Source organism: Schistocerca serialis, unplaced genomic scaffold, assembly GCF_023864345.2.
Source record: "Schistocerca serialis cubense isolate TAMUIC-IGC-003099 unplaced genomic scaffold, iqSchSeri2.2 HiC_scaffold_1417, whole genome shotgun sequence".
Lineage (NCBI taxonomy): Eukaryota > Metazoa > Arthropoda > Insecta > Orthoptera > Acrididae > Schistocerca > Schistocerca serialis.
This window is the reverse complement of record NW_026047644.1, coordinates 35,256,996-35,329,084: the sequence shown is the minus strand read 5'-3', so window position 1 is coordinate 35,329,084 and position 72,089 is coordinate 35,256,996.

Below are 72,089 nucleotides of genomic sequence, written 5' to 3'. Positions count from 1 at the left end.
AGTGAGAGTGTCAGTCCTCTTGTACTTAAGTCGGCATTGTGCCATTTGTATTAAATTCGGATGCAATTTCTGTGTTTCATCGTCAATAAGTAGGTCCATGGGATACAGAAAACCTGCAGTGAAGCATCGGAATCTAAAACTGGACTCACAGGAGAGGTCAAATCATAGAAAGTTAGAGTGTCACTCCTTTTGTACTTGTCGGTATTGTGCCTTTTGTATTAAATTCGGATGCAATTTCTGCGTTTCATGGTCAATAAGAAGGTCCAAGAGATACAATAAACATGAAGTGACGCATCGGAATCTAAAACTGGCCTAACAGGAGAGTTTCAAATCATAGAATGTTAGAGTATCAGTCCTCTTGTACTTAAGTAGGCATTGTGCCTTTTGTATTAAATTCGGATGCAATTTCTGTGTTTCATCGTCAATAAAAAGGTCCAAGGGATACAGTAAACCTGTAGTGAAGCATCGGAATATAAATGTGGACTCACAGGAGAGGTTCCAATCATAGAGAGTTAGAGTGTCAGTCCTCTTGTACTTAAGTCTGCATTGTGCCTTTTGAATTTAATTCCGATGCAATTTCTGTATTCCATCGTCAATAAGAAGGTCCAAGAGATACAGTAAACCTGAAGTGAAGCATCTGAATCTAAAACTGGACTCACAGGAAAGGTTCAAACCATAGAAAGTGTGAGTGTCAGTCCTCTTGTACTTAAGTCGGCATTGTGCCATTTGTATTAAATTCGGATGCAATTCCTGTGTTTCATCGTCAATAAGAAGGACCAAGGGATACAGTAAACCGGTAGTGAAGCATCGGAATCTAAAACTGGACTCACAGCAGAGGTCAAATCATAGAAAGTTATAGTGTCACTCCTCTTGTCCTTAAGTCGCCATTGTGACTTTTGTATTAATTTCGGATGCAAACTCTGTGTTTCATCGTCAATAAGAAGGTCCAAGGGATACAGTAAACCTGAAGTGAAGCATCGGAATCTAAAACTAAGCTCGCAGGAGAGGTTCAAATCACAGAAAGTTAGAATGTCAGTCCTCTTGTACTTAAGACGGCATCATGCCTTTTGTATTAAATTCGGATGCAATTTCTGTGTTTCATCGTCAACAAGAAGGTGCAAGGTATACAGTAACCCTGAAGAATCGGAATCTAAAACTGGACCAACAGGAGAGGTTCAAATCATAGAAAGTGAGAGTGTCAGTCCTCTTGTACTTAAGTCGGCATTGTGGCATTTGTATTAAATTCGGATGCAATTTCTGTGTTTCATCGTCAATAAGAAGGTCCATGAGATACAGCAAACCTGAAGTGAAGCATCGGAATCTAAAACCGGACTCACAGGAGAGGTCAAATCATAGAAAGTTAGAGTGTCACTCCTTTTGTACTTGTCGGTATTGTGCCTTTTGTATTAAATTCGGATGCAATTTCTGGGTTTCATCGTCAATAAGAAGGTACAAGAGATACAGTAAACATGAAGTGAAGCATCGGAAACTAAAACTGGCCTAACAGGAGAGTTTCAAACCATAGAAAGTTAGAGTATCAGTCGTCTTGTACATAAGTCGGCATTGTGCTTTTTGAATTTAATTCCGATGCAATTTCTGTGTTTCATCGTCAATAAGAAGGTGCAAGGTATACAGTAAACCTGAAGTGAAGCATCTGAATCTAAAACTGGACTCACAGGAGAGGTTCAAATCATAGGGAGTGAGAGTGTCAGTCCTCTTGCACTTAAGTCGCCATTGTGATTTTTGTATTAAATTCGGATGCAATTTCTGTGTTTCATCGTCAATAAGACGGACTAAGGCATACAGTAAACCTGAAGTGAAGCATCGGAATCTAAAACTGGACTCACAGGAGACGTTCAAATCATAGAAAGCTAGAGTGTCAGTCCTCTTGTACTTAAGTCGGCATTGTGCCTTTTGTATCAAATTCAGATGCAAACTCTGTGTTTCATCGTCAATAAGAAGGTGCAAGAGATACAGTAAACCTGAAGTGAAGCATCTGAATCTAAAACTGGACTCACAGGAAAGGTTCAAACCATAGAAAGTGTGAGTGTCAGTCCTCTTGTACTTAAGTCGGCAATGTGCCATTTGTATTAAATTCGGATGCAATTTCTGTGTTTCATCGTCAATAAGAAGGTCCAAGAGATACAGTAAACCTGTAGTGAAGCATCGGAATCTAAAACTGGACTCACTGGAGAGGTCAAATCATAGAAAGTTAGAGTGTCACTCCTTTTGAACTTAAGTCGGTATTGTGCCTTTTGTATTAAATTCGGATGCAATTTCTGCGTTTCATCGTCAATAAGAAGGTCCAAGAGATACAGTAAACATGAAGTGAAGCACCGGAATCTAAAACTGGCCTCACAGGAGAGGTTCAAATGATAGAAAGTTAGAGTGTCAGTCGTCTTGTACTTAAGTCGGCATTGTGCCTTTTGAATTTAATTCCGGTGCAATTTCTGTGCTTCATCGTCAATAAGAAGGTGCAAGGTATACACTAAACCTGAAGTGAAGCATCGGAATCTAAAACTGGACTCACAGGAGAGGTTCAAATCATAGGGAGTGAGAGTGTCAGTCCTGTTGCACTTAAGTCGCCATTGTGATTTTTGTATTAAATTCGGATGCAATTTCTGTGTTTCATCGTCAATTAGACGGTCCAAGGGATACAGTAAACCTGAAGTGAAGCATCGGAATCTAAATCTGGACTCACAGGAGAGGTTCAAATCATAGAAAGGTAGAGTGTCATTCCTCTTGTACTTAAGTCGGCATTGTGCCTTTTGTATTAAATTCAGATGCAAACTCTGTGTTTCATCGTCAATAAGAAGGTGCAAGGTATACAGTAAACCTGAAGTGAAGCATCGGAATCTAAAACTGAACTCACAGCAGAGGTTCAAATTATAGAAAGTGAAAGTGTCAGTACTCTTGTACTTAAGTCGGCAATGTGGAATTTGTATAAAATGCGAATGCAATTTCTGTGTTTCATCGCCGATAAGAAGGTCTCAAGGGATACAGTAAACCTGAAGTGAAGCATCTGAATCTAAAAATGGACTCACAGGAAAGTTTCAAACTATAGAAAGTGTGAGTGTCAGTCCTCTTGTACTTAAGTCGGCATTGTGCCTTTTGTATTAAATTCGGATGCAATTCCTGTGTTTCATCGTTAATAAAAAGGTCCAAGGGATACAGTAAACCTGAAGTGAAGCATCGGAATCTAAAACAGGGCTCACAGGAGAGGTCAAATCATAGAAAGTTAGAGTGTCACTCCTCTTGTCCTTAAGTCGCTATTGTGACTTTTGTATTAATTTCGGATGCAAACTCTGTGTTTAATCGTCAATAAGAAGGTCCAAGGGATACAGTAAACCTGAAGTGAAGCATCGGAATCTAAAACTGGGCTCACAGGAGAGGTTCAAATCATAGAAAGTTAGAATGTCAGTCGTCTTGTACTTAAGTCGGCATTGTGCCTTTTGTATTAAATTCGGCTGCAATTTCTGTGTTTCATCGTCAATAAGACGGTGCAAGGTATACAGTAAACCTGAAGAATCGGAATCTAAAACTGGACCAACAGGAGAGGTTCAAACCATAGAAGGTGAGAGTGTCAGTCCTCTTGTACTTAAGTCGGCATTGTGCCATTTGTATTAAATTCGGATGCAATTCCTGTGTTTCATCGTCAATAAGAAGGTCCAAGGGATACAGTAAACCGGAAGTGAAGCATCGGAATCTAAAACTGGACTCACAGGAGAGGTCAAATCATAGAAAGTTATAGTGTCACTCCTCTTGTCGTTAAGTCGCCATTGTGACTTTTGTATTAATTTCGGATGCAAACTCTGTGTTTCATCGTCAATAAGAAGGTCCAAGGGATACACTAAACCTGAAGTGAAGCATCGGAATCTAAAACTGGGCTCACAGGAGAGGTTCAAATCATAGAAAGTTAGAATGTCAGTCCTCTTGAACTTAAGTCGGCATTGTGCCTTTTGTATTAAATTCGGATGCAATTTCTGTGTTTCATCGTCAACAAGAAGGTGCAAGGTATACAGTAAACCTGAAGAATCGGAATCTAAAACTGGACCAACAGGAGAGGTTCAAATCAAAGAAAGTGAGAGTGTCAGTCCACTTGTACTTAAGTCGGCATTGTGCCATTTGTAATAAATTCGGATGCAATTTCTGTGTTTCATCGTCAATAAGTAGGTCCATGGGATACAGTAAACCTGCAGTGAAGCATCGGAATCTAAAACTGGACTCACAGGAGAGGTCAAATCATAGAAAGTTAGAGTGTCACTCCTTTTGTACTTGTCGGTATTGTGCCTTTTGTATTAAATTCGGATGCAATTTCTGCGTTTCATGGTCAATAAGAAGGTCCAAGAGATACAATAAACATGAAGTGACGCATCGGAATCTAAAACTGGTCTAACAGGAGAGTTTCAAATCATAGAAAGTTAGAGTATCAGTCCTCTTGTACTTAAGTAGGCATTGTGCCTTTTGTATTAAATTCGGATGCAATTTCTGTGTTTCATCGTCAATAAAAAGGTCCAAGGGATACAGTAAACCTGTAGTGAAGCATCGGAATATAAATGTGGACTCACAGGAGAGGTTCCAATCATAGAGAGTTAGAGTGTCAGTCCTCTTGTACTTAAGTCTGCATTGTGCCTTTTGAATTTAATTCCGATGCAATTTCTGTATTCCATCGTCAATAAGAAGGTCCAAGAGATACAGTAAACCTGAAGTGAAGCATCTGAATCTAAAACTGGACTCACAGGAAAGGTTCAAACCATAGAAAGTGTGAGTGTCAGTCCTCTTGTACTTAAGTCGGCATTGTGCCATTTGTATTAAATTCGGATGCAATTCCTGTGTTTCATCGTCAATAAGAAGGACCAAGGGATACAGTAAACCGGTAGTGAAGCATCGGAATCTAAAACTGGACTCACAGCAGAGGTCAAATCATAGAAAGTTATAGTGTCACTCCTCTTGTCCTTAAGTCGCCATTGTGACTTTTGAATTAATTTCGGATGCAAACTCTGTGTTTCATCGTCAATAAGAAGGTCCAAGGGATACAGTAAACCTGAAGTGAAGCATCGGAATCTAAAACTAAGCTCGCAGGAGAGGTTCAAATCATAGAAAGTTAGAATGTCAGTCCTCTTGTACTTAAGACGGCATCATGCCTTTTGTATTAAATTCGGATGCAATTTCTGTGTTTCATCGTCAACAAGAAGGTGCAAGGTATACAGTAAACCTGAAGAATCGGAATCTAAAACTGGACCAACAGGAGAGGTTCAAATCATAGAAAGTGAGAGTGTCAGTCCTCTTGTACTTAAGTCGGCATTGTGGCATTTGTATTAAATTCGGATGCAATTTCTGTGTTTCATCGTCAATAAGAAGGTCCATGAGATACAGCAAACCTGAAGTGAAGCATCGGAATCTAAAACCGGACTCACAGGAGAGGTCAAATCATAGAAAGTTAGAGTGTCACTCCTTTTGTACTTGTCGGTATTGTGCCTTTTGTATTAAATTCGGATGCAATTTCTGCGTTTCATCGTCAATAAGAAGGTACAAGAGATACAGTAAACATGAAGTGAAGCATCGGAAACTAAAACTGGCCTAACAGGAGAGTTTCAAACCATAGAAAGTTAGAGTATCAGTCGTCTTGTACATAAGTCGGCATTGTGCTTTTTGAATTTAATTCCGATGCAATTTCTGTGTTTCATCGTCAATAAGAAGGTGCAAGGTATACAGTAAACCTGAAGTGAAGCATCTGAATCTAAAACTGGACTCACAGGAGAGGTTCAAATCATAGGGAGTGAGAGTGTCAGTCCTCTTGCACTTAAGTCGCCATTGTGATTTTTGTATTAAATTCGGATGCAATTTCTGTGTTTCATCGTCAATAAGACGGACCAAGGCATACAGTAAACCTGAAGTGAAGCATCGGAATCTAAAACTGGACTCACAGGAGACGTTCAAATCATAGAAAGCTAGAGTGTCAGTCCTCTTGTACTTAAGTCGGCATTGTGCCTTTTGTATCAAATTCAGATGCAAACTCTGTGTTTCATCGTCAATAAGAAGGTCCAAGAGATACAGTAAACCTGAAGTGAAGCATCTGAATCTAAAACTGGACTCACAGGAAAGGTTCAAACCATAGAAAGTGTGAGTGTCAGTCCTCTTGTACTTAAGTCGGCAATGTGCCATTTGTATTAAATTCGGATGCAATTCCTGTGTTTCATCGTCAATAAGAAGGTCCAAGGGATACAGTAAACCTGAAGTGAAGCATCGGAATCTAAAACTGGACTCACAGGAGAGGTCAAATCATAGAAAGTTAGAGTGTCACTCCTCTTGTACTTGAGTCGGTATTGTGCCTTTTGTATTAAATTCGGAAGCAAACTCTGTGTTTCATCGTCAATAAGAAGGTCCAAGGGATACAGTAAACCTGACGTGAAGCATCGGAATCTAAAACTGGACTCACAGGATAGGTTCAAATCATAGACAGTGAGAGTGTCAGTCATCTTGTAATTAAGTCGGCATTATGCCATTTGTATTAAATTCGGATGCAATTTCTGTGTTTCATCGTCAATAAGAAGGTCCAAGAGATACAGTAAACCTGTAGTGAAGCATCGGAATCTAAAACTGGACTCACTGGAGAGGTCAAATCATAGAAAGTTAGAGTGTCACTCCTTTTGAACTTAAGTCGGTATTGTGCCTTTTGTATTAAATTCGGATGCAATTTCTGCGTTTCATCGTCAATAAGAAGGTCCAAGAGATACAGTAAACATGAAGTGAAGCACCGGAATCTAAAACTGGCCTCACAGGAGAGGTTCAAATGATAGAAAGTTAGAGTATCAGTCGTCTTGTACTTAAGTCGGCATTGTGCCTTTTGAATTTAATTCCGGTGCAATTTCTGTGTTTCATCGTCAATAAGAAGGTGCAAGGTATACACTAAACCTGAAGTGAAGCATCGGAATCTAAAACTGGACTCACAGGAGAGGTTCAAATCATAGGGAGTGAGAGTGTCAGTCCTGTTGCACTTAAGTAGCCATTGTGATTTTTGTATTAAATTCGGATGCAATTTCTGTGTTTCATCGTCAATAAGACGGTCCAAGGGATACAGTAAACCTGAAGTGAAGCATCGGAATCTAAATCTGGACTCACAGGAGAGGTTCAAATCATAGAAAGGTAGTGTGTCATTCCTCTTGTACTTAAGTCGGCATTGTGCCTTTTGTATTAAATTCAGATGCAAACTCTGTGTTTCATCGTCAATAAGAAGGTGCAAGGTATACAGTAAACCTGAAGTGAAGCATCGGAATCTAAAACTGAACTCACAGCAGAGGTTCAAATTATAGAAAGTGAAAGTGTCAGTACTCTTGTACTTAAGTCGGCAATGTGGAATTTGTATAAAATGCGAATGCAATTTCTGTGTTTCATCGCCGATAAGAAGGTCTCAAGGGATACAGTAAACCTGAAGTGAAGCATCTGAATCTAAAAATGGACTCACAGGAAAGTTTCGAACTATAGAAAGTGTGAGTGTGAGTCCTCTTGTACTTAAGTCGGCATTGTGCCTTTTGTATTAAATTCGGATGCAATTCCTGTGTTTCATCGTTAATAAAAAGGTCCAAGGGATACAGTAAACCTGTAGTGAAGCAACGGAATATAAATGTGGACTCACAGGAGAGGTTCCAATCATAGAGAGTTAGAGTGCCAGTTTTCTTGTACTTAAGTCGGCATTGTGCCTTTTGAATTTCATTCCGATGCAATTTCTTTGTTTCATCGTCAATAAGAAGGTGCAAGGTATACAGTAAACCTGAAGTGAAGCATCGGAATCTAAAACGGGACTCACAGGAGAGGTTCATATCATAGAAAGTTAGAGTGTCACTCCGCTTGTACTTAAGTCGGTATTGTGCCTTTTGTATTAAATTCGGATGCAATTTCTGTGTTTCATCGTCAATAAGAAGGTCCAAGGGATACAGTAAACCTTATGTGCAACATCGGAATCTAAAACTGGACCACAGGATAGGTTCAAATCATATACAGTGAGAGTGTCAGTCATCTTGTAATTAAGTCGGCATTATGCCATTGTTATTAATTTCCGATGCAATTTCTGTGTTTCATCGTCAATAAGAAGGTCCAAGGGATACAGTAAACCTGAAGTGAAGCATCGGAATCTAAAACTGGGCTCACAGGAGAGGTCAAATCATAGAAAGTTAGAGTGTCACTCCTCTTGTCCATAAGTCGCTATTGTGACTTTTGTATTAATTTCGGATGCAAACTCTGTGTTTAATCGTCAATAAGAAGGTCCAAGGGATACAGTAAACCTGAAGTGAAGCATCGGAATCTAAAACTGGGCTTACAGGAGAGGTTCAAATCATAGAAGGTTAGAATGTCAGTCGTCTTGTACTTAAGTCGGCATTGTGCCTTTTGTATTAAATTCGGCTGCAATTTCTGTGTTTCATCGTCAATAAGACGGTGCAAGGTATACAGTAAACCTGAAGAATCGGAATCTAAAACTGGACCAACAGGAGAGGTTCAAATCATAGAAGGTGAGAGTGTCAGTCCTCTTGTACTTAAGTCGGCATTGTGCCATTTGTATTAAATTCGGATGCAATTTCTGTGTTTCATCGTCAATAAGAAGGTCCATGGGATACAGTAAACCTGAAGTGAAGCATCGGAATCTAAAACTGGACTCACAGGAGAGGTCAAATCATAGAAAGTTAGAGTGTCACTCCTTTTGTACTTGTCGGTATTGTGCCTTTTGTATTAAATTCGGATGCAATTTCTGCGTTTCATCGTCAATAAGAAGGTCCAAGAGATACAGTAAACATGAAGTGAAGCATCGGAATCTAAAACTGGCCTCACAGGAGAGGTTCAAATGATAGAAAGTTAGAGTGTCAGTCGTCTTGTACTTAAGTCGGCATTGTGCCTTTTGAATTTAATTCCGGTGCAATTTCTGTGTTTCATCGTCAATAAGAAGGTGCAAGGTATACACTAAACCTGAAGTGAAGCATCGGAATCTAAAACTGGACTCACAGGAGAGGTTCAAATCATTGGGAGTGAGAGTGTCAGTCCTCTTGCACTTAAGTCGCCATTGTGACTTTTGTATTAAATTCGGATGCAATTTCTGTGTTTCATCGTCAATAAGACGGTCCAAGGGATACAGTAAACCTGAAGTGAAGCATCGGAATCTAAAACTGGACTCACAGGAGAGGTTCAAATCATAGAAAGGTAGAGTGTCAGTCCTCTTGTACTTAAGTAGGCATTGTGCCTTTTGTATTAAATTCAGATGCAAGCTCTGTGTTTCATCGTCAATAAGAAGGTGCAAGGTATACAGTAAACCTGAAGTGAAGCATCGGAATCTAAAACTGATCTCACAGGAGAGGTTCAAATTATAGAAAGTGAAAGTGTCAGTGCTCTTGTACTTAAGTCGGCAATGTGGAATTTGTATAAAATGCGGATGCCATTTCTGTGTTTCATCGCCGATAAGAAGGTCTCAAGGGATACAGTAAACCTGAAGTGAAGCATCTGAATCTAAAAATGTACTCACAGGAAAGGTTCAAACCATAGAAAGTGTGAGTGTCAGTCCTCTTGTACTTAAGTCGGCATTGTGCCTTTTGTATTAAATTCGGATGCAATTCCTGTGTTTCATCGTCAATAAAAAGGTCCAAGGGATACAGTAAACCTGTAGTGAAGCATCGTAATATAAATGTGGACTCACAGGAGAGGTTCCAATCATAGAGAGATAGAGTGTCAGTCCTCTTGTACTTAAGTCGCCATTGTGACTTTTGTATTAATGTCGGATGCAAACTCTGTGTTTCATCGTCAATAAGAAGGTCCAAGGGATACAGTAAACCTGAAGTGAAGCATCGGAATCTAAAAGTGGGCTCACAGGAGAGGTTCAAATCATAGAAAGTTAGAATGTCAGTCGTCTTGTACTTAAGTCGGCATTGTGCCTTTTGTATTAAATTCCGTTGCAATTTCTGTGTTTCATCGTCAATAAGAAGGTCCAAGAGATACAGTAAACCTGAAGAGAAGCATCTGAATCTAAAACTGGACTCACAGGAAAGGTTCAAACCATAGAAAGTGTGAGTGTCAGTCCTCTTGTACTTAAGTCGGCATTGTGCCATTTGTATTAAATTCGGATGCAATTCCTGTGTTTCATCGTCAATAAGAAGGTCCAAGGGATACAGTAAACCTGAAGTAAAGCATCGGAATCTAAAACTGGACTCACAGGAGTGGTCAAATCATAGAAAGCTAGAGTGTCACTCCTCTTGTCCTTAAGTCGCCATTGTGACTTTTGTATTAATTTCGGATGCAAACTCTGTGTTTCATCGTCAATAAGAAGGTCCAAGGGATACAGTAAACCTGAAGTGAAGCATCGGAATCTAAAAGTGGGCTCACAGGAGAGGTTCAAATCATAGAAAGTTAGAATGTCAGTCTTCTTGTACTTAAGTCGGCATTGTGCCTTTTGTATTAAATTCGGCTGCAATTTCTGTGTTTCATCGTCAATAAGAAGGTGCAAGGTATACAGTAAACCTGAAGAATCGGAATCAAAAACTGGACCAAAAGGAGAGGTTCAAATCATAGAAGGTGAGAGTGTCAGTCCTCTTGTACTTAAGTCGGCATTGTGCCATTTGTATTAAATTCGGATGCAATTTCTGTGTTTCATCGTCAATAAGAAGGTCCATGGGATACAGTAAACCTGAAGTGAAGCATCGGAATCTAAAACTGGACTCACAGGAGAGGTCAAATCATAGAAAGTTAGAGTGTCACTCCTTTTGTTCTTGTCGGTATTGTGCCTTTTGTATTAAATTCGGATGCAATTCCTGTGTTTCATCGTCAATAAGAAGGTCCAAGAGATACAGTAAACATGAAGTGAAGCATCGGAATTTAAACTGGCCTAACAGGAGAGGTTCAAATCATAGAAAGTTAGAGTATCAGTCGTCTTGTACTTAAGTCGGCATTGTGCCTTTTGAATTTAATTCCGGTGCAATTTCTGTGTTTCATCGTCAATAAGAAGGTGCAAGGTATACAGTAAACCTGAAGTGAAGCATCGGAATCTAAAACTGGACTCACAGGAGAGATTCAAATCATAGGGAGTGAGAGTGTCAGTCCTCTTGCACTTATGTCGCCATTGTGATTTTTGTATTAAATTCGGATGCAATTCCTGTGTTTCATCGTCAATAAGAAGGTCCAAGTGATACAGTAAACCTGAAGTGAAGCATCGGAATCTAAAACTGGACTCACAGGAGAGGGCAAATCATAGAAAGTTAGAGTGTCACTCCTCTTGTACTTGAGTCGGTATTGTGTCTTTTGTATTAAATTCGGAAGCAAACTCTGTGTTTCATCGTCAATAAGAAGGTCCAAGGGATAGTGTAAACCTGACGTGAAGCATCGGAATCTAAAACTGGACTCACAGGATAGGTTCAAATCATAGACAGTGAGAGTGTCAGTCATCTTGTAATTAAGTCGGCATTATGCCATTTGTATTAAATTCGGATGCAATTTCTGTGTTTCATCGTCAATAAGAAGGTCCAAGAGATACAGTAAACCTGAAGTGAAGCATCTGAATCCAAAACTGGACCACAGGAAAGGTTCAAACCATAGAAAGTGTGAGTGTCAGTCCTCTTGTACTTAAGTCGGCATTGTGCCATTTGTATTAAATTCGGATGCAATTTCTGTGTTTCATCGTCAATAAGAAGGTCCAAGGGATACAGTAAACCTGAAGTGAAGCATCGGAATCTAAAACTGGACTCACTGGAGAGGTCAAATCATAGAAAGTTAGAGTGTCACTCCTTTTGTACTTAAGTCGGTATTGTGCCTTTTGTATTAAATTCGGATGCAATTTCTGCGTTTCATCGTCAATAAGAAGGTCCAAGAGATACAGTAAACATGAAGTGAAGCATTGGAATCTAAAACTGGCCTCACAGGAGAGGTTCAAATCATAGAAAGTTAGAGTCTCAGTCGTCTTGTACTTATGTCGGCATTGTGCCTTTTGAATTTAATTCCGGTGCAATTTCTGTGTTTCATCGTCAATAAGAAGGTGCAAGGTTTACACTAAACCTGAAGTGAAGCATCGGAATCTAAAACTGGACTCACAGGAGAGGTTCAAATCATAGGGAGTGAGAGTGTCAGTCCTCTTGCACTTAAGTCGCCATTGTTATTTTTGTATTAAATTCGGATGCAATTTCTGTGTTTCATTGTCAATAAGACGGTCCAAGGGATACAGTAAACCTGAAGTGAAGCATCGGAATCTAAAACTGGACTCACAGGAGATGTTCAAATCATAGAATGTGAGAGTGTCAGTCCACTTGTACTTAAGTCGCCATTGTGCCTTTTGTATTAAATTCGGATGCAATTTCTGTCTTTCATCGTCAACAAGAAGGACCAAGCGATACAGTAAACCTGAAGTGAAGCATCGGAATCTAAAACTGGACTCACAGGAGAGGTTCAAATCATAGAAAGTTAGAGTGTCACTCCGCCTGTACTTAAGTCGGTATTGTGCCTTTTGTATTAAATTCGGATGCAATTTCTGTGTTTCATCGTCAATAAGAAGGTCCAAGGGATACAGTAAACCTTAAGTGAAACATCGGAATCTAATACTGGACTCACAGGATAATTTCAAATCATAGAAAGTGAGAGTGTCAGGCATCTTGTAATTAAGTCGGCATTATGCCATTTGTATTAAATTCGGATGCAATTTCTATGTTTCATCGTCAATAAGAAGGTCCAAGAGATACAGTAAACCTGAAGTGAAGCATCTGAATCTAAAACTGGACTCACAGGAAAGGTTCAAACCATAGAAATTGTGAGTGTCAGTCCTCTTGTACTTAAGTCGGCATTGTGCCATTTGTATTAAATTCGGATGCAATTCGTGTGTTTCATCGTCAGTAAGAAGGTCCAAGATATACAGTAAACCTGAAGTGAAGCATCGGAATCTAAAACTGGACTCACAGGAGAGGTCAAATCATAGAAACTTAGAGTGTCAGTCGTCTTGTACTTAAGTCAGCATTGTGCGTTTTGAATTTAATTCCGGTGCAATTTCTGTGTTTCATCGTCAATAAGAAGGTCCAAGGGATACAGTAAACCTGAAGTGAAGTATCGGAACCTAAAACTGGACTCACAGGAGAGGTTGAAATCATAGAAAGTGAGAGTGTCAGTCCTCTTGTACTTAAGTCGGCATTGTGCCTTTTGTATTCAATTCGAATGCAATTTCTGTGTTTCATCGTCAATAAGAAGGTGCATGGTATACAGTAAACCTGAAGTGAAACATCGGAAGCTGAAACTAAACTCACAGGAGACGCTCAAATCATAGAAAGTTAGTGTGTCAGTCCTCTTGTACTTAAGTCGGCATTGTGTCTTTTGTATTAAATTTGGATGCAATTTCTGTGATTCATCGTCAATAAGATAGTCCAAGGGATATAGTAAACCCGAAGTGAAGCATGTGAGTCTAAAACTGGACTCACAGGAGAGGTTCCATTCTTAGAAAGTTAGAGTTTCAGTCCTCTTGTACTTAAGTCGGCATTGCCCCTTTTTTGTTACATTCGGATGCAAAATCTGTGTTTCATCGTCAATACGAAGGGTCAAGGGATATAGTAAACCTGAAGTGAAGCATTGGAATCTAAAACTGGACTCACTGCAGAGGTTCAAATCATAGAAAGTGAGAGTGTCAGTCCTCTTGCACTTAAGTCGGCATTGACCATTTTGTATTAAATTCGGATGCAAACTCTGTGTTTCTTCGTCAATAAGAAGGTCCAAGGGATACAGTAAACCTGAATTGAAGCAGCGGAATCTAAACTGAACTCACAGTAGAGGTTCAAATCATAGAAAGTGAGAGTGTCAGTCCTCTTGTACTTAAGTCGGCATTGTGCCTCTTGTATTGAATTCGTATGCAATTTCTGTGTTTCATCGTCAATAAGAAGGTGCAAGGTATACAGTAAACCTGCAGTGAAGCATCGGAATCTAAAACTGGACTCACTAGAGAGGTTCAAACCATAGAAAGTTAGAGTGTCGGTCCTCTTTCACTTAAGTAAGCATTGTGCCCATTTGTATTAAATTCCGATGCAATTTCTATGTTTCATCGTCAATAAGAAGGTGCAAGGTATACAGTAAACCTGAAGTAAAGCATCGGAATCTAATACCGGACTCACAGGAGAGGTTCAAATCATAGAAAGTGAGAGTGTCAGTCCTCTTGTACCTAAGTCGGCATTGTGCCATTTGTATTAAATTCCGATGCAAATCATGTGGTTCATAGTCAATAACAAGCTCCAAGGGATACAGTAAACCTGAAGTGAAGCATCGGAATCTAAAACTAGACTCACAGGAGAGGTTCAAATCATAGAGATTTACAGTGTCAGTCCTCTTGCACTTAAGTCGGCATTGTGCCTTTTGTATTAAAGTCCGATGCAAACTCTGTGTTTCATCATCAATAAGAAGGTCCAAGGGATACAGTAAACCTGAAGTGAAGCATCGTATTCTAAACTGAACTCACTGTAGAGGTTAAAATCATAGAAAGTGAGAGTGTCAGTCCTCTTGTACTTAAGTCGGCATTGTGCCTTTTGTATTAAATTCGGTTGCAATTTCTGTGTTTCATCGTCAATAAGAAAGTGCAAGGTATACAGTAAACCTGAGGTGAAGCATCGGAATCTAAAACTGGACTCACAGGAGAGGTTCAAATCAAAGAAACTTAGAGTGTCAGTCCTCTTGTACTTAAGTCGGCATTGTGCCTTTTGTATTAAATTCGGATGCAATTTCTGTGTTTCGTCGTCAATAAGAAGGTCCAAGGGATACAGTAAACCTGAAGTGAAGCATCGGAATCTACAACTGGACCCACAGGAGAGATTCAAATCATAGAAAGTTAGAGTGTCACTCCGCTTGTACTTAATTCGGTATTGTGCCTTTTGTATTAAATTCGGATGCAATTTCGGTGTTTCATCGTCAATAAGAATGTCCAAGGGATACAGTAAACCTTATGTGAAGCATCAGAATCTAAAACTTGACTCACAGGAGTGGTTCAAAACATAGAATATTAGAGTGTCAGTCCTCTTTTACTTAAGACGGCATTGTGCATTTTGTATTAAATTCGGATGCAATTTCTGTGATTCATCGTCAATAAGAAGGTCCAAGGAATGCAGTAAACCTGAAGTGAAGCATCGGAATCTAAAACTGGACTCACAGGAGAGGTTCAAATCAAAGAGAGTTAGAGTGTCACTCCTCTTGTACTTAAGTCGGTATTGTGCCTTTTGTATTAAATTCGGATGCAATTTCTGTGTTTCATCGTCAATAAAAACGTCCAAGGGATACAGTAAAGCTGAAGTGAAGCATCGGAATCTAAAACTGAACTCACAGGAGAGGTTCAAATCATTGAAAGTTAGAGTGTCAGTCCTCTTGTACTTAAGTCGGCGTGGTGCTTTTTGAATTTTAATTCCTATGCATCTTCTGTGTTTCATCGTAAATAAGAAGGTCCAAGGTATACAGTAAACCTAAAGTGAAGCATCGGAATCTAAAACTGGACTCACAGGAGAGGTTCAAATCATAGAAAGTGAGAGTGTCAGTCCTCTTGTACTTAAGTCGCCATTGTGCATTTTGTATTAAATTCGGATGCAATTTCTGTGTTTCTTCGTCAATAAGAATGTCCAAGGATACAGAAAACCTGAAGTGAAGCATCGGAATCTAAAAGTGGACTCACAGGAGAGGTTCAAATCATAGAAATTTAGAGTGGTATTCCTCATGTACTTCAGTCGGCATTGTACCTTTTGTAATAAATTCGGATGCAAACTCTGTGTTTCATCGTCAATAAGAAGGTCCATGGGATACAGTAAACCTGAAGTGTAGCGTCGGAATCGAAAACTGGACTCACAGGAGAGCTTCAAATCATAGAAAGTTTGAGAGTCAGTCCTCTTGTACTTAAGTCGGCATTGTGCCTTTTGAATTTAATTCCAATGCAATATCTGTGTTTCATCGTCAATAAGAAGGTCCAAGGGATACAGCGAACCTGAAGTGAAGCATCGGAATCTAAAATTGGACTCGCAGGAGAGGTTCACATCATAGAAAGTGAGAGTGTCGGTCCTCTTGTACTTAAGTCTGCATTGTGCCATTTGTATTAAATTCGGATGCAATTTCTATGTTTCATCCTCAATAAGAAGGTCCAAGCGATACAGTAAACCTGAAGTGAAGCATCGGAATCTAAAACTGGACTCACAGGAGAGGTTCAAACCATAGAAAGTTAGAGTGTCACTCCTCTTGTACTTTAGTCGTTATTGTACCATTTGTATTAAATACGGATGCAATTTCTGTGTTTTTACGTCAATAAGAAGGTCCAAGGGATACAGTAAACCTGAAGTGAAGCATCCGAATCTAATACTGACCTCACTGTAGAGGTTCGAATCATAGAAAGTGAAAGTGTCACTCCTCTTGTACTTAAGTCGGCATTGTGTCATTTGTATTAAATTCGGATGCAATTTCTGTGTTTGATCGTCAATAAGAATGTCCAAGGGATACAGTAAACCTGAAGTGAAGCATCGGAATCTAAAACTGGACTCACAGGAGAGGTTCAAATCATAGAAAGTCAGAGTGTCAGTCCTCTTGTACTTAAGTCGGCATTGTGCCATTTGTATTAAATTCGGATGCAAACCCTGTGTTTCATCGTCAATAAGAAGGTCCAAGGTATACAGTAAACCTGAAGTGAAGCATCGGAATCTAAAACTGGACTCACAGGAGAGGTTCAAATCATAGAAAGTTAGAGTGTCAGTCCTCTTGTACTTAAGTCGGCGTGGTGCCTTTTGAATTTAATTCCCATGCAACTTCTGTATTTCATCGTCAATAAGAAGGTGCAAGGTATACAGTAAACCTGAAGTGAAGCATCGGAATCTAAAACTGGACTCACAGGAGAGGTTCAAATCATAGAAAGTGAGAGTGTCAGTCCTCTTGTACTTAAGTCGCCATTGTGCCTTTTGTATTAAATTCGGATGCAATTTCTGTGTTTCATCGTCAATAAGAAGGTCCAAGTGATACTGTAAACCTGAAGTAAAGCATCGGAATCCAAAACTGGACTCACAGGAGAGGTTCAAATCATAGAAACTTAGAGTGTCACTCCTCTTGTATTTAAGTCGGTATTGTGCCTTTTGGATTAAATTCGGATGAAATTTCTGTGTATCATCGTCAATAGAAATTTCCAAGGGATACAGTAAACCTGAAGTGAAGCATCGAAATCCAAAACTGGACTCACAGGAAATGTTCAAGTCATAGAAAGTGAGAGTCTCAGTCCTCTTGTACTTAACTCGGCATTGTGCCTTTTGTATTCAATTCGGATGCAATTTCTGTGTTTCATCGTCAATAAGAAGGTGCAAGGTATACAGTAAACCTGAAGTAAAGCATCGGAATCTAAAACTGGACTCACAAGAGAGGTTCAAACCATAGAAAGTTAGAGTGTCGGTCCTCTTTTACTTAAGTAAGCATTGTGCCCATTTGTTTTAAATTCGGATGCAATTTCTATGGTTCATCGTCAATAAGTAAGTGCAAGGTATTCAGTAAACCTGAAGTGAAGCATCGGAATCTACAACTGGACCCACATTAGAGATTCAAATCATAGATAGTTAGAGTGTCTCTCCGCTTGTACTTGATTCGGTATTGTGCCTTTTGTATTAAATTCGGATGCAATTTCTGTGTTTCATCGTCAATAAGAAGGTCCAAGAGATACAGTGAACCTTATGTGAAGCATCAGAATCTAAAACTTGACTCACAGGAGTGGTTCAAAACATAGAATATTAGACTGTCAGTCCTCTTTTACTTAAGATGGCACTGTGCATTTTGTATTAAATTCGGATTCAATTTCTGTGAATCATCGTCAATAAGAAGGTCCAAGGAATGCAGTAAACCTGAAGTGAAGCATCGGAATCTAAAACTGGACTCACAGGAGAGGTTCAAATCATAGAGAGTTAGAGTGTCACTCCTCTGGTACTTAAGTCGGTATTGTGCCTTTTGTATTAAATTCGGATGCAATTTCTGTGTTTCATCGTCAATAAAAAGGTCCAAGGGATACAGTAAACCAGAAGTGAAGCATCGGAATCTAAAACTGAACTCAAAGGAGAGGTTCAAATCATTGAAAGTTAGAGTGTCAGTCCTCTTGTACTTAAGTCGGCGTGGTGCTTTTTGATTTTAATTCCTATGCAACTTCTGTGTTTCATCGTCAATAAGAAGGTCCAAGGTATACAGTAAACCTGAAGTGAAGCATCGGAATCTAAAACTGGACTCAATGGAGAGGTTCAAATCATAGAAAGTGAGAGTGTCAGTCCTCTTGTACTTAAGTCGCAATTGTGCATTTTGTATTAAATTCGGATGCAATTTCTGTGTTTCATCGTCAATAAGAAAGTCCAAGGAATACGGGAAACCTGAAGTGAAGCATCGGAATCTAAAAGTGGACTCACAGGAGAGGTTCAAATCATAGAAATTTAGAGTGGTAGTCCTCATGTACTTCAGTCGGCATTGTCCCTTTTGTAATAAATTCGGATGCAAACTCTGTGTTTCATCGTAAATAAGAAGGTCCAAGGGATACAGTAAACCTGAAGTGAAGCATCGGAATCGAAAACTGGACTCGCAGGAGAGGTTCACATCATAGAAAGTGAGAGTGTCGGTCCTCTTGTACTTAAGTCGCAATTGTGCATTTTGTATTAAATTCGGATGCAATTTCTCTGTTTCATCCTCAATAAGAAGGTCCAAGCGATACAGTAAACCTGAAGTGAAGCATCGGAATCTAAAACTGGACTCACAGGAGAGGTTCAAATCATAGAAAGTTAGAGTGTCACTACTCTTGTACTTTAGTCGTTATTGTACCATTTGTATTAAATACAGATGCAATTTCTGTGTTTTTTCGTCAATAAGAAGGTCCAAGGGATACAGTAAACCTGAAGTGAAGCATCCGAATCTAATACTGACCTCACAGGAGAGGTTCGAATCATAGAAAGTGAGAGTGTCACTCCTCTTGTACTTAAGTCAGCATTGTGTCATTTGTATTAAATTCGGATGCAATTTCTGTGTTTCATCGTCAATAAGAAGGTCCAAGGGATACAGTAAACCTGAAGTGAAGCATCGGAATCTAAAACTGGACTCACAGGAGAGGGTCAAATCATAGAAAGTGAGAGTGTCAGTCCTCTTGTACTTAAGTCGGCATTGTGCCATTTGTATTAAATTCGGATGCAATTTCTGTGTTTCTTCTTCAATAAGAATGTCCAAGGGATACAGTAAACCTGAAGTGAAGCATCGGAATCTAAAACTAGACTCACAGGAGAGGTTCAAATCATTGAAAGTTAGAGTGTCAGTCCTCTTGCACTTAAGTCGGCATTGTGCCTTTTGTATTAAATTCGGATGCAAACCATGTGTTTCATCGTCAATAAGAAGGTCCGAGGGATACAGTAAACCTGAAGTGAAGCATCGGAATCTAAAACTGGACTCACAGGAGAGGTTCAAATCATAGAAAGTTAGAGTGTCATTCCTCTTGTACTTAAGTCGGCGTGGTGCCTTTTGAATTTAATTCCCATGCAACTTCTGTGTTTCATCGTCAATAAGAAGGTGCAAGGTATACAGTAAACCTGAAGTGAAGCATCGGAATCTGAAACTGGACTCACAGGAGAGGTTCAAATCATAGAAAGTGAGAGTCTCAGTCCTCTTGTACTTAATTCGGCATTGTGCCTTTTGTATTCATTTCGGATGCAATTTCTGTGTTTCATCGTCAATAAGAAGGTGCAAGGTATACAGTAAACCTGAAGTGAAGCATTGGAATCTAAAACTAAACTCACAGGAGACGTTCAAATCATAGAAAGTTAGTGTGTCAGTCCTCTTGTAATTAAGTCGGCATTGTGTCTTTTGTATTAAATTTGGATGCAATTTCTGTGTTTCATCGTCAATAAGATAGTCCAAGGGATATAGTAAACCTGAAGTGAAGCATGGGAGTCTAAAACTGGACTCACAGGAGAGGTTCCATTCTTAGAAAGTTAGAGTGTCAGTCCGCTTGTCCTTAAGTCGGCATTGCGCCTTTTTTGTTACATTCGGATGCAAAATCTGTGTTTCATCGTCAATACGAAGGGTCAAGGGATATATTAAACCTGAAGTGAATCATTGGAATCTAAAACTGGACTCACTGGAGAGGTTCAAATCATAGAGAGTGAGAGTGTCAGTCCTCTTGTACTTAAGTCGGCATTGTGCCATTTGTATTAAATTCGGATGCAATATCTGTGTTTCATCGTCAATAAGAAGGTCCAAGGGATACAGTAAACCTCAAGTGAAGCATCGGAATCTAAAAGTAGACTCACAGGAGAGGTTCAAATCATGGAAAATTAGAGTGTCAGTCCACTTGCACTTAAGTCGGCATTGTCCCTTTTGTATTCAATTCGGATGCAAACTCTGTGTTTCTTCGTCAATAAGAAGGTCCAAGGGATACAGTAAACCTGAATTGAAGCAGCGGAATCTAAACTGAACTCACAGGAGAGGTTCAAATCATAGAAAGTGAGAGTGTCAGTCCTCTTGTACTTAAGTCGCAATTGTGCATTTTGTATTAAATTCGGATGCAATTTCTGTGTTTCATCGTCAATAAGAAGGTCCAAGGAATACGGAAAACCTGAAGTGAAGCATCGGAATCTAAAAGTGGACTCACAGGAGAGGTTCAAATCATAGAAATTTAGAGTGGTAGTCCTCATGTACTTCAGTCGGCATTGTACCTTTTGTAATAAATTCGGATGCAAACTCTGTGTTTCATCGTAAATAAGAAGGTCCAGGGGATACAGTAAACCTGAAGTGAAGCATCGGAATCGAAAACTGGACTCACAGGAGAGCTTCAAATCATAGAAAGTTTGAGAGTCAGTCCTCTTGTACTTAAGTCGGCATTGTGCCTTTTGAATTTAATTCCGATGCAATATCTGTGTTTCATCGTCAATAAGAAGGTCCAAGGAATACAGCAAACCTGAAGTGAAGCATCGGAATCTAAAACTGGACTCGCAGGAGAGGTTCACATCATAGAAAGTGAGAGTGTCGGTCCTCTTGTACTTAAGTCTGCATTGTGCCATTTGTATTAAATTCGGATGCAATTTCTCTGTTTTATCCTCAATAAGAAGGTCCAAGCGATACAGTAAACCTGAAGTGAAGCATCGGAATCTAAAACTGGACTCACAGGAGAGGTTCAAATCATAGATAGTTAGAGTGTCACTACTCTTGTACTTTAGTCGTTATTGTACCATTTGTATTAAATACAGATGTAATTTCTGTGTTTTTTCGTCAATACGAAGGTCCAAGGGATACAGTAAACCTGAAGTGAAGCATCCGAATCTAATACTGACCTCACAGGAGAGGTTCGAATCATAGAAAGTGAGAGTGTCACTCCTCTTGTACTTAAGTCGGCATTGTGTCATTTGTATTAAATACAGATGCAATTTCTGTGTTTTTTCGTCAATAAGAAGGTCCAAGGGATACAGTAAACCTGAAGTGAAGCATCCGAATCTAATACTGACCTCACAGGAGAGGTTCGAATCATAGAAAGTGAGAGTGTCACTCCTCTTGTACTTAAGTCGGCATTGTGTCATTTGTATTAAATTCGGATGCAATTTCTGTGTTTCATCGTCAATAAGAAGGTCCAAGGGATACAGTAAAGCTGAAGTGAAGCATCGGAATCTAAAACTGGACTCACAGGAGAGGGTCAAATCATAGTAAGTGAGAGTGTCAGTCCTCCTGTACTTAAGTCGGCATTGTGCCATTTGTATTAAATTCGGATGCAATTTCTGTGTTTCTTCTTCAATAAGAATGTCCAAGGGATACAGTAAACCTGAAGTGAAGCATCGGAATCTAAAACTAGACTCACAGGAGAGGTGCAAATCATTGAAATTTAGAGTGTCAGTCCTCTTGCACTTAAGTCGGCATTGTGCCTTTTGTATTAAATTCGGATGCAAACCATGTGTTTCATCGTCAATAAGAAGGTCCGAGGGATACAGTAAACCTGAAGTGAAGCATCGGAATCTAAAACTGGACTCACAGGAGAGGTTCAAATCATAGAAAGTTAGAGTGTCATTCCTCTTGTACTTAAGTCGGCGTGGTGCCTTTTGAATTTAATTCCCATGCAACTTCTGTGTTTCATCGTCAATAAGAAGGTGCAAGGTATACAGTAAACCTGAAGTGAAGCATCGGAATCTGAAACTGGACTCACAGGAGAGGTTCAAATCATAGAAAGTGAGAGTCTCAGTCCTCTTGTACTTAATTCGGCATTGTGCCTTTTGTATTCAATTCGGATGCAATTTCTGTGTTTCATCGTCAATAAGAAGGTGCAAGGTATACAGTAAACCTGAAGTGAAGCATTGGAATCTAAAACTAAACTCACAGGAGACGTTCAAATCATAGAAAGTTAGTGTGTCAGTCCTCTTGTAATTAAGTCGGCATTGTGTCTTTTGTATTAAATTTGGATGCAATTTCTGTGTTTCATCGTCGATAAGATAGTCCAAGGGATATAGTAAACCTGAAGTGAAGCATGGGAGTCTAAAACTGGACTCACAGGAGAGGTTAAATTCTTAGAAAGTTAGAGTGTCAGTCCGCTTGTCCTTAAGTCGGCATTGCGCCTTTTTTGTTACATTCGGATGCAAAATCTGTGTTTCATCGCCAATACGAAGGGTCAAGGGATATATTAAACCTGAAGTGAATCATTGGAATCTAAAACTGGACTCACTGGAGAGGTTCAAATCATAGAGAGTGAGAGTGTCAGTCCTCTTGTACTTAAGTCGGCATTGTGCCATTTGTATTAAATTCGGATGCAATATCTGTGTTTCATCGTCAATAAGAAGGTCCAAGGGATACAGTAAACCTCAAGTGAAGCATCGGAATCTAAAAGTAGACTCACAGGAGAGGTTCAAATCATGGAAAATTAGAGTGTCAGTCCACTTGCACTTAAGTCGGCATTGTCCCTTTTGTATTAAATTCGGATGCAAACTCTGTGTTTCTTCGTCAATAAGAAGGTCCAAGGGATACAGTAAACCTGAATTGAAGCAGCGGAATCTAAACTGAACTCACAGGAGAGGTTCAAATCATAGAAAGTGAGAGTGTTAGTCCTCTTGTACTTAAGTCGCAATTGTGCATTTTGTATTAAATTCGGATGCAATTTCTGTGTTTCATCGTCAATAAGAAGGTCCAAGGAATACGGAAAACCTGAAGTGAAGCATCGGAATCTAAAAGTGGACTCACAGGAGAGGTTCAAATCATAGAAATTTAGAGTGGTAGTCCTCATGTACTTCAGTCGGCATTGTACCTTTTGTAATAAATTCGGATGCAAACTCTGTGTTTCATCGTAAATAAGAAGGTCCAGGGGATACAGTAAACCTGAAGTGAAGCATCAGAATCGAAAACTGGACTCACAGGAGAGCTTCAAATCATAGAAAGTTTGAGAGTCAGTCCTCTTGTACTTAAGTCGGCATTGTGCCTTTTGAATTTAATTCCGATGCAATATCTGTGTTTCATCGTCAATAAGTAGGTCCAAGGGATACAGCAAACCTGAAGTGAAGCATCGGAATCTAAAACTGGACTCGCAGGAGAGGTTCACATCATAGAAAGTGAGAGTGTCGGTCCTCTTGTACTTAAGTCTGCATTGTGCCATTTGTATTAAATTCGGATGCAATTTCTCTGTTTCATCCTCAATAAGAAGGTCCAAGCGATACAGTAAACCTGAAGTGAAGCATCGGAATCTAAAACTGGACTCACAGGAGAGGTTCAAATCATAGATAGTTAGAGTGTCACTACTCTTGTACTTTAGTCGTTATTGTACCATTTGTATTAAATACAGATGCAATTTCTGTGTTTTTTCGTCAATAAGAAGGTCCAAGGGATACAGTAAACCTGAAGTGAAGCATCCGAATCTAATACTGACCTCACAGGAGAGGTTCGAATCATAGAAAGTGAGAGTGTCACTCCTCTTGTACTTAAGTCGGCATTGTGTCATTTGTATTAAATACAGATGCAATTTCTGTGTTTTTTCGTCAATAAGAAGGTCCAAGGGATACAGTAAACCTGAAGTGAAGCATCCGAATCTAATACTGACCTCACAGGAGAGGTTCGAATCATAGAAAGTGAGAGTGTCACTCCTCTTGTACTTAAGTCGGCATTGTGTCATTTGTATTAAATTCGGATGCAATTTCTGTGTTTCATCGTCAATTAGAAGGTCCAAGGGATACAGTAAACCTGAAGTGAAGCATCGGAATCTAAAACTGGACTCACAGGAGAGGGTCAAATCATAGTAAGTGAGAGTGTCAGTCCTCCTGTACTTAAGTCGGCATTGTGCCATTTGTATTAAATTCGGATGCAATTTCTGTGTTTCTTCTTCAATAAGAATGTCCAAGGGATACAGTAAACCTGAAGTGAAGCATCGGAATCTAAAACTAGACTCACAGGAGAGGTTCAAATCATTGAAAGTTAGAGTGTCAGTCCTCTTGCACTTAAGTCGGCATTGTGCCTTTTGTATTAAATTCGGATGCAAACCATGTGTTTCATCGTCAATAAGAAGGTCCGAGGGATACAGTAAACCTGAAGTGAAGCATCGGAATCTAAAACTGGACTCACAGGAGAGGTTCAAATCATAGAAAGTTAGAGTGTCATTCCTCTTGTACTTAAGTCGGCGTGGTGCCTTTTGAATTTAATTCCCATGCAACTTCTGTGTTTCATCGTCAATAAGAAGGTGCAAGGTATACAGTAAACCTGAAGTGAAGCATCGGAATCTGAAACTGGACTCACAGGAGAGGTTCAAATCATAGATAGTGAGAGTCTCAGTCCTCTTGTACTTAATTCGGCATTGTGCCTTTTGTATTCAATTCGGATGCAATTTCTGTGTTTCATCGTCAATAAGAAGGTGCAAGGTATACAGTAAACCTGAAGTGAAGCATTGGAATCTAAAACTAAACTCACAGGAGACGTTCAAATCATAGAAAGTTAGTGTGTCAGTCCTCTTGTAATTAAGTCGGCATTGTGTCTTTTGTATTAAATTTGGATGCAATTTCTGTGTTTCATCGTCGATAAGGTAGTCCAAGGGATATAGTAAACCTGAAGTGAAGCATGGGAGTCTAAAACTGGACTCACAGGAGAGGTTCCATTCTTAGAAAGTTAGAGTGTCAGTCCGCTTGTCCTTAAGTCGGCATTGCGCCTTTTTTGTTACATTCGGATGCAAAATCTGTGTTTCATCGCCAATACGAAGGGTCAAGGGATATATTAAACCTGAAGTGAATCATTGGAATCTAAAACTGGACTCACTGGAGAGGTTCAAATCATAGAGAGTGAGAGTGTCAGTCCTCTTGTACTTAAGTCGGCATTGTGCCATTTGTATTAAATTCGGATGCAATATCTGTGTTTCATCGTCAATAAGAAGGTCCAAGGGATACAGTAAACCTCAAGTGAAGCGTCGGAATCTAAAAGTAGACTCACAGGAGAGGTTCAAATCATGGAAAATTAGAGTGTCAGTCCACTTGCACTTAAGTCGGCATTGTCCCTTTTGTATTAAATTCGGATGCAAACTCTGTGTTTCTTCGTCAATAAGAAGGTCCAAGAGATACAGTAAACCTGAATTGAAGCAGCGGAATCTAAACTGAACTCACAGCAGAGGTTCAAATCATAGAAAGTGAGAGTGTCAGTCCTCTTGTACTTAAGTCGCAATTGTGCATTTTGTATTAAATTCGGATGCAATTTCTGTGTTTCATCGTCAATAAGAAGGTCCAAGGAATACGGAAAACCTGAAGTGAAGCATCGGAATCTAAAAGTGGACTCACAGGAGAGGTTCAAATCATAGAAATTTAGAGTGGTAGTCCTCATGTACTTCAGTCGGCATTGTACCTTTTGTAATAAATTCGGATGCAAACTCTGTGTTTCATCGTAAATAAGAAGGTCCAGGTGATACAGTAAACCTGAAGTGAAGCATCGGAATCGAAAACTGGACTCACAGGAGAGCTTCAAATCATAGAAAGTTTGAGAGTCAGTCCTCTTGTACTTAAGTCGGCATTGTGCCTTTTGAATTTAATTCCGATGCAATATCTGTGTTTCATCGTCAATAAGAAGGTCCAAGGGATACAGCAAACCTGAAGTGAAGCATCGGAATCTAAAACTGGACTCGCAGGAGAGGTTCACATCATAGAAAGTGAGAGTGTCGGTGCTCTTGTACTTAAGTCTGCATTGTGCCATTTGTATTAAATTCGGATGCAATTTCTCTGTTTCATCCTCAATAAGAAGGTCCAAGCGATACAGTAAACCTGAAGTGAAGCATCGGAATCTAAAACTGGACTCACAGGAGAGGTTCAAATCATAGATAGTTAGAGTGTCACTACTCTTGTACTTTAGTCGTTATTGTACCATTTGTATTAAATACAGATGCAATTTCTGTGTTTTTTCGTCAATAAGAAGGTCCAAGGGATACAGTAAACCTGAAGTGAAGCATCCGAATCTAATACTGACCTCACAGGAGAGGTTCGAATCATAGAAAGTGAGAGTGTCACTCCTCTTGTACTTAAGTCGGCATTGTGTCATTTGTATTTAATTCGGATGCAATTTCTGTGTTTCATCGTCAATAAGAAGGTCCAAGGGATACAGTAAACCTGAAGTGAAGCATCGGAATCTAAAACTGGACTCACAGGAGAGGGTCAAATCATAGAAAATGAGAGTGTCAGTCCTCTTGTACTTAAGTCGGCATTCTGCCATTTGTATTAAATTCGGATGCAATTTCTGTGTTTCATCTTCAATAAAAATGTCCAAGGGATACAGTAAACCTGAAGTGAAGCATCGGAATCTAAAACTAGACTCACAGGAGAGGTTCAAATCATTGAAAGTTAGAGTGTCAGTCCTCTTGCACTTAAGTCGGCATTGTGCCTTTTGTATTAAATTCGGATGCAAACCATGTGTTTCATCGTCAATAAGAAGGTCCGAGGGATACAGTAAACCTGAAGTGAAGCATCGGAATCTAAAACTGGACTCACAGGAGAGGTTCAAATCATAGAAAGTTAGAGTGTCATTCCTCTTGTACTTAAGTCGGCGTGGTGCCTTTTGAATTTAATTCCCATGCAACTTCTGTGTTTCATCGTCAATAAGAAGGTGCAAGGTATACAGTAAACCTGAAGTGAAGCATCGGAATCTGAAACTGGACTCACAGGAGAGCTTCAAATCATAGAAAGTGAGAGTCTCAGTCCTCTCGTACTTAATTCGGAATTGGGCCTTTTGTATACAATTCGGATGCAATTTCTGTGTTTCATCGTCAATAAGAAGGTGCAAGGTATACAGTAAACCTGAAGTGAAGCATTGGAATCTAAAACTAAACTCACAGGAGACGTTCAAATCATAGAAAGTTAGTGTGTCAGTCCTCTTGTAATTAAGTCGGCATTGTGTCTTTTGTATTAAATTTGGATGCAATTTCTGTGTTTCATCGTCAATAAGATAGTCTAAGGGATATAGTAAACCTGAAGTGAAGCATGGGAGTCTAAAACTGGACTCACAGGAGAGGTTCCATTCTTAGAAAGTTAGAGTGTCAGTCCGCTTGTCCTTAAGTCGGCATTGCGCCTTTTTTGTTACATTCGGATGCAAAATCTGTGTTTCATCGTCAATACGAAGGGTCAAGGGATATATTAAACCTGAAGTGAATCATTGGAATCTAAAACTGGACTCACTAGAGAGGTTCAAATCATAGAGAGTGAGATTGTCAGTCCTCTTGTACTTAAGTCGGCATTGTGCCATTTGTATTAAATTCGGATGCAATATCTGTGTTTCATCGTTAATAAGAAGGTCCAAGGGATACAGTAAACCTCAAGTGAAGCATCGGAATCTAAAAGTAGACTCACAGGAGAGGTTCAAATCATGGAAAATTAGAGTGTCAGTCCACTTGCACTTAAGTCGGCATTGTCCCTTTTGTATTAAATTCGGATGCAAACTCTGTGTTTCTTCGTCAATAAGAAGGTCCAAGAGATACAGTAAACCTGAATTGAAGCAGCGGAATCTAAACTGAACTCACAGCAGAGGTTCAAATCATAGAAAGTGAGAGTGTCAGTCCTCTTGTACTTACGTCGCAATTGTGCATTTTGTATTAAATTCGGATGCAATTTCTGTGTTTCATCGTCAATAAGAAGGTCCAAGGAATACGGAAAACCTGAAGTGAAGCATCGGAATCTAAAAGTGGACTCACAGGAGAGGTTCAAATCATAGAAATTTAGAGTGGTAGTCCTCATGTACTTCAGTCGGCATTGTACCTTTTGTAATAAATTCGGATGCAAACTCTGTGTTTCATCGTAAATAAGAAGGTCCAGGGGATACAGTAAACCTGAAGTGAAGCATCGGAATCGAAAACTGGACTCACAGGAGAGCTTCAAATCATAGAAAGTTTGAGAGTCAGTCCTCTTGTACTTAAGTCGGCATTGTGCCTTTTGAATTTAATTCCGATGCAATTTCTGTGTTTCATCGTCAATAAGAAGGTCCAAGAGATACAGCAAACCTGAAGTGAAGCATCGGAATCTAAAACTGGACTCGCAGGAGAGGTTCACATCATAGAAAGTGAGAGTGTCGGTGCTCTTGTACTTAAGTCTGCATTGTGCCATTTGTATTAAATTCGGATGCAATTTCTCTGTTTCATCCTCAATAAGAAGGTCCAAGCGATACAGTAAACCTGAAGTGAAGCATCGGAATCTAAAACTGGACTCACAGGAGAGGTTCAAATCATAGAAAGTTAGAGTGTCACTACTCTTGTACTTTAGTCGTTATTGTACCATTTGTATTAAATACAGATGCAATTTCTGTGTTTTGTCGTCAATAAGAAGGTCCAAGGGATACAGTAAACCTGAAGTGAAGCATCCGAATCTAATACTGACCTCACAGGAGAGGTTCGAATCATAGAAAGTGAGAGTGTCACTCCTCTTGTACTTAAGTGGCATTGTGTCATTTGTATTAAATTCGGATGCAATTTCTGTGTTTCATCGTCAATAAGAAGGTCCAAGGGATACAGTAAACCTGAAGTGAAGCATCGGAATCTAAAACTGGACTCACAGGAGAGGGTCAAATCATAGAAAGTGAGAGTGTCAGTCCTCTTGTACTTAAGTCGGCATTGTGCCATTTGTATTAAATTCGGATGCAATTTCTGTGTTTCTTCTTCAATAAGAATGTCCAAGGGATACAGTAAACCTGAAGTGAAGCATCGGAATCTAAAACTAGACTCACAGGAGAGGTTCAAATCATTGAAAGTTAGAGTGTCAGTCCTCTTGCACTTAAGTCGGCATTGTGCCATTTGTATTAAATTCGGATGCAAACCATGTGTTTCATCGTCAATAAGAAGGTCCGAGGGATACAGTAAACCTGAAGTGAAGCATCGGAATCTAAAACTGGACTCACAGGAGAGGTTCAAATCATAGAAAGTTAGAGTGTCATTCCTCTTGTACTTAAGTCGGCGTGGTGCCTTTTGAATTTAATTCCCAAGCAACTTCTGTGTTTCATCGTCAATAAGAAGGTGCAAGGTATACAGTAAACCTGAAGTGAAGCATCGGAATCTGAAACTGGACTCACAGGAGAGGTTCAAATCATAGAAAGTGAGAGTCTCAGTCCTCTTGTACTTAATTCGGCATTGTGCCTTTTGTATTCAATTCGGATGCAATTTCTGTGTTTCATCGTCAATAAGAAGGTGCAAGGTATACAGTAAACCTGAAGTGAAGCATTGGAATTTAAAACTAAACTCACAGGAGACGTTCAAATCATAGAAAGTTAGTGTGTCAGTCCTCTTGTAATTAAGTCGGCATTGTGTCTTTTGTATTAAATTTGGATGCAATTTCTGTGTTTCATCGTCAATAAGATAGTCCAAGGGATATAGTAAACCTGAAGTGAAGCATGGGAGTCTAAAACTGGACTCACAGGAGAGGTTCCATTCTTAGAAAGTTAGAGTGTCAGTCCGCTTGTCCTTAAGTCGGCATTGCGCCTTTTTTGTTACATTCGGATGCAAAATCTGTGTTTCATCGTCAATACGAAGGGTCAAGGGATATATTAAACCTGAAGTGAATCATTGGAATCTAAAACTGGACTCACTAGAGAGGTTCAAATCATAGAGAGTGAGAGTGTCAGTCCTCTTGTACTTAAGTCGGCATTGTGCCATTTGTATTAAATTCGGATGCAATATCTGTGTTTCATCGTCAATAAGAAGGTCCAAGGGATACAGTAAACCTCAAGTGAAGCATCGGAATCTAAAAGTAGACTCACAGGAGAGGTTCAAATCATGGAAAATTAGAGTGTCAGTCCACTTGCACTTAAGTCGGCATTGTCCCTTTTGTATTAAATTCGGATGCAAACTCTGTGTTTCTTCGTCAATAAGAAGGTCCAAGGGATACAGTAAACCTGAATTGAAGCAGCGGAATCCAAACTGAACTCACAGTAGAGGTTCAAATCATAGAAAGTGAGAGTGTCAGTCCTCTTGTACTTAAGTCGGCATTGTGCCTTTTGTATTGATTTCGTATGCAATTTCTGTGTTTCATCGTCAATACGAAGGAGAAAGGTATACAGTAAACGTGAAGTAAAGCATCGGAATCTAAAACTGGACTCACAAGAGAGGTTCAAACCATAGAAAGTTAGAGTGTCGGTCCTCTTTTACTTAAGTAAGCATTGTGCCCATTTGTATAAAATTCGGATGCAATTTCTATGTTTCATCGTCAATAAGAAAGTGCAAGGGATACAGTAAACCTGAAGTAAAGCATCGGAATCGTATACCGGACTCACAGGAGAGGTTGAAATCATAGAAAGTGAGAGTGTCAGTCCTATTGTACCTAAGTCGGCATTGTGCCATTTGTATTAAATTCGGATGCAATTCCTGTGGTTCATAGTCAATAACAAGCTCCAAGGGATACAGTAAACCTGAAGTGAAGCATCGGAATCTAAACCTAGACTCACAGGAGAGGTTCAAATCATAGAAATTTACAGTGTCAGTCCTCTTGCACTTAAGTCGGTATTGTGCTTTTGCATTAAATTCGGATGCAATTTCTGTGTTTCATCGTCAATAAGAATGTCCAAGGGATACAGTAAACCTGAAGTGAAGCATCGGATTCTAAACTGAACTCACAGTAGAGGTTCAAATCATAGAAAGTGAGAGAGTCAGTCCTCTTGTACTTAAGTCGGCATTGTGCCTTTTGTATTAAATTCGGTAGCAATTTCTGTGTTTCATCGTCAATAAGAAGGTGCAAGGTATACAGTAAACCTGAAGTGAAGCATCGGAATCTAAAACTGGACTCGCAGGAGAAGTTCAAATCATAGAAACTTAGAGTGTCAGTCCTCTTGTACTTAAGTCGGCATTGTGCCTTTTGTATTAAATTCGGATGCAATTTCTGTGTTTCGTCGTCAATAAGAAGGTACAAGGGATACAGTAAACCTGAAGTGAAGCATCGGAATCTACAACTGGACCCACAGGAGAGGTTCAAATCATAGAAAGTGAGAGTGTCACTCCTCTTGTACTTAAGTCGGCATTGTGTCATTTGTATTAAATTCGGATGCAATTTCTGTGTTTCATCGTCAATAAGAAGGTCCAAGAGATACAGTAAACCTTATGTGAAGCATCAGAATCTAAAACTTGACTCACAGGAGTGGTTCAAAACATAGAATATTAGAGTGTCAGTCCTCTTTTACTTAAGACGGCATTGTGCATTTAGTATTAAATTCGGATTCAATTTCTGTGAATCATCGTCAATAAGAAGGTCCAAGGAATGCAGTAAACCTGAAGTGAAGCATCGGAATCTAAAACTGGACTCACAGGAGAGGTTCAAATCATAGAAAGTTAGAGTGTCAGTCCTCTTGTACTTAAGTCGGCGTGGTGCCTTTTGAATTTAATTCCCATGCAACTTCTGTGTTTCATCGTCAATAAGAAGGTGCAACGTATACAGTAAACCTGAAGTGAAGCATCGGAATCTAAAACTGGACTCACTGGAGAGGTTCAAATCATGGAAAGTGAGAGTGTCAGTCCTCTTGTACTTAAGTCGCCATTGTGCCTTTTGTATAAAATTCGGATGCCATTTCTGTGTTTCATCGTCAATAAGAAGGTCCAAGGGATACTGAAAACCTGAAGTAAAGCATCGGAATCTAAAACTGGACTCACTGGAGAGGTTCAAATCATAGAAACTTAGAGTGTCACTCCTCTTGTACTTAAGTCGGTATTGTGCCTTTTGGATTAAATTCGGATGCAATTTGTGCGTATCATCGTCAATAAAAAGGTCCAAGGGATACAGTAAACCTGAAGTGAAGCATCGGAATCCAAAACTGGACTCACAGGAGATGTACAAGTCATAGGAAATTAGAGTGTCAGTCCTCTTCTACTTATGTCGGCATGGTGCGTTTTGAATTTAATTCCGATGCAACTTCTGTGTTTCATCGTCAATAAGAAGGTGCAAGGTATACAGTAAACCTGAAGTGAAGCATCGGAATCTGAAACTGGACTCACAGGAGAGGTTCAAATAATAGAAAGTGAGAGTCTCAGTCCTCTTGTACTTAAGTCGCCATTGTGCCATTTGTATTAAATTCGGATGCAATTTCTGTGTTTCATCGTCAATAAGAAGGTCCAAGGGATACAGTAAACCTGAAGTGAAGCATCGGAACCTAAAACTGGACTCGCAGGAGAGATTCAAATCATAGATAGTTAGAGTGTCAGTCCTCTTGTACTTAAGTCGGTATTGTGCCTTTTGTATTATATTCGTATGCAATTTCTGTGTTTCATCGTCAATAAGAAGGTCCAAGGGATGCACTAAACCTGAAGTGAAGCATCGGAACCTAAAAGTGGACTCACAGGAGAGATTCAAATCATAGATTGTTAGAGTGTCAGTCCTCTTGTACTTAAGTCGCCATTGTGCCATTTGTATTAAATTCGGATGCAATTTCTGCGTTTCATTGTCAATAAGAAGGTCCAAGGGATACAGTAAACCTGAAGTGAAGCATCGGAACCTGAAACTGGAATCACAAGAGAGGTTCAAATCATAGAAAGTTAGAGAGTCACTCCTCTTGTACTTAAGTCGCTATTGTGCCACTTGTATTAAATACGGATGCAATTTCTGTGTTTCATCGTCAATAAGAAGGTCCAAGGGATTCAGTAAACCTGAAGTGAAGCATCGGAATATAAAACTGGACTCACAGGAGAGGTTCAAATCATAGAAAGTGAGAGTGTCAGTCCTCTTGTACTTCAGTCGGCGTTGTGCCATTTGTATTAAATTCGGATGCAATTTCTGTGTTTCATCTTCAATAAGAAGGTCCAAGGGATACAGTAAACCTGAAGTGAAGCATCGGTATCTAAAACTAGACTCACAGGAGAGGTTCAAATCATAGAAAGTTAGAGTGTCAGTCCTCTTGCACGTAAGCCGGCATTGTGCCCTTTGTATTAAATTCGGATGCAAACTCTGTGTTTCATCGTCAATAAGAAGGGCCAAGGGATACAGTAAACCTGAAGTGAAGCATCGGAATCTAAAACTGGACTCACAGGAGAGGTTCAAAACATAGAAAGTTAGAGTGTCAGTCCTCTTGAACATAAGTCGGCGTGGTGCCTTTTGAATTTAATTCCCATGCAACTTCTGTGTTTCATCGTCAATAAGAAGGTGCAAGGTATATAGTAAACCTGAAGTGAAGCATCGGAATCTAAAACTGGACTCACAGGAGAGGTTCAAATCATAGAAAGTGAGAGTGTCAGTCCTCTTGTACTTAAGTCGCCATTGTGCCTTTTGTACTAAATTCGGATGCAATTTCTGTGTTTCATCGTCAATAAGAAGGTCCAAGAGGTACTGTAAACCTGAAGTAAAGCATCGTAATTTAAAACTGGACTCACAGGAGAGGTTCAAATCATAGAAACTTTGAGTGTCACTCCTCTTGTACCTAAGTCGGTATTGTGCCTTTTGGATTAAATTCGGATGCAATTTCTGTGTTTCATCGTCAATAAGAAGGTCCAAGGGATACAGTAAACCTAAAGTGAAACATCGGTATCTAAAACAGGTATCACAGGAGAGGTTCAAATCATATGAAGTTTGAGTGTCAGTCCTCTTGTACTTAAGTCGGCATTGTGCCTTTTGAATTTAATTCCGATGCAATTTCTGTGTTTCATTGTCAATAAGATGGTCCAAGGGATACAGTAAACCCTAAGCGAAGCATCGGAATCTAAACTGGAATCACAGAAGAGGTTCAAATCGTAGATAGTGAGAGTGTCAGTCCTCTTTTACTTAAGTCGGCATTGTGCCTTTTGAATTTAATTCCGATGCAATTTCTGTGTTTCATCGTCAATAAGAACGTCCAAGGGATACAGTAAACCTGAAGTAAAGCATCGAAATCTAAAACTGTACACTCAGGAGAGGTTCAAAACATAGAAATTGAGAGTGTCGGTCCTCTTGTACTTAAGTCGGCATTGTGCCATCTGTATTAAATTCGGATGCAATTTCTGTGTTTCATCGTCAATAAGAAGGTCCAATTGATACAGTAAACCTGAAGTGAAGCATCGGAATCTAAAACTGGACTCACAGGAGAGATTCAAATCATAGATATAGTGTCACTCCTCTTGTACTTAAGTCGGTATTGTGCCTTTTGTATTACATTCGGATGCTATTTCTGTGTTTCCTCGTCAATAAGAAGGTCGAAGGGATACAGTAAACCTGAAGTGAAGCATCGGAATCTAAAACTGGACTCACAGGAGAGGTTCAAATGATAGAAAGTTAGAGTATCAGTCCTCTTGTACTTAAGTCGGCATTGTGACTTTTGTATTAAAATCGGATGCAATGTCTGTGATTCTTCGTCAATAAGAAGGTCCAAGGGATACAGTAACCCTGAAGTGAAGCATCAGGAGTTAAAACTGGACTCACAGGAGAGGTTAAAGTCATAGAAAGTGAGAGTGTCAGTCCTCTTTTACTTAAGTCGGCATTGTGCGTTTTGAAATTAATTCCGATGCAATTTCTGTGTTGCATCGTCAATAAGAAGGTCCAAGGGATACAGTAAACCTGAAGTGAAGCATCGGAATCTAAAACTGGACTAACAGGAGAGGTTCAAATCATAGAAAGTGAGAGTGTCAGTCCTCTTGTACTTAAGTCGGCATTGTGCCATTTGTATTAAATTCGGGTGCAATTTCTGTGTTTCATCGTCAATAAGTTGGTCCAAGGGATACAGTAAACCTGAAGTGAAGCATCGGAATCTACAACTGGACTCACAGGAAAGGTTCAAATCATAGAAAGTGTGAGTGCCAGTCCACTTGTACTTAAGTCGGCATTGAGGCATTTGTATAAAATTCGGATGCAATTTCTGTGTTTCATCGTCAATAAGAAGGTCCAAGGGATACAGTCAACCTGAAGTGAAGCATCGGAATCTAAAACTGGACTCACAGGAGAGATTTAAATCATAGAAAGTGAGAGTGTCAGTCCTCTTTTACTTAAGTCGGCATTGTGTCTTTTGAATTTAATTCCGATGCAATTTCTGTGTTTCATCGTCAATAAGATGGTCCAAGGGATACAGCAAACCTGAAGTGAAGCATCGGAATCTTAAACTGGACTCGCAGGAGAGGTTCAAATCATAGAAAGTGAGAGTGTCGGTCCTCTTGTACTTAAGTCGGCATTGTGCCATTTTTATTAAATTCGGATGCAATTCCTGTGATTCAAAGTCAATAAGAAGGCCAAGGGATACAGTAACCTGAAGTGAAAAATCGGAATCTAAAACTGGACTCACAGGAGAGGTTCAAATCATAGAAATTTAGAGTGTCACTCCTCTTGTACTTAAGTCGGTATTGTGCCTTTTGTATTAAATTCGGATGCAATTTCTGTGTTTCATCGTCAATAAGAAGGTGCAAGGTATACAGTAAACCTGAAGTGAAGCATCGGAATCTGAATTTGGACTCACAGGAGAGGTTCAAATCATAGAAAGTGAGAGTGTCAGTCCTCTTGTATTTAAGTCGCCAATGTGCCTATTGTATTAAATTCGGATGCAATTTCTGTGTTTCATCGTCAATAAGAAGGTCCAAGGGATACAGTAAACCTGAAGTGAAGCATCGGAATCTAAAAGTGGACTCACAGGAGAGGTTCAAATCATAGAAAGTGAGAGTGTCAGTCCTCTTGTATTTAAGTCGCCAATGTGCCTTTTGTATTAAATTCGGATGCAATTTCTGTGTTTCATCGTCAATAAGAAGATCCAAGGGATACAGTAAACCTGAAGTAAAGCATCGGAATCTAAGATTGGACTCACAGGAGAGGTTCAAATCATAGAAAGTTAGAGTGTCACTCCTCTTGTACTTAAGTCGGTATTGTGCCTTTTGGATTAAATTCGGATGTATTTTCTGTGTTTCATCGTCAATAAAAAGGTCCAAGGCATACAGTAAACCTGAAGTGAAGCATCGGAATCTAAAACTGGACTCACAGGAGAGGTTCAAATCATAGAAAGTTCGAGTGTCTGTCCTCTTGTACTTATGTCAGCGAGGTGCCTTTTGAATTTAATTCCGATGCAACTTCTGTGTTTCATCGTCAATAAGATGGTGCAAGGTATACAGTAAACCAGAAGTGAAGCATCGGGTTCGGAAACTGGACTACAGGAGAGGTTCAAATCATAGAAAGTGAGAGTCTCAGTACTCTTGTACTTAAGTCGCCATTGTGCCTATTGTATTAAATTCGGATGCAATTTCTGTGTTTCATCGTCAATAAGAAGGTCCAAGGGATACAGTAAACCTGAAGTGAAGCATCGGAATCTAAAAGTGGACTCACAGGAGAGGTTCAAATCATATAAAGTTAGAGTGGTAGTCCACTTGTACTTAAGTCGGCATTGTGCCTTTTGTGTTAAATTCGGATGCAAACTCTGTGTTACATCGTCAATAAGAAGGTCCAAGGGATACAGTAAACCTGAAGTGAAGCATCGGAATCGAAAACTGGACCCACAGGAGAGGTTCAAATCATAGAAAGTTTGAGTGTCAGTCCTCTTGTACTTAAGTCGGCGTGGTGCCTTTTGAGTTTAATTCCCATGCAACATCTGTGTTACATCGTCAATAAGAAGGTGCAAGGTATACAGTAAACCTGAAGTGAAGCATCGGAATCTAAAACTGGACTCACAGGAGAGGTTCAAATCATAGAAAGTGAGAGTGTCAGTCCTCTTTTACTTAAGTCACCATTGTGCCTTTTGTATTAAATTCGGTTGCAATTTCTGTGTTTCATCGTCAATAAGAAGGTCCAAGGGACACAGTAAACCTGAAGTAAAGCATCTAAATCTAAAACTGGCCTCACAGGAGAGGTTCAAATCATAGAAAGTTAGAGTGTCACTCCTCTTGTACATAAGTCGGTATTGTGCCTTTTGGATTAAATTCGGATGCACTTTCTGTGTTTCATCGTTCTTTAAAAAGGTCCAAGGCATACAGTAAACCTGAAGTGAAGCATCGGAATCCAAAACTGGACTTACATTAGAGGTTCAAATCATATAAAGTTAGAGTGTCAGTCCTTTTGTACTTATGTCGGCGTGGTGCCTTTTGAATTTAATTCCGATGCAACTTCTGTGTTTCATCGTCAATAAGAAGGTGCAAGGTACACAGTAAACCTGAAGTGAAGCATCGTAATCTGAAACTGGACTCACAGGAGAGGTTCAAATCATAGAAAGTGAGAGATTCAGTGCTCTTGTACTTAAGTCGCCATTGTGCATTTTGTATTAAATTCGGATGCAATTTCTGTGTTTCATCGTCAATAAGAAGGTGCAAGGGATACTGAAAACCTGAAGTAAAGCATCGGAATCTAAAACTGGACTCACAGGAGAGGATCAAATCATAGAAACTTAGAGTATCACTCCTCTTGTACTTAAGTCTGTATTGTGCCTTTTGGATTAAATTCGGATGCAATTTCTGTGTTTCATCGTCAATAAAAAGGTCCAAGGGATACAGTAAACCTGAAGTGAAGCATCGGAATCCAAAACTGGACTCACAGGAGATGTTCAAGTTATAGAAAATTAGAGTGTCAGTCCTCTAGTACTTATGTCGGCATGGTGCGTTTTGAATTTAATTCCGATGCAACTTCAGTGTTTCATCGTCAATAAGAAGGTGCAAGGTATACAGTAAACCTGAAGTGAAGCATCGGAATCTGAAACTGGACTCACAGGAGAGGTTCAAATCATAGAAAGTGAGAGTCTCAGTCCTCTTGTACTTAAGTCGCCATTGTGCCATTTGTATTAAATTCGGATGCAATTTCTGTGTTTCATAGGCAATAAGAAGGTCCAAGGGATACAGTAAACCTGAAGTGAAGCATCGGAATCTAAAACTGGATTCGCAGGAGAGATTTAAATCATAGATAGTTAGTGTGTCAGTCCTCTTGTACTTAAGTCGGTATTGTGCCTTTTGTATTATATTCGTATGCAATTTCTGTGTTTCATCGTCAATAAGAAGGTCCAAAGGATACACTAAACCTGAAGTGAAGCATCGGAACCTAAAAGTGGACTCACAGGAGAGATTCAAATCATAGATTGTTAGAGTGTCAGTCCTCTTGTACTTAAGTCGCCATTGTGCCATTTGTATTAAATTCGGATGCAATTTCTGTGTTTCATTGTCAATAAGAAGGTCCAAGGGATACAGTAAACCTGAAGTGAAGCATCGGAACCTGAAACTGGAATCACAGGAGAGGTTCAAATCATAGAAAGTGAGAGTGTCAGTCCTCTTTTACTTAAGTCACCATTGTGCCTTTTGTATTAAATTCGGTTGCAATTTCTGTGTTTCATCGTCAATAAGAAGGTCCAAGGGACACAGTAAACCTGAAGTAAAGCATCTAAATCTAAAACTGGCCTCACAGGAGAGGTTCAAATCATAGAAAGTTAGAGTGTCACTCCTCTTGTACATAAGTCGGTATTGTGCCTTTTGGATTAAATTCGGATGCACTTTCTGTGTTTCATCGTTCTTTAAAAAGGTCCAAGGCATACAGTAAACCTGAAGTGAAGCATCGGAATCCAAAACTGGACTTACATTAGAGGTTCAAATCATAGAAAGTTAGAGTGTCAGTCCTTTTGTACTTAAGTCGGCGTGGTGCCTTTTGAATTTAATTCCGATGCAACCTCTGTGTTTCATCGTCAATAAGAAGGTGCAAGGTACACAGTAAACCTGAAGTGAAGCATCGTAATCTGAAACTGGACTCACAGGAGAGGTTCAAATCATAGAAAGTGAGAGATTCAGGACTCTTGTACTTAAGTCGCCATTGTGCCTTTTGTATTAAATTCGGATGCAATTTCTGTGTTTCATCGTCAATAAGAAGGTCCAAGGGACACTGAAAACCTGAAGTAAAGCATCGGAATCTAAAACTGGACTCACAGGAGAGGATCAAATCATAGAAACTTAGAGTATCACTCCTCTTGTACTTAAGTCGGTATTGTGCCTTTTGGATTAATTTCGGATGCAATTTCTGTGTTTCATCGTCAATAAAAAGGTCCAAGGGATACAGTAAACCTGAAGTGAAGCATCGGAATCCAAAACTGGACTCACAGGAGATGTTCAAGTCATAGAAAATTAGAGTGTCAGTCCTCTAGTACTTATGTCGGCATGGTGCGTTTTGAATTTAATTCCGATGCAACTTCAGTGTTTCATCGCCAATAAGAAGGTGCAAGGTATACAGTAAACCTGAAGTGAAGCATCGGAATCAAAAAACTGGACTCACAGGAGAGGTTCAAATCATAGAAAGTGAGAGTCTCAGTCCTCTTGTACTTAAGTCGCCATTGTGCCATTTGTATTAAATTCGGATGCAATTCCTGTGTTTCATAGTCAATAAGAAGGTCCAAGGGATACAGTAAACCTGAAGTGAAGCATCGGAATCTAAAACTGGATTCGCAGGAGAGATTTAAATCATAGATAGTTAGAGTGTCAGTCCTCTTGTACTTAAGTCGGTATTGTGCCTTTTGTATTATATTCGTATGCAATTTCAGTGTTTCATCGTCAATAAGAAGGTCCAAGGGATACACTAAACCTGAAGTGAAGCATCGGAACCTAAAAGTGGACTCACAGGAGAGATTCAAATCATAGATAGTTAGAGTGTCAGTCCTCTTGTACTTAAGTCGCCATTGTGCCATTTGTATTAAATTCGGATGCAATTTCTGTGTTTCATTGTCAATAAGAAGGTCCAAGGGATACAGTAAACCTGAAGTGAAGCATCGGAACCTGAAACTGGAATCACAGGAGAGGTTCAAATCATAGAAAGTTAGAGAGTCACTCCTCTTGTACTTAAGTCGCTATTGTGCCACTTGTATTAAATAAGGATGCAATTTCTGTGTTTCATCGTCAATAAGAAGGTCCAAGGGATTCAGTAAACCTGAAGTGAAGCATCGGAATCTAAAACTGGACTCACAGGAGAGGTTCAAATCATAGAAAGTGAGAGTGTCAGTCCTCTTGTACTTCAGTCGGCATTGTGCCATTTGTTTTAAATTCGGATGCAATTTCTGTGTTTCATCTTCAATAAGAAGGTCCAAGGGATACAGTAAACCTGAAGTGAAGCATCGGAATCTAAAACTAGACTCACAGGAGAGGTTCAAATCATAGAAAGTTAGAGTGTCAGTCCTCTTGCACGTAAGCCGGCATTGTGCCTTTTGTATTAAATTCGGATGCAAACTCTGTATTTCATCGTCAATAAGAAGGTCCAAGGGATACAGTAAACCTGAAGTGAAGCATCGGAATCTAAATCTGGACTCACAGGACAGGTTCATAACATAGAAAGTTAGAGTGTCAGCCCTCTTGAACTTAAGTCGGCGTGGTACATTTTGTATTAAATTCGGATGCAAAATCTGTGTTTCATCGTCAATAAGAAGGTCCAAGGGATACAGTAAACCTAAAGTGAAGCATCGGAATCTAAAACAGGTATCACAGGAGAGGTTCAAATCATGTGAAGTTTGAGTGTCAGTCCTCTTGTACTTAAGTCGCCATTGTGCCATTTGTATTAAATTCGGATGCAATTTCTGTGTTTCATTGTCAATAAGAAGGTCCAAGGGATACAGTAAACCTGAAGTGAAGCATCGGAACCTGAAACTGGAATCACAGGAGAGATTCAAATCATAGAAAGTTAGAGAGTCACTCCTCTTGTACTTAAGTCGCTATTGTGCCACTTGTATTAAATAAGGATGCAATTTCTGTGTTTCATCGTCAATAAGAAGGTCCAAGGGATTCAGTAAACCTGAAGTGAAGCATCGGAATCTAAAACTGGACTCACAGGAGAGGTTCAAATCATAGAAAGTGAGAGTGTCAGTCCTCTTGTACTTCAGTCGGCATTGTGCCATTTGTATTAAATTCGGATGCAATTTCTGTGTTTCATCTTCAATAAGAAGGTCCAAGGGATACAGTAAACCTGAAGTGAAGCATCGGAATCTAAAACTAGACTCACAGGAGAGGTTCAAATCATAGAAAGTTAGAGTGTCAGTCCTCTTGCACGTAAGCCGGCATTGTGCCTTTTGTATTAAATTCGGATGCAAACTCTGTATTTCATCGTCAATAAGAAGGTCCAAGGGATACAGTAAACCTGAAGTGAAGCATCGGAATCTAAAACTGGACTCACAGGACAGGTTCATAACATAGAAAGTTAGAGTGTCAGCCCTCTTGAACTTAAGTCGGCGTGGTACATTTTGTATTAAATTCGGATGCAAAATCTGTGTTTCATCGTCAATAAGAAGGTCCAAGGGATACAGTAAACCTAAAGTGAAGCATCGGAATCTAAAACAGGTATCACAGGAGAGGTTCAAATCATGTGAAGTTTGAGTGTCAGTCCTCTTGTACTTAAGTCGGCATTGTGCCTTTTGAATTTATTTCCGATGCAATTTCTGTGTTTCAGTGTCAATAAGATGGTCCAAGGGATACAGTAAACCTTAAGCGAAGCATCGGAATCTAAAACTGGACTCACAGGAGAGGTTCAAATGATAGAAAGTTAGAGTATCAGTCCTCTTGTACTTAAGTCGGCATTGTGCCATTTGTATTAAAATCGGATGCAATTTCTGTGATTCTTCCTCAATAAGAAGGTCCAAGGGATACAGTAACCCTGATGTGAGCATCAGAAGTTAAAACTGGACTCACAGGAGAGGTTAAAGTCATAGAAAGTGAGAGTGTCAGTCCTCTTTTACTTAAGTCGGCATTGTGCGTTTTGAAATTAATTCCGATGCAATTTCTGTGTTTCAGCGTCAATAAGAAGGTCCAAGGGATACAGTAAACCTGAAGTGAAGCATCGGAATCTAAAACTGGACTAACAGGAGAGATTCAAATCATAGAAAGTGAGAGTGTCGGTCCTCTTGTACTTAAGTCGGCATTGTGCCATTTTTATTAAATTCGGATGCAATTCCTGTGATTCAAAGTCAATAAGAAGGTCCAAGGGATACAGTAACCTGAAGTGAAAAATCGGAATCTAAAACTGGACTCACAGGAGAGGTTCAAATCATAGAAATTTAGAGTGTCACTCCTCTTGTACTTAAGTCGGTATTGTGCCTTTTGTATTAAATTCGGATGCAATTTCTGTGTTTCATCGTCAATAAGAAGGACCAAGGGATACAGTAAACCTGAAGTAAAGCATCGGAATCTAAGACTGGACTCACAGGAGATGTTCAAATCATAGAAAGTTAGAGTGTCACTCCCCTTGTACTTAAGTCGGTATTGTGCCTTTTGTGTTAAATTCGGATGTAATTTCTGTGTTTCATCGTCAATAAAAAGGTCCAAGGCATACAGTAAACCTGAAGTGAAGCATCGGAATCTAAAACTGGACTCACAGGAGAGGGTCAAATCATAGAAATTTCTAGTGTCAGTCCTCTTGTACTTATGTCGGCGAGGTGCCTTTTGAATTTAATTCCGATGCAACTTCTGTGTTTCATCGTCAATTAGAAGGTGCAAGGTATACAGTAAACCTGAAGTGAAGCATCGGGATCAGCAACTGGACTACAGGAGAGGTTCAAATCATAGAAAGTGAGAGTCTCAGTACTTTTGTACTTAAGTCGCCATTGTGCCTATTGTATTAAATTCGGATGCAATTTCTGTGTTTCATCGTCAATAAGAAGGTCCAAGGGATACAGTAAACCTGAAGTGAAGCATCGGAATCTAAAAGTGGACTCACAGGAGAGGTTCAAATCATAGAAAGTTAGAGTGGTAGTCCACTTGTACTTAAGTCGGCATTGTGCCTTTTGTGTTAAATTCGGATGCAAACTCTGTGTTACATAGTCAATAAGAAGGTCCAAGGGATACAGTAAACCTGAAGTGAAGCATCGGAATCGAAAACTGGACCCACAGGAGAGGTTCAAATCATAGAAAGTTTGAGTGTCAGTTCTCTTGTACTTAAGTCGGCGTGGTGCCTTTTGAATTTAATTCCCATGCTACTTCTGTGTTACATCGTCAATAAGAATGTGCAGGGTATACAGTAAGCCTGAAGTGAAGCATCGGAATCTAAAACTGGACTACAGGAGAGGTTCAAATCATAGAAAGTGAGAGTCTCAGTACTTTTGTACTTAAGTCGCCATTGTGCCTATTGTATTAAATTCGGATGCAATTTCTGTGTTTCATCGTCAATAAGAAGGTCCAAGGGATACAGTAAACCTGAAGTGAAGCATCGGAATCTAAAAGTGGACTCACAGGAGAGGTTCAAATCATAGAAAGTTAGAGTGGTAGTCCACTTGTACTTAAGTCGGCATTGTGCCTTTTGTGTTAAATTCGGATGCAAACTCTGTGTTACATTGTCAATAAGAAGGTCCAAGGGATACAGTAAACCTGAAGTGAAGCATCGGAATCTAAAACTGGACTCACAGGAGAGATTCAAATCATAGATATAGTGTCACTCCTCTTGTACTTAAGTCGGTATTGTGCCTTTTGTATTACATTCGGATGCTATTTCTGTGTTTCCTCGTCAATAAGAAGGTCGAAGGGATACAGTAAAACTGAAGTGAAGCATCGGAATCTAAAACTGGACTCACAGGAGAGGTTCAAATGATAGAAAGTTAGAGTATCAGTCCTCTTGTACTTAAGTCGGCATTGTGACTTTTGTATTAAAATCGGATGCAATTTCTGTGATTCTTCGTCAATAAGAAGGTCCAAGGGATACAGTAACCCTGAAGTGAAGCATCAGAAGTTAAAACTGGACTCACAGGAGAGGTTAAAGTCATAGAAAGTGAGAGTGTCAATCCTCTTTTACTTAAGTCGGCATTGTGCGTTTTGAAATTAATTCCGATGCAATTTCTGTGTTTCATCGTCAATAAGAAGGTCCAAGGGATACAGTAAACCTGAAGTGAAGCATCGGGATCTATAACTGGACTAACAGGAGAGGTTCAAATCATAGAAAGTGAGAGTGTCAGTCCTCTTGTACTTAAGTCGGCATTGTGCCATTTGTATTAAATTCGGGTGCAATTTCTGTGTTTCATCGTCAATAAGTTGGTCCAAGGGATACAGTAAACCTGAAGTGAAGCATCGGAATCTAAAACTGGACTCACAGGAAAGGTTCAAATCATAGAAAGTGAGAGTGCCAGTCCACTTGCACTTAAGTCGGCATTGAGGCATTTGTATAAAATTCGGATGCAATTTCTGTGTTTCATCGTCAATAAGAAGGTCCAAGGGATACAGTCAACCTGAAGTGAAGCATCGGAATCTAAAACTGGACTCACAGGAGAGATTTAAATCATAGAAAGTGAGAGTGTCAGTCCTCTTTTACTTAAGTCGGCATTGTGCCTTTTGAATTTAATTCCGATGCAATTTCTGTGTTTCATCGTCAATAAGATGGTCCAAGGGATACAGCAAACCTGAAGTGAAGCATCGTAATCTTAAACTGGACTCGCAGGAGAGGTTGAAATCATAGAAAGTGAGAGTGTCGGTCCTCTTGTACTTAAGTCGGCATTGTGCCATTTTTATTAAATTCGGATGCAATTCCTGTGATTCAAAGTCAATAAGAAGGCCAAGGGATACAGTAACCTGAAGTGAAAAATCGGAATCTAAAACTGGACTCACAGGAGAGGTTCAAATCATAGAAATTTAGAGTGTCACTCCTCTTGTACTTAAGTCGGTATTGTGCCTTTTGTATTAAATTCGGATGCAATTTCTGTGTTTCATCGTCAATAAGAAGGTGCAAGGTATACAGTAAACCTGAAGTGAAGCATCGGAATCTAAAATTGGACTCACAGGAGAGGTTCAAATCATAGAAAGTGAGAGTGTCAGTCCTCTTGTATTTAAGTCGCCAATGTGCCTTTTGTATTAAATTCGGATGCAATTTCTGTGTTTCATCGTCAATAAGAGGATCCAAGGGATACAGTAAACCTGAAGTAAAGCATCGGAATCTAAGATTGGACTCACAGGAGAGGTTCAAATCATAGAAAGTTAGAGTGTCACTCCCCTTGTACTTAAGTCGGTATTGTGCCTTTTGGATTAAATTCGGATGTATTTTCTGTGTTTCATCGTCAATAAAAAGGTCCAAGGCATACAGTAAACCTGAAGTGAAGCATCGGAATCTAAAACTGGACTCACAGGAGAGGTTCAAATCATAGAAAGTTCGAGTGTCTGTCCTCTTGTACTTATGCCAGCGAGGTGCCTTTTGAATTTAATTCCGATGCAACTTCTGTGTTTCATCGTCTATAAGAAGGTGCAAGGTATACAGTAAACCAGAAGTGAAGCATCGGGTTCGGAAACTGGACTACAGGAGAGGTTCAAATCATAGAAAGTGAGAGTCTCAGTACTCTTGTACTTAAGTCGCCATTGTGCCTATTGTATTAAATTCGGATGCAATTTCTGTGTTTCATCGTCAATAAGAAGGTCCAAGGGATACAGTAAACCTGAAGTGAAGCATCGGAATCTAAATGTGGACTCACAGGAGAGGTTCAAATCATATAAAGTTAGAGTGGTAGTCCACTTGTACTTAAGTCGGCATTGTGCCTTTTGTGTTAAATTCGGATGCAAACTCTGTGTTACATCGTCAATAAGAAGGTCCAAGGGATACAGTAAACCTGAAGTGAAGCATCGAAATCGAAAACTGGACCCACAGGAGAGGTTCAAATCATAGAAAGTTTGAGTGTCAGTCCTCTTGTACTTAAGTCGGCGTGGTGCCTTTTGAGTTTAATTCCCATGCAACATCTGTGTTACATCGTCAATAAGAAGGTGCAAGGTATACAGTAAACCTGAAGTGAAGCATCGGAATCTAAAACTGGACTCACAGGAGAGGTTCAAATCATAGAAAGTGAGAGTGTCAGTCCTCTTTTACTTAAGTCACCATTGTGCCTTTTGTATTAAATTCGGTTGCAATTTCTGTGTTTCATCGTCAATAAGAAGGTCCAAGGGACACAGTAAACCTGAAGTAAAGCATCTAAATCTAAAACTGGCCTCACAGGAGAGGTTCAAATCATAGAAAGTTAGAGTGTCACTCCTCTTGTACATAAGTCGGTATTGTGCCTTTTGGATTAAATTCGGATGCACTTTCTGTGTTTCATCGTTCTTTAAAAAGGTCCAAGGCATACAGTAAACCTGAAGTGAAGCATCGGAATCCAAAACTGGACTTACATTAGAGGTTCAAATCATAGAAAGTTAGAGTGTCAGTCCTTTTGTACTTATGTCGGCGTGGTGCCTTTTGAATTTAATTCCGATGCAACTTCTGTGTTTCATCGTCAATAAGAAGGTGCAAGGTACACAGTAAACCTGAAGTGAAGCATCGTAATCTGAAACTGGACTCACAGGAGAGGTTCAAATCATAGAAAGTGAGAGATTCAGTACTCTTGTACTTAAGTCGCCATTGTGCCTTTTGTATTAAATTCGGATGCAATTTCTGTGTTTCATCGTCAATAAGAAGGTCCAAGGGATACTGAAAACCTGAAGTAAAGCATCGGAATCTAAAACTGGACTCACAGGAGAGGTTCAAATCATAGAAAGTGAGAGTATCAGTCCTCTTGTACTTAAGTCGCCATTGTGCCATTTGTATTAAATTCGGATGCAATTTCTGTGTTTCATCGTCAATAAGAAGGTCCAAGGGATACAGTAAACCTGAAGTGAAGCATCGGAATCTAAAACTGGATTCGCAGGAGAGATTTAAATCATAGATAGTTAGAGTGTCAGTCCTCTTGTACTTAAGTCGGTATTGTGCCTTTTGTATTATATTCGTATGCAATTTCTGTGTTTCATCGTCAATAAGAAGGTCCAAGGGATACACTAAACCTGAAGTGAAGCATCGGAACCTAAAAGTGGACTCACAGGAGAGATTCAAATCATAGATTGTTAGAGTGTCAGTCCTCTTGTACTTAAGTCGCCATTGTGCCATTTGTATTAAATTCGGAAGCAATTTCTGTGTTTCATTGTCAATAAGAAGGTCCAAGGGATACAGCAAACCTGAAGTGAAGCATCGGAACCTGAAACTGGAATCACAGGAGAGGTTCAAATCATAGAAAGTTAGAGAGTCACTCCTCTTGTACTTAAGTCGCTATTGTGCCACTTGTATTAAATAAGGATGCAATTTCTGTGTTTCATCGTCAATAAGAAGGTCCAAGGGATTCAGTAAACCTGAAGTGAAGCATCGGAATCTAAAACTGGACTCACAGGAGAGGTTCAAATCATAGAAAGTGAGAGTGTCAGTCCTCTTGTACTTCAGTCGGCATTGTGCCATTTGTATTAAATTCGGATGCAATTTCTGTGTTTCATCTTCAATAAGAAGGTCCAAGGGATACAGTAAACCTGAAGTGAAGCATCGGAATCTAAAACTAGAGTCACAGGAGAGGTTCAAATCATAGAAAGTTAGAGTGTCAGTCCTCTTGCACGTAAGCCGGCATTGTGCCTTTTGTATTAAATTCGGATGCTAACTCTGTGTTTCATCGTCAATAAGAAGGTCCAAGGGATACAGTAAACCTGAAGAGAAGCATCGGAATCTAAAACTGGACTCACAGGAGAGGTTCAAAACATAGAAAGTTAGAGAGTCAGCCCTCTTGAACTTAAGTCGGCGTGGTGCATTTTGTATTAAATTCGGATGCAAAATCTGTGTTTCATCGTCAATAAGAAAGTCCAAGGGATACAGTAAACCTAAAGTGAAGCATCGGAATCTAAAACAGGTATCACAGGAGAGGTTCAAATCATATGAAGTTTGAGTGTCAGTCCTCTTGTACTTAAGTCGGCATTGTGCCTTTTGAATTTAATTCCGATGCAATTTCTGTGTTTCAGTGTCAATAAGAAGGTCCAAGGGATACAGTAAACCTGACGTGAAGCATCGGAATGTAAAACTGTACACACAGGAGAGGTTCAAAACATAGAAATTGAGAGTGTCGGTCCTCTTGTACTTAAGTCGGCATTGTGCCATCTGTATTAAATTCGGATGCAGTTTCTGTGTTTCATCGTCAATAAGAAGGTCCAAGGGATACAGTAAACCTGAAGTGAAGCATCGGAATCTAAAACTGGACTCACAGGAGAGATTCAAATCATAGATATAGTGTCACTCCTCTTGTACTTAAGTCGGTATTGTGCTTTTGTATTACATTCGGATGCTATTTCTGTGTTTCCTCGTCAATAAGAAGGTCGAATGGATACAGTAAACCTGAAGTGAAGCATCGGAATCTAAAACTGGACTCACAGGAGAGGTTCAAATGATAGAAAGTTAGAGTATCAGTCCTCTTGTACTTAAGTCGGCATTGTGACTTTTGTATTAAAATCGGATGCAATTTCTGTGATTCTTCCTCAATAAGAAGGTCCAAGGGATACAGTAACCCTGATGTGAAGCATCAGAAGTTAAAACTGGACTCACAGGAGAGGTTAAAGTCATAGAAAGTGAGAGTGTCAGTCCTCTTTTACTTAAGTCGGCATTGTGCGTTTTGAAATTAATTCCGATGCAATTTCTGTGTTTCAGCGTCAATAAGAAGGTCCAAGGTATACAGTAAACCTGAAGTGAAGCATCGGAATCAATAACTGGACTAACAGGAGAGATTCAAATCATAGAAAGTGAGAGTGTCGGTCCTCTTGTACTTAAGTCGGCATTGTGCCATTTTTATTAAATTCGGATGCAATTCCTGTGATTCAAAGTCAATAAGAAGGTCCAAGGGATACAGTAACCTGAAGTGAAAAATCGGAATCTAAAACTGGACTCACAGGAGAGGTTCAAATCATAGAAATTTAGAGTGTCACTCCTCTTGTACTTAAGTCGGTATTGTGCCTTTTGTATTAAATTCGGATGCAATTTCTGTGTTTCATCGTCAATAAGAAGGACCAAGGGATACAGTAAACCTGAAGTAAAGCATCGGAATCTAAGACTGGACTCACAGGAGATGTTCAAATCATAGAAAGTTAGAGTGTCACTCCTCTTGTACTTAAGTCGGTATTGTGCCTTTTGTGTTAAATTCGGATGTAATTTGTGTGTTTCATCGTCAATAAGAAGGTGCAAGGTATACAGTAAACCTGAAGTGAAGCATCGGGATCTGCAACTGGACTACAGGAGAGGTTCAAATCATAGAAAGTGAGAGTCTCAGTACTTTTGTACTTAAGTCGCCATTGTGCCTATTGTATTAAATTCGGATGCAATTTCTGTGTTTCATCGTCAATAAGATGGTCCAAGGGATACAGTAAACCTGAAGTGAAGCATCGGAATCTAAAAGTGGACTCACAGGAGAGGTTCAAATCATAGAAAGTTAGAGTGGTAGTCCACTTGTACTTAAGTCGGCATTGTGCCTTTTGTGTTAAATTTGGATGCAAACTCTGTGTTACATAGTCAATAAGAAGGTCCAAGTGATACAGTAAACCTGAAGTGAAGCATCGGAATCGAAAACTGGACCCACAGGAGAGGTTCAAATCATAGAAAGTTTGAGTGTCAGTTCTCTTGTACTTAAGTCGGCGTGGTGCCTTTTGAATTTAATTCCCATGCTACTTCTGTGTTACATCGTCAATAAGAATGTGCAAGGTATACAGTAAGCCTGAAGTGAAGCATCGGAATCTAAAACTGGACTCACAGGAGAGGTTCAACTCATAGAAAGTGAGAGTGTCAGTCCTCTTTTACTTAAGTCGCCATTGTGCCTTTTGTATTAAATTCGGTTGCAATTTCTGTGTTTCATCGTCAATAAGAAGGTCCAAGAGACACAGTAAACCTGAAGTAAAGCATCTAAATCTAAAACTGGCCTCACAGGAGAGGTTCAAATCATAGAAAGTTAGAGTGTCACTCCTCTTGTACTTAAGTCGGTATTGTGCCTTTTGGATTAAACTCGGATGCACTTTCTGTGTTTTATCGTTCTTTAAAAAGGTCCAAGGCATACAGTAAACCTGAAGTGAAGCATCGGAATCCAATACTGGACTCACATTAGAGGTTCAAATCATAGAAAGTTAGAGTGTCAGTCCTTTTGTACTTATGTCGGCGTGGTGCCTTTTGAATTTAATTCCGATGCAACTTCTGTGTTTCATCGTCAATAAGAAGGTGCCAGGTACACAGTAAACCTGAAGTGAAGCATCGGAATCTGAAACTGGACTCACAGGAGAGTTTCAAATCATAGAAAGTGAGAGATTCAGTACCCTTGTAGTTAAGTCGCCATTGTGCCTTTTGTATTAAATTAGGATGCAATTTCTGTGTTTCATCGTCAGTAAGAAGGTCCAAGGGATACAGTAAACCTCAAGTGAAGCATCGGAATCTAAAAGTGGACTCACAGGAGAGGTTCAAATCATAGAAAGTTAGAGTGGTAGTCCTCCTGTAGTTAAGTCGGCATTGTGTCTTTTGTATTAAATTCGGATGCAAACTCTGTGTTTCATCGTCAATAAGAAGGTCCAAGGGATACAGTAAACCTGAAGTGAAGCATCGGAATCGAAAACTGGACCCACAGGAGAGGTTCAAATCATAGAAAGTTTGAGTGTCAGTCCTCTTGTACTTAAGTCGGCATTGTACATTTTGAATTTATTTCCGATGCAATTTCTGTGTTTCACCGTCAATAAGAAGGTGCGACGTATACACTAAACCTCAAGTGAAGCATCGGAATCTAAAACTGGACTCACAGGAGAGGTTCAAATCATAGAAAGTGAGAGTGGCAGTCCTCTTGTACTTAAGTCGCCATTGTGCCTTTTGTATTAAATTCGGATGCAATTTCTGTGTTTCATCGTCAATAAGAAGGTCCAAGGGATACTGTAAACCTGAAGTAAAGCATCGGAATCTAAAACTGGACTCACAGGCGAGGTTCAAATCATAGAAACTTAGAGTGTCACTCCTCTTGTACTTAAGTCGGTATTGTGCCTTTTGGATTAAATTCGGATGCAATTTCTGTGTTTCATCGTCAATAAAAAGGTCCAAGGGATACAGTAAACCCGAAGTGAAGCATCGGAATCCAAAACTGGACTCACAGGAGATGTTCAAGTCATAGAAAGTTAGAGTGTCAGTCCTCTTGTACTTATGTCGGCATGGTGCGTTTTGAATTTAATTCCGATGCGACTTCTGTGTTTCATCGTCAATAAGAAGGTGCAAGGTATACATGTAACCTGAAGTGAAGCATCGGCATCTGAAACTGGACTCACAGGAGAGGTTCTAATCATAGAAAGTGAGAGTCTCAGTCCTCTTGTACTTAAGTCGCCATTGTGCCATTTGTATTAAATTCGTATGCAATTTCTGTGTTTCATCGTCAATAAGAAGGTCCAAGGGATACACTAAACCTGAAGTTAAGCATCGGAACCTAAAAGTGGACTCACAGGAGTGATTCAAATCATAGATTGTTAGAGTGTCAGTCCTCTTGTACTTAATTCGCCATTGTGACATTTGTATTAAATTCGGATGTAATTTCTGTGTTTCATCGTCAATAAGAAGGTCCAAGGGATATAGTAAACCTGAAGTGAAGCATGGGAACCTGAAACTGGAATCACAGGAGAGATTCAATTCATAGATAGTTAGAGTGTCAGTCCTCTTATACTTAAGTCGGTATTGTGCCTTTTGTATTAAATTCGGATGCAATTTCAGTGTTTCATCGTCAATAAGAAGGTCCAAGGGATACAGTAAACCTGAAGTGAAGAATCGGAATCTAAATCTGGACTCACAGGAGAGGTTCAAATCATAGGAAGTTAGAGTGTCGGTCCTGTTTTACTTAAGTCAGCATTGTGCCTTTTGTATTAAATTCCGATGCAATTTCTATGTTTCATCGTCAATAAGAAGGGGCAAGGTACACAGTAAACCTGAAGTGAGGCATCGGAACCTGAAACCGGACTCACAGGAGAGGTTCAAAACATAGAAAGTGAGAGTGTCAGTCCTCTTGTACTTAAGTCGGCATTGTGCCATTTGTATTAACTTCGGATGCAATTCCTGTGATTCATAGTCAATAAGAAGGTCCAAGGGATACAGTAAACCTGAAGTGAAACATCGGAATCTAAAACTGGATTCACAGGAGAGGTTCAAATCATAGAAAGTTAGAGAGTCACTACTCTTGTACTTAAGTCGCTATTGTGCCACTTGTATTAAATACGGATGCCATTTCTGTGTTTTTTCGTCAATAAGAAGGTCCAAGGGATACAGTTAACCTGAAGTGAAGCATCCGAATCTAAAACTGACCTCACAGGAGAGGTTCGAATCATAGAAAGTAAGAGTGTCAGTCCTCTTGTACTTAAGTCGGCATTGTGCCATTTGTATTAAATTCTGATGCAATTTCGGTGTTTCATCGTCAATGAGAAGGTCCAAGGGATTCAGTAAACCTGAAGTGAAGCATCGGAATCTAAAACTGGACTCACAGGAGAGGTTCAAATCATAGAAAGTGAGAGTGTCAGTCCTCTTGTACTTCAGTCGGCATTGTGCCATTTGTATTAAATTCGGATGCAATTTCTGTGTTTCGTCTTCAATAAGAAGGTCCAAGGGATACAGTAAACCTGAAGTGAAGCATCGGAATCTAAAACTAGACTCACAGGAGAGGTTCAAATAGTAGAAATTTAGAGTGTCAGTCCTCTTGCACGTAAGTCGGCATTGTGCCTCTTGTATTAAATTCGGATGCAAACTCTGTGTTTCATCGTCAATAAGAAGGTCCAAGGGATACAGTAAACCTGAAGTGAAGCATCGGAATCTAAAACTGGACTCACAGGAGAGGTTCAAAACATAGAAAGTTAGAGTGTCAGTCCTCTTGTACATAAGTCGGCGTGGTGCATTTTGAATTTAATTCCGATGCAACTTCTGTGTTTCATTGTTAATAAGAAGGTGCAAGGTATACAATAAACCTGAAGTGAAGCACCGGAATCTAAGACTGGGCTCACAGGAGAGGTTCAACACATAGAAAGTGAGAGTGTCAGTCCTCTTGTTCTTTAGTCGCCATTGAGCCATTTGTATTAAATTCGGATGCAATTTCTGTTTTTCATCGTCAATAAGAAGGTCCAAGGGATACAGTAAAACTGAAGTATAGCATCGGAATCTAAAACTGGACTCACAGGAGAGGTTCAAATCAAAGAAACTTAGAGTGTCTGTCCTCTTGTACTTAAGTCGGAATTGTGCCTTTTGTATTAAATTCGGATGCAAACTCTGTGTTTCATCGTCAATAAGAAGGTCCAAGGGATACAGTAAACCTGAAGTGAAGCATCGGAATCTAAAACTGGAATCACAGGAAAGGTTCAAATCATAGGAAGTTTGAGTGTCAGTCCTCTTGTACTTAAGTCGGCATTGTGCCTTTTGAATTTAATTCCGATGCAATTTCTGTGTTTCATCGTCAATAAGAAGGTCCAAGGGATACAGTAAACCTGAAGTGAAGCATCGGAATCTAAAACTGTACACACAGGAGAGGTTCAAATCATAGAAAGTGAGAGTGCCAGTCCTCTTGTACTTAAGTCGGCATTGTGGCATTTGTATAAAAATCGGATGCAATTTCTGTGTTTCATCGATAATAAGAAGGTCCAAGGGATACAGTCAACCTGAAGTGAAGCATCGGAATCTAAAACTGGACTCACAGGAGGGATTTAAATCATAGAAAGTGAGAGTGTCGGTCCTCTTGTACTTAAGTCGGCATTGTGCCATTTGTATTAAATTCGGATGCAATTTCTGTGTTTCATCGTCAATAAGAAGGTCCAAGGGATACAGTAAACCTGAAGTGAAGCATCGGAATCTAAAACTGGACTCACAGGAGAGATTCAAATCATAGATATAGTGTCACTCCTCTTGCACTTAAGTCGGTATTGTGCCTTTTGTATTACATTCGGATGATATTTCTGTGTTTCCTCGTCAATAAGAAGGTCGAAGGGATACAGTAAACCTGAAGTGAAGCATCGGAATCTAAAACTGGACTCTCAGGAGAGGTTCAAATGATAGAAAGTTAGTGTATCAGTCCTCTTGTACTTAAGTCGGCATTGTGACTTTTGTATTAAAATCGAATGCAATTTCTGTGATTCTTCGTCAATATGAAGGTCCAAGGGATACAGTAAACCTGAAGTGAAGCATCGGAATCTAAAACTGGACTAACAGGAGAGGTTCAAATCATAGAAAGTGAGAGTGTGAGTCCTCTTGTACTTAAGTCGGCATTGTGCCATTTGTATTAAATTCGGGTTCAAATTCTGTGTTTCATCGTCAATAAGAAGGTCCAAGGGATGCAGTAAATCTGAAGTGAAGCATCGGAATCTAAAACTAGACTCACAGGAAAGGTTCAAATCATAGAAAGTGAGAGTGCCAGTCCTCTTGTACTTAAGTCGGCATTGTGGCATTTGTATAAAAATCGGATGCAATTTCTGTGTTTCATCGATAATAAGAAGGTCCAAGGGATACAGTCAACCTGAAGTGAAGCATCGGAATCTAAAACTGGACTCACAGGAGGGATTTAAATCATAGAAAGTGAGAGTGTCAGTCCTCTTGTACTGAAGTCGGCATTGTGCCATTTGTATTAAATTCAGATGCAATTTCTGTGTTTCATCGTCTATAAGAAGGTCCAAGGGATACAGTAAAACTGAAGTATAGCATCGGAATCTAAAACTGGACTCACAGGAGAGGTTCAAATCAAAGAAACTTAGAGGGTCAGTCCTCTTGTACTTAAGTCGGAATTGTGCCTTTCGTATTAAATTCGGATGCAAACTCTGTGTTTCATCGTCAATAAGAAGGTCCAAGGGATACAGTAAACCTGAAGTGAAGCATCGGAATCTAAAACTGGAATCACAGGAAAGGTTCAAATCATAGGAAATTTGAGTGTCAGTCCTCTTGTACTTAAGTCGGCATTGTGCCTTTTGAATTTAATTCCGATGCAATTTCTGTGTTTCATCGTCAATAAGAAGGTCCAAGGGATACAGTAAACCTGAAGTGAAGCATCGGAATCTAAAACTGTACACACAGGAGAGGTTCAAATCATAGAAATTGAGAGTGTCGGTCCTCTTGTACGTAGGTCGGCATTGTGCCATTTGTATTAAATTCGCGTTCAAATTCTGTGTTTCATCGTCAATAAGAAGGTCCAAGGGATACAGTAAACCTGAAGTGAACCATCAGAAGTTAAAACTGGACTCACAGGAGAGGTCAAAGTCATAGAAAGTGAGAGTGTCAGTCCTCTTTTACTTAAGTCGGCATTGTGCGTTTTGAAATTAATTCCGATGCAATTTCTGTGTTTCATCGTCAATAAGAAGGTCCAAGGGGTACAGTAAACCTGAAGTGGAGCATCGGAATCTAAAACTGGACTAACAGGAGAGGTTCAAATCATAGACAGTGAGAGTGTCAGTCCTCTTTTACTTAAGTCGGCATTGTGCCTTTTGAATTTAATTCCGATGCAATATCTGTGTTTCATCGTCAATAAGATGGTCCAAGGGATACAGTAAACCTGAAGTGAAGCATCGGAATCTAAAACTGTACACACAGGAGAGGTTAAAATCATAGAAATTGAGAGTGTCGGTCCTCTTGTACTTAAGTCGGCATTGTGCCATTTGTATTAAATTCGGATGCAATTTCTGTGTTTCATCATCAATAAGAAGGTCCAAGGGATACAGTAAACCTGAAGTGAAGCATCGGAATCTAAAACTGGACTCACAGGAGAGATTCAAATCATAGATATAGTGTCACTCCTCTTGCACTTAAGTCGGTATTGTGCCTTTTGTATTACATTCGGATGATATTTCTGTGTTTCCTCGTCAATAAGAAGGTCGAAGGGATACAGTAAACCTGAAGTGAAGCATCGGAATCTAAAACTGGACTCTCAGGAGAGGTTCAAATGATAGAAAGTTAGTGTATCAGTCCTCTTGTACTTAAGTCGGCATTGCGACTTTTGTATTAAAATCGAATGCAATTTCTGTGATTCTTCGTCAATATGAAGGTCCAAGGGATACAGTACACCTGAAGTGAAGCATCACAAGTTAAAACTGGACTCACAGGAGAGGTTAAAGTCATAGAAAGTGAGAGTGTCAGTCCTCTTTTACTTAAGTCGGCATTGTGCGTTTTGAAAATAATTCCGATGCAATTTCTGTGTTTCATCGTTAATAAGAAGGACCAAGGGATACAGTAAACCTGAAGTGAAGCATCGGAATCTAAAACTGGACTAACAGGAGAGGTTCAAATCATAGAAAGTGAGAGTGTCAGTCCTCTTGTACTTAAGTCGGCATTGTGCCATTTGTATTACATTCGGGTTCAAATTCTGTGTTTCATCGTCAATAAGAAGGTCCAAGGGATACAGTAAACCTGAAGTGAAGCATCGGAATCTAAAACTGGACTCACAGGAAAGGTTCAAATCATAGAAAGTGAGAGTGCCAGTCCTCTTGTACTTAAGTCGGCATTTTGGCATTTGTATAAAAATCGGATGCAATTTCTGTGTTTCATCGATAATAAGAAGGTCCAAGGGATACAGTCAAATTGGAGTGAAGCATCGGAATCTAAAACTGGACTCACAGGAGAGATGTAAATCATAGAAAGTGAGAGTGTCAGTCCTCTTTTACTTAAGTCGGCATTGTGCCTTTTGAATTTAATTCCGATGCAATTTCTGTGTTTCATCGTCAATAAGAAGGTCCAATAGATACAGCAAACCTGAAGTGAAGCATCGGAATCTAAAACTGGACTCGCAGGAGAGGTCCAAATCATAGAAAGTGAGAGTGTCGGTCCTCTTGTACTTAATTCGGCATTGTGCCATTTTTATTAAATTCGGATGCAATTCCTGTGATTCAAAGTCAATAAGAAGGTCCAAGGGATACAGTAACCTGAAGTTAAAAATCGGAATCTAAAACTGGACTCACAGGAGAGGTTCAAATCATAGAAATTTAGAGTGTCATTCCTCTTGTACTTAAGTCGGTATAGTGCCTTTTGTATTAAATTCGGATGCAATTACTGTGTTTCATCGTCAATAAGAAGGTGCAAGGTATACAGTAAACCTGAAGTGAAGCATCGGAATCCAAAACTGGACTCACAGGAGAGGTTCAAATCATAGAAAGTTAGAGTGTCACTCCTCTTGTACTTAAGTCGGTATTGTGCCTTTTGGATTAAATTTGGATGTATTTTCTGTGTTTCATCGTCAATAAAAAGGTCCAAGGGATACAGAAAACCTGAAGTGAAGCATCGGAATCTAAAACTGTACACACAGGAGAGGTTCAAATCATAGAAATTGAGAGTGTCGGTCCTCTTGTACGTAGGTCGGCATTGTGCTATTTGTATTAAATTCGGGTTCAAATTCTGTGTTTCATCGTCAATAAGAAGGTCCAAGGGATACAGTAAACCTGAAGTGAACCATCAGAAGTTAAAACTGGACTCACAGGAGAGGTCAAAGTCATAGAAAGTGAGAGTGTCAGTCCTCTTTTACTTAAGTCGGCATTGTGCGTTTTGAAATTAATTCCGATGCAATTTCTGTGTTTCATCGTCAATAAGAAGGTCCAAGGGGTACAGTAAACCTGAAGTGAAGCATCGGAATCTAAAACTGGACTAACAGGAGAGGTTCAAATCATAGACAGTGAGAGTGTCAGTCCTCTTTTACTTAAGTCGGCATTGTGCCTTTTGAATTTAATTCCGATGCAATATCTGTGTTTCATCGTCAATAAGATGGTCCAAAGGATACAGTAAACCTGAAGTGAAGCATCGGAATCTAAAACTGTACACACAGGAGAGGTTAAAATCATAGAAATTGAGAGTGTCGGTCCTCTTGTACTTAAGTCGGCATTGTCCTATTTGTATTAAATTCGGATGCAATTTCTGTGTTTCATCGTCAATAAGAAGGTCCAAGGGATACAGTAAACCTGAAGTGAAGCATCGGAATCTAAAACTGGACTCACAGGAGAGATTCAAATCATAGATATAGTGTCACTCCTCTTGCACTTAAGTCGGTATTGTGCCTTTTGTATTACATTCGGATGATATTTCTGTGTTTCCTCGTCAATAAGAAGGTCGAAGGGATACAGTAAACCTGAAGTGAAGCATCGGAATCTAAAACTGGACTCTCAGGAGAGGTTCAAATGATAGAAAGTTAGTGTATCAGTCCTCTTGTACTTAAGTCGGCATTGTGACTTTTGTATTAAAATCGAATGCAATTTCTGTGATTCTTCGTCAATATGAAGGTCCAAGGGATACAGTACACCTGAAGTGAAGCATCACAAGTTAAAACTGGACTCACAGGAGAGGTTAAAGTCATAGAAAGTGAGAGTGTCAGTCCTCTTTTACTTAAGTCGGCATTGTGCGTTTTGAAAATAATTCCGATGCAATTTCTGTGTTTCATCGTCAATAAGAAGGACCAAGGGATACAGTAAACCTGAAGTGAAGCATCGGAATCTAAAACTGGACTAACAGGAGAGGTTCAAATCATAGAAAGTGAGAGTGTCAGTCCTCTTGTACTTAAGTCGGCATTGTGCCATTTGTATTACATTCGGGTTCAAATTCTGTGTTTCATCGTCAATAAGAAGGTCCAAGGGATACAGTAAACCTGAAGTGAAGCATCGGAATCTAAAACTGGACTCACAGGAAAGGTTCAAATCATAGAAAGTGAGAGTGCCAGTCCTCTTGTACTTAAGTCGGCATTTTGGCATTTGTATAAAAATCGGATGCAATTTCTGTGTTTCATCGATAATAAGAAGGTCCAAGGGATACAGTCAAATTGGAGTGAAGCATCGGAATCTAAAACTGGACTCACAGGAGAGATGTAAATCATAGAAAGTGAGAGTGTCAGTCCTCTTTTACTTAAGTCGACATTGTGCCTATTGAATTTAATTCCGATGCAATTTCTGTGTTTCATCGTCAATAAGAAGGTCCAATGGATACAGCAAACCTGAAGTGAAACATCGGAATCTAAAACTGGACTCGCAGGAGAGGTCCAAATCATAGAAAGTGAGAGTGTCGGTCCTCTTGTACTGAAGTCGGCATTGGGCCATTTGTATTAAATTCGGATGCAATTTCTGTGTTTCATCGTCAATAAGAAGGTCCAATGGATACAGTAAACCTGAAGTGAAGCATGGGAATCAAAAACTGGACTCACAGAAGAGGTTCAAATCATAGAAAGTGAGAGTGTCAGTCCTCATGTACTTAAGTTGGCATTGTGCCATTTGTATTAAATTCGGATGCAATTTCTGTGTTAAATCTTCAATAAGAAAGTCCAAGGGATCCAATAAACCTTAAGTGAAGCATCGGAATCTAAAACTAGACTCACAGGAGAAGTTCAAATCATAGAAAGTTTGAGTGTCAGTCCTCTTGCACGTAAGCCGGCATTGTGCCTTTTGTATTAAATTCGGATGCAAACTCTGTGTTTCATCGTCAATAAGAAGGTCCAAGGGATAAAGTAAACCTGAAGTGAAGCATCGGAATCTAAAAATGGACTCACAGGAGAGGTTCAAAACATAGAAAGTTAGAGTGTCAGTCCTCTTTTACTTAAGTCGGCGTGGTGCCTTTTGAATTTAATTCCGATGCAACTTCTGTGTTTCATCGTCAATAAGAAGGTGCAAGGTATACAGTAAACCTGAAGTGAAGCACCGGAATCTAAAACTGGGCTCACAGGAGAGTTTCAAATACTAGAAAGTGAGAGTGTCAGTCCTCTTGTACTTTAGTCGCCATTGTGCCGTTTGTATTAAATTCGGATGCAATTTCTGTGTTTCATCGTCAATAAGAAGGTCCAAGGGATACAGTAAACCTGAAGTGAAGTATCGGAATATAAAACTGTACTCACAGGAGAGGTTCAAATCATAGAAAGTGAGAGTGTCGGTCTTCTTGTACTTAAGTCGGCATTGTGCCATCTGTATTAAATTCGGATGCAATTTCTGTGTTTCATCGTCAATAAGAAAGTCCAAGGGATCCAGTAAACCAGAATTGAAGCATCGGAATCAAAAACTGGACTCACAGGAGAGGTTCCAATCATAGAAAGTTAGAGTGTCACTCCTCTTGTACTTAAGTCGGTATTGTGCCTTTTGGATTAAATTCGGATGCATTTTCTGTGTTTTATCGTCAATAAAAAGGTCCAAGGCATACAGTAAACCTGAAGTGAAGCCTCGGAATCTAAAAGTGGACTCACAGGAGAGGTTCAAATCATTGAAAGTTAGAGTGTCAGTCCTCTTGTACTTATGTCGGCGTGGTGCCTTTTGAATTTAATTCCGATGCAACTTCTGTGTTTCATCGTCAATAAGAATGTGCAAGGTATACAGTAAACCTTAAGTGAAGCATCGGAATCTGAAACTGGACACACAGGAGAGGTTCAAATCATAGAAAGTTAGAGTGGTAGTCCTCTTGTACTTAAGTCGGCATTGTGCCTTTTGTATTAAATTCGGATGCAAACTCTCTGTTTCATCGTCAATAAGAAGGTCCAAGGGGTACAGTAAACCTGAAGTGAAGCATCGGAATCGAAAACTGGACCCACAGGAGAGGTTCTAATCATAGAAAGTTTGAGTGTCAGTCCTCTTGTACTTAAGTCGGCATTGTGCCTTTTGAATTTAATTCCGATGCAATTTCTGTGTTTCATCGTCAATAAGAACGTCCAAGGAATACAGCTAACCTGAAGTGAAGCATCGGAATCTAACACTGGACTCGCAGGAGATGTTCAAATCATAGAAAGTGAGAGTGTCGGTCCTCTTGTACTTAAGTCGCCCGTGGGCCATTTGTATTTAATTCGGATGCAATTTCTGTGTTTCATCGTCAATAAGAAGGTCCAAGAGATACAGTAAACCTGAAGTGAAGCATCGGAATCGAAAACTGGACTCACAGGAGAGGTTCAAACCATAGAAAGTGAGAGTGTCAGTCCTCTTGTACTTAAGTTGGCATTGTGCCATTTTTATTAAATTCGGATGCAATTTCTGTGTTTCATCTTCAATAAGAAGGTCCAAAGGATACAATAAACCTGAAGTGAATCATCTGAATCTAAAACTAGACTCACAGGAGAGGTTCAAATCATAGAAAGTTAGAGTGTCAGTCCTTTTGCACGTAAGTCGGCATTGTGCCATTTGTATTAAATTCAGATGCAAAATCTGTGTTTCATCGTCAATAAGAAGGTCCAAGGGATACAGTAAACCTGAAGTGAAGCATCGGAATCTAAAAATGGATTCACAGGAGAGGTTCAAAACATAGAAAGTTAGAATGTCAGTCCTCTTGTACTTAAGTCGGCGTGGTGCCTTTTGAATTTAATTTCGATGTAACTTCTGTGTTTCATCGTCAATAAGAAGGTGCAAGGTATACAGTAAAACCTGAAGTGAAGCACCGGAATCTAAAACTGGGCTCACAGGAGAGTTTCAAATCATAGAAAGTGAGAGTGTCAGTCCTCTTGTACTTTAGTCGCTATTGTGCCGTTTGTATTAAATTCGGATGCAATTTCTGTGTTTCATCGTCAATTAGAAGGTCCAAGGGATACAGTAAACCTGAAGTATAGCATCGGAATCTAAAACTGGACTCACAGGAGAGGTTCAAATCATAGAAAGTTAGAGTGTCAGTCCTCTTGTACTTAAGTCGGAATTGTGCCTTTTGTATTAAATTCGGATGCAAACTCTGTGTTTCATCGTCAATAAGAAGGTCCAAGGGATACAGTAAACCTGAAGTGAAGCATCGGAATCAAAAACTGGAATCACAGGAGAGGTTCAAATCATAGAAAGATTGAGTGTTTGTCCTCTTAAACTTAAGTCGGCATTGTGCTTTTTGAATTTAATTCTGATGCAATTTCTGTGTATCATCGTCAATAAGTTGGTCCAAGGGATACAGTAAACCTTAAGCGAAGCATCGGAATCTAAAACTGGACTTACAGGAGAGGTTCAGATCATAGAGAGTGAGAGTGTCAGTCCTCTTTTACTTAAGTCGGCATTGTGCCTTTTGAATTTAATTCCGATGCAATTTCTGTGTTTCATCGTCAATAAGAAAGTCCAAGGGATACAGTAAACCTGAAGTGAAATATCGGAATCTAAAACTGTACTCACAGGAGAGGTTCAAATCATAGAAAGTGAGAGTGTCGGTCTTCTTGTACTTAAGTCGGCATTGTGCCATCTATATTAAATTGGGATGCAATTTCTGTGTCTTATCGTCAATAAGAAGGTCCAAGGGATACAATAAACCTGAAGTGAAGCATCGGAATCTAAAACTGGACTCACACGAGGGATTCAAATCATAGATATAGGGTTACTCCTCTTGTACTTAAGTCGGTATTGTGCCTTTTGTATTAAATTCGGATGCAGTTTCTGTGTTTCATCGTCAATAAGAAGGTCCAAGGGATACAGTAACCCTGAATTGAAGCATCGGAATCTAAAACTGGACTCACGGGAGAGGTTCAAATCATAGAAAGTTAGAGTGTCAGTCCTCTTGTACTTAAGACGGCATTGTGATTTTTGAAATAAATTCCGATGCAATTTCTGTGTTTCATCGTCAATAAGAAGGTCCAAGGGATACAGTAAACCTGAAGTTAAGCATCGGAATCTAAAACTGGACTCACAGGAGAGTTTCAAATCATAGAAAGTGAGAGTGTCAGTCCACTTAAGCAGCATTGTGCGTTTTGAATTTAATTCCGATGCAATTTCTGTGTTTCAACGTCAATAAGAAGGTCCAAGGATGCAGTAAACCTGAAGTGAAGCATCGGAATCTAAAACTGGACTGACAGGAGAGATTCGAATCATAGAAAGTGAGAGTGTCAGTCCTCTTGCACTTAAGTCGGCATTGTGCCTTTTGTATTAGATTCGGAAGCAAACCCTGTGCTTCATCGTCAAAAAAAGGGTCCAAGGGATACAGTAAACCTGAAGTGAAGCATCGGAGTCTAAAACTGGACTCACAGGAGAGTTTCAAATCATAGAAAGTTAGAGTGTCAGTCCTCTTGTACTTAAGTCGGCGTGGTGCCTTTTCAATTTAATTCCCATGAACTTCTGTGTTCATCGTCAATAAGAAGGTGCAAGTTATACAGTAAACCTGAAGTGAAGCATCGGAATCTAAAACTGGACTCACAGGAGAGGTTCAAATCATAGAAAGTGAGAGTGTCAGTCCTCTTGTACTTAAGTCGCCATTGTGCCTTTTGTATTAAATTCGGATGCAATTTCTGTGTTTCATCGTCAATAAGAAGGTCCAAGTGATACAGTAAACCTGAAGTAAAGCATCGGAATCTAAAACTGGACTGACAGGAGAGGTTCAAATCATAGAATGTTAGAGTGTCACTCCTCTTGTACTTAAGTCGGTATTGTGCCTTTTGGATTAAATTCGGATGCAATTTCTGTGTTTCATCGTCAACATAAAGGTCCATGGGATACGGTAAACCTGAAGTGAAGCATCGGAATCTAAAACTGGACTCACAGGAGACGTTCAAATCATAGAAAGTTAGAGTGTCAGTCCTCTTGTACTTATGTCGGCGTGGTGCCTTTTGAATTTAATTCCGATGCAACTTCTGTGTTTCATTGTCAATAAGAAGGTGCAAGGTATACAGTAAACCTGAAGTGAAGCATCGGAATCTGAAACTGGACTCACAGGAGAGGTTCAAATCATAGAAAGTGAGAGTCTCAGTCCTCTTGTACTGAAGTCGCCATTGTGCCTTTTGTATTAAATTCGGATGCAATTTCTGTGATTCATAGTCAATAAGAAGGTCCAAGTGATACAGTAAACCTGAAGTGAAACATCGGAACTAAAACTGGACTCACAGGAGAGGTTCAAATCATAGAAAGTTAGAGTGTCACTCCTCTTGTACTTAAGTCGGTTTTGTGCCATTTGTATTAAATACGGATACAATTTCTGTGTTTTTTCGTCAATAAGAAGGTCCAAGGGATACAGTTAACCTGAAGTGAAGCATCCAAATCTAAAACTGACCTCACAGGAGAGGTTCGAATCATAGAGAGTAAGAGTGTCAGTCATCTTGTACTTAAGTCGGCATTGTGCCATTTGTATTAAATTCGGATGCAATTTCTGTGTTTCGTCGTCAATAAGAAGGTCCAAGGGATACAGAAAACCTGAAGTGAAGCATCGGAATGTAACACTGAAGTCACAGGAGAGGTTTAAATCATAGAAAGTGAAAGTGTCAGTCCTCTTGTACTTAAGTCGGCATTGTCCCATTTGTATTATATTCGGATCCTATTTCTGTGTTTTATCTTCAATAAGAAGGTCCAAGGTATACAGTGAACCTGAAGTGTAGCATCGGAATCTAAAACTAGACTCACAGGAGAGGTTCAAATCATAGAAAGTTAGAGTGTCAGTCCTCTTGCACGTAAGTCGGCAATGTGCCTTTTGTATTAAATTCGGATGCAAACTCTGTGTTTCATCGTCAATAAGAAGGTGCAAGGTATAGATTAAACCTTAAGTGAAGCACCGGAATCTAAAATTGGGCTCACAGGAGAGGTGCAAATCATAGAAAGTGAGAGTGTCAGTCCTCTTGTAGTTTAGTCGCCATTGTGCCGTTTGTATTAAATTCGGATGCAATTTCTGTGTTTCATCGTCAATAAGATGGTCCAAGGGATACAGTAAACCTGAAGTATAGCATCGGAATCTAAAACTGGACTCACAGGAGAGGTTCAAATCATAGAAAGTTAGAGTGTTAGTCCTCTTGTACTTAAGTCGGAATTGTTCCTTTGGTATTAAATTCGGATGCAAACTCTGTGTTTCATCGTCAATAAGAAGGTCCAAGGGATACAGTAAACCTGAAGTGAAGCATCGGAATCTAAAACTGGAATCACAGGAGAGGTTCAAATCATAGAAAGTTTGAGTGTCAGTCCTCTTGTACTTAAGTCGGCATTGTGCCTTTTGAATTTAATTCCGATGCAATTTCTGTGTTTCATCGTCAATAAGATGGTCCAAGGGATACAGTAAACCGTAAGCGAAGCATCGGAATCTAAAACTGGACTCACAGGAGAGGTTCAAATCTTAGAGAGTGAGAGTGTCAGTCCACTTTCACTTAAGTCGGCATTGTGCCTTTTGAATTTAATTCTGATGCAATTTCTGTATTTCATCGTCAATAAGAAGGTCCAAGGGATACAGTAAACCTGAAGTGAAGTATCGGAATCTAAAACTGTACTCATAGGAGAGGTTCAAATCATAGAAAGTGAGAGTGTCGGTCCTCTTGTACTTAAGTCGGTATTGTGCCATCTGTATTAAATTCGGATGCAACTTCTGTGTTTCATCGTCAATAAGAAGGTCCAAGGGATACAGTAAACCTGAAGTGAAGCATAGGAATCTAAAACTGGACTCACAGGAAAGATTCAAATCATAGATATAGTGTCACTCCTCTTGTACTTAAGTCGGTATTGTGCCATCTGTATTAAATTCGGATGCACTTTCTATGTTTCATCTTCAATAAGAAGGTCCAAGGGGTACAGTAAACCTGAAGTGAAGCATCGGAATCTAAAACTGGACTCACAGGAGAGGTTCCAATCATAGAATGTGAGAGTGTCAGTCCTCTTGCACTTAAGTCGGCATTGTGACTTTTGTATTAAAATCAGATGCAATATCTGTGTTTCATCGTCAATAAGAAGGTCCAAGGAATACAGCAAACCTGAAGTGAAGCATCGGAATCCATCACTGGACTCGCAGGAGATGTTCAAATCATAGAAAGTGAGAGTGTCGGTCCTCTTGTACTTAAGTCGCCCGTGGGCCATTTGTATTTAATTCGGATGCAATTTATGTGTTTCATCGTCAATAAGAAGGTCCAAGAGATACAGTAAACCTGAAGTGAAGCATCGCAATATAAAACTGGACTCACAGGAGAGGTTCAAATCATAGAAAGTGAGAGTGTCAGTCCTCTTGTACTTAAGTTGGCATTGTGCCATTTCTATTAAATTCGGATGCAATTTCTGTGTTTCATCTTCAATAAGAAGGTCCAAAGGATACAATAAACCTGAAGTGAATCATCTGAATCTAAAACTAGACTCACAGGAGAGGTTCAAATCATAGAAAGTTAGAGTGTCAGTCCTTTTGCACGTAAGTCGGCATTGTGCCATTTGTATTAAATTCAGATGCAAAATCTGTGTTTCATCGTCAATAAGAAGGTCCAAGGGATACAGTAAACCTGAAGTGAAGCATCGGAATCTAAAAATGGATTCACAGGAGAGGTTCAAAACATAGAAAGTTAGAATGTCAGTCCTCTTGTACTTAAGTCGGCGTGGTGCCTTTTGAATTTAATTTCGATGTAACTTCTGTGTTTCATCGTCAATAAGAAGGTGCAAGGTATACAGTAAAACCTGAAGTGAAGCACCGGAATCTAAAACTGGGCTCACAGGAGAGTTTCAAATCATAGAAAGTGAGAGTGTCAGTCCTCTTGTACTTTAGTCGCTATTGTGCCGTTTGTATTAAATTCGGATGCAATTTCTGTGTTTCATCGTCAATTAGAAGGTCCAAGGGATACAGTAAACCTGAAGTATAGCATCGGAATCTAAAACTGGACTCACAGGAGAGGTTCAAATCATAGAAAGTTAGAGTGTCAGTCCTCTTGTACTTAAGTCGGAATTGTGCCTTTTGTATTAAATTCGGATGCAAACTCTGTGTTTCATCGTCAATAAGAAGGTCCAAGGGATACAGTAAACCTGAAGTGAAGCATCGGAATCAAAAACTGGAATCACAGGAGAGGTTCAAATCATAGAAAGATTTTGTGTTTGTCCTCTTAAACTTAAGTCGGCATTGTGCTTTTTGAATTTAATTCTGATGCAATTTCTGTGTATCATCGTCAATAAGTTGGTCCAAGGGATACAGTAAACCTTAAGCGAAGCATCGGAATCTAAAACTGGACTCACAGGAGAGGTTCAAATCATAGAGAGTGAGAGTGTCAGTCCTCTTTTACTTAAGTCGGCATTGTGCCTTTTGAATTTAATTCCGATGCAATTTCTGTGTTTCATCGTCAATAAGAAGGTCCAAGGGATACAGTAAACCTGAAGTGAAATATCGGAATCTAAAACTGTACTCACAGGAGAGGTTCAAATCATAGAAAGTGAGAGTGTCGGTCTTCTTGTACTTAAGTCGGCATTGTGCCATCTATATTAAATTGGGATGCAATTTCTGTGTCTCATCGTCAATAAGAAGGTCCAAGGGATACAGTAAACCTGAAGTGAAGCATCGGAATCTAAAACTGGACTCACACGAGGGATTCAAATCATAGATATAGGGTCACTCCTCTTGTACTTAAGTCGGTATTGTGCCTTTTGTATTAAATTCGGATGCAGTTTCTGTGTTTCATCGTCAATAAGAAGGTCCAAGGGATACAGTAACCCTGAATTGAAGCATCGGAATCTAAAACTGGACTCACGGGAGAGGTTCAAATCATAGAAAGTTAGAGTGTCAGTCCTCTTGTACTTAAGACGGCATTGTGATTTTTGAAATTAATTCCGATGCAATTTCTGTGTTTCATCGTCAATAAGAAGGTCCAAGGGATACAGTAAACCTGAAGTTAAGCATCGGAATCTAAGACTGGACTCACAGGAGAGGTTCAAATCATAGAAAGTGAGAGTGTCAGTCCACTTTTACTTAAGCAGCATTGTGCGTTTTGAATTTAATTCCGATGCAATTTCTGTGTTTCAACGTCAATAAGAAGGTCCAAGGATGCAGTAAACCTGAAGTGAAGCATCGGAATCTAAAACTGGACTGACAGGAGAGATTCAAATCATAGAAAGTGAGAGTGTCAGTCCTCTTGCACTTAAGTCGGCATTGTGCCTTTTGTATTAGATTCGGATGCAAACCCTGTGCTTCATCGTCAATAAAAAGGTCCAAGGGATACGGTAAACCTGAAGTGAAGCATCGGAATCTAAAACTGGACTCACAGGAGACGTTCAAATCATAGAAAGTTAGAGTGTCAGTGCTCTTGTACTTATGTCGGCGTGGTGCCTTTTGAATTTAATTCCGATGCAACTTCTGTGTTTCATTGTCAATAAGAAGGTGCAAGGTATACAGTAAACCTGAAGTGAAGCATCGGAATCTGAAACTGGACTCACAGGAGAGGTTCAAATCATAGAAAGTGAGAGTCTCAGTCCTCTTGTACTGAAGTCGCCATTGTGCCTTTTGTATTAAATTCGGATGCAATTTCTGTGATTCATAGTCAATAAGAAGGTCCAAGGGATACAGTAAACCTGAAGTGAAACATCGGAACTAAAACTGGACTCACAGGAGAGGTTCAAATCATAGAAAGTTAGAGCGTCACTCCTCTTGTACTTAAGTCGGTTTTGTGCCATTTGTATTAAATACGGATACAATTTCTGTGTTTTTTCGTCAATAAGAAGGTCCAAGGGATACAGTTAACCTGAAGTGAAGCATCCGAATCTAAAACTGACCTCACAGGAGAGGTTCGAATCATAGAGAGTAAGAGTGTCAGTCCTCTTGTACTTAAGTCGGCATTGTGCCATTTGTATTAAATTCGGATGCAATTTCTGTGTTTCATCGTCAATAAGAAGGTCCAAGGGATACAGAAAACCTGAAGTGAAGCATCGGAATCTAACACTGAACTCACAGGAGAGGTTTAAATCATAGAAAGTGAGAGTGTCAGTCCTCTTGTACTTAAGTCGGCATTGTCCCATTTGTATTATATTCGGATCCTATTTCTGTGTTTCATCTTCAATAAGAAGGTCCAAGGTATACAGTGAACCTGAAGTGTAGCATCGGAATCTAAAACTAGACTCACAGGAGAGGTTCAAATCACAGAAAGTTAGAGTGTCAGTCCTCTTGCACGTAAGTCGGCAATGTGCCTTTTGCATTAAATTCGGATGCAAACTCTGTGTTTCATCGTCAATAAGAAGGTGCAAGGTATAGAGTAAACCTTAAGTGAAGCACCGGAATCTAAAATTGGGCTCACAGGAGAGGTGCAAATCATAGAAAGTGAGAGTGTCAGTCCTCTTGTACTTTAGTCGCCATTGTGCCGTTTGTATTAAATTCGGATGCAATTTCCGTGTTTCATCGTCAATAAGAAGGTCCAAGGGATACAGTAAACCTGAAGTATAGCATCGGAATCTAAAACTGGACTCACAGGAGAGGTTCAAATCATAGAAAGTTAGAGTGTCAGTCCTCTTGTACTTAAATCGGAATTGTTCCATTGGTATTAAATTCGGATGCAAACTCTGTGTTTCATCGTCAATAAGAAGGTCCAAGGGATACAGTAAACCTGAAGTGAAGCATCGGAATCTAAAACTGGAATCACAGGAGAGGTTCAAATCATAGAAAGTTTGAGTGTCAGTCCTCTTGTACTTAAGTCGGCATTGTGCCTTTTGAATTTAATTCCGATGCAATTTCTGTGTTTCGTCGTCAATAAGATGGTCCAAGGGATACAGTAAACCTTAAGCGAAGCATCGGAATCTAAAACTGGACTCACAGGAGAGGTTCAAATCTTAGAGAGTGAGAGTGTCAGTCCACTTTCACTTAAGTCGGCATTGTGCCTTTTGAATTTAATTCTGATGCAATTTCTGTATTTCATCGTCAATAAGAAGGTCCAAGGGATACAGTAAACCTGAAGTGAAGTATTGGAATCTAAAACTGTACTCATAGGTGAGGTTCAAATCATAGAAAGTGAGAGTGTCGGTCCTCTTGTACTTAAGTCGGTATTGTGCCATCTGTATTAAATTCGGATGCAATTTCTGTGTTTCATCGTCAATAAGAGGGTCCAAGGGATACAGTAAACCTGAAGTGAAGCATCGGAATCTAAAACTGGACTTACAGGAAAGATTCAAATCATAGATATAGTGTCACTAATCTTGTACTTAAGTCGGTATTGTGCCTTTTGTATTAAATTCGGATGCAAACTCTGTGTTTCATCGTCAATAAGAAGGTCCAAGGGATACAGTAAACCTGAAGTGAAGCATCGGAATCTAAAACTGGAATCACAGGAGAGGTTCAAATCATAGAAAGTTTGAGTGTCAGTCCTCCTTTACTTATGTCATCATTGTGCCTTTTGTATTAAATTCCGATGCAATTTCTATGTTACATCGTCAACAAGGAGGTGCAAGGTATACAGTAAACCTGAAGTGAAGCATCGGAATCTAAAACCGGACTCACAGGAGAGGTTCAAATCATAGAAAGTGCGAGAGTCAGACCTCTTGTACTTAAGTCGGCATTGTGACATTTTTATTAAATTCGGATGCACTTTCTGTGTTTCATCTTCAATAAGAAGGTCCTAGGGGTACAGTAAACCTGAAGTGAAGCATCGGAATCTAAAACTGGACTCACAGGAGAGGTTCCAATCATAGAATGTGAGAGTGTCAGTCCTCTTGCACTTAGGTCGGCATTGTGACTTTTGTATTAAAATCAGATGCAATTTCTGTGATTCTTCGTCAATAAGAAGGTCCAAGGGATACAGTAAACCTGAAGTGAAGCATCAGAATGTAAAACTGGACTCACAGGGGAGATTCAAATCATAGAGAGTTAGAGTGTCTCTCCTCTTGTACTTAAGTCGGTATTGTGCCTTTTGCATTACATTCAGATGCTATTTCTGTGTTTCCTCCTTAATAAGAAGGTCCAAGGGATACAGTAAACCTCAAGTGAAGCATCGGAATCTAAAACTGGACTCACAGGAGAGGTTCAAATGATAGAAAGTTAGAGTATCAGTCCTCTTGTACTTAAGTCGGCATTGTGATTTTTGTATTAAAATAGGATGCGATTTCTGTGATTCTCAGTCGATAAGAAGGTCCAAGGGATACAGTAAACCTGAAGTAAAGCATCAGAAGTTAAAACTGGACTCACAGGAGAGGTTAAAATCATAGAGAGTGAGACAGTTAGTCCTCTTTTACTTAAGTCGGCATTGTGCGTTTTGAATTTAATTCCGATGCAATATCTGTGTTTCATCTTCAATAAGAAGGTGCAAGGTATACAGTAAACCTGAAGTGAAGCATCGGAATCTGAAACTGGACTCACAGGAGAGGTTCAAATCATAGAAAGTGAGAGTCTCAGTCCTCTTGTACTGAAGTCGCCATTGTGCCTTTTGTATTAAATTCGGATGCAATTTCTGTGATTCATAGTCAATAAGAAGGTCCAAGGGATACAGTAAACCTGAAGTGAAACATCGGAACTAAAACTGGACTCACAGGAGAGGTTCAAATCATAGAAAGTTAGAGTGTCACTCCTCTTGTACTTAAGTCGGTTTTGTGCCATTTGTATTAAATACGGATACAATTTCTGTGTTTTTTCGTCAATAAGAAGGTCCAAGGGATACAGTTAACCTGAAGTGAAGCATCCGAATCTAAAACTGACCTCACAGGAGAGGTTCGAATCATAGAGAGTAAGAGTGTCAGTCCTCTTGTACTTAAGTCGGCATTGTGCCATTTGTCTTAAATTCGGATGCAATTTCTGTGTTTCATCGTCAATAAGAAGGTCCAAGGGATACAGAAAACCTGAAGTGAAGCATCGGAATCTAACACTGAACTCACAGGAGAGGTTTAAATCATAGAAAGTGAGAGTGTCAGTCCTCTTGTACTTAAGTCGGCATTGTCCCATTTGTATTATATTCGGATCCTATTTCTGTGTTTCATCTTCAATAAGAAGGTCCAAGGTATACAGTGAACCTGAAGTGTAGCATCGGAATCTAAAACTAGACTCACAGGAGAGGTTCAAATCATAGAAAGTTAGAGTGTCAGTCCTCTTGCACGTAAGTCGGCAATGTGCCTTTTGTATTAAATTCGGATGCAAACTCTGTGTTTCATCGTCAATAAGAAGGTGCAAGGTATAGAGTAAACCTTAAGTGAAGCACCGGAATCTAAAATTGGGCTCACAGGAGAGGTGCAAATCATAGAAAGTGAGAGTGTCAGTCCTCTTGTACTTTAGTCGCCATTGTGCCGTTTGTATTAAATTCGGATGCAATTTCCGTGTTTCATCGTCAATAAGAAGGTCCAAGGGATACAGTAAACCTGAAGTATAGCATCGGAATCTAAAACTGGACTCACAGGAGAGGTTCAAATCATAGAAAGTTAGAGTGTCAGTCCTCTTGTACTTAAATCGGAATTGTTCCATTGGTATTAAATT